General features: G+C 49.3%; 6 protein-coding genes across 6 annotated transcripts; all 6 read right to left on the reverse strand.

The window, feature by feature from the left end:
• Nucleotides 1-6989: 6989 nt before the first annotated feature.
• Nucleotides 6990-8000, reverse strand: LOC102458951 (olfactory receptor 52R1-like). The gene has a single exon (XM_006112431.5). It carries the CDS (start codon nucleotides 7998-8000, stop codon nucleotides 6990-6992), a length of 1011 nt encoding a protein of 336 aa, XP_006112493.4.
• A 20280-nt stretch (nucleotides 8001-28280) lies between these two features.
• LOC102456250 (olfactory receptor 52R1-like) lies at nucleotides 28281-29228 on the reverse strand. Its single transcript, XM_006112422.4, has one exon. It carries the CDS (start codon nucleotides 29226-29228, stop codon nucleotides 28281-28283), a length of 948 nt encoding a protein of 315 aa, XP_006112484.4.
• Nucleotides 29229-33079: 3851 nt separating this feature from the next.
• LOC102459676 (olfactory receptor 52E2-like) lies at nucleotides 33080-34027 on the reverse strand. The gene has a single exon (XM_006112432.2). The coding sequence runs from the start codon at nucleotides 34025-34027 to the stop codon at nucleotides 33080-33082; it is 948 nt and encodes a 315-aa protein (XP_006112494.2).
• Nucleotides 34028-45697: 11670 nt separating this feature from the next.
• LOC149526147 (olfactory receptor 52R1-like) lies at nucleotides 45698-46645 on the reverse strand. The gene has a single exon (XM_089777496.1). The coding sequence runs from the start codon at nucleotides 46643-46645 to the stop codon at nucleotides 45698-45700; it is 948 nt and encodes a 315-aa protein (XP_089633622.1).
• Nucleotides 46646-50146: 3501 nt separating this feature from the next.
• LOC149526148 (olfactory receptor 52E2-like) lies at nucleotides 50147-51109 on the reverse strand. The gene has a single exon (XM_089777501.1). It carries the CDS (start codon nucleotides 51092-51094, stop codon nucleotides 50147-50149), a length of 948 nt encoding a protein of 315 aa, XP_089633627.1. The 5' UTR covers nucleotides 51095-51109.
• A 14350-nt stretch (nucleotides 51110-65459) lies between these two features.
• Nucleotides 65460-66407, reverse strand: LOC142819363 (olfactory receptor 52E2-like). The gene has a single exon (XM_075905888.2). The coding sequence runs from the start codon at nucleotides 66405-66407 to the stop codon at nucleotides 65460-65462; it is 948 nt and encodes a 315-aa protein (XP_075762003.2).
• Nucleotides 66408-70848: the final 4441 nt, after the last annotated feature.

Below are 70848 nucleotides of genomic sequence, written 5' to 3' on the forward strand. Positions count from 1 at the left end.
CCGTGCCAGGTGCAAGCCTGCCAGCACCCAGCTAGCAGACCCTGCACCTGGCACGGCACAGAGCCACCCACCCGATGCCCCCCAGCCCACCCCCTCTTGCCGGGACCAGGCTGGCGGCTCCCGGGAGCTTGCCCTGGACCGCAAGAGGCGGGCACCTTCCTGGGCTAGTGCGGACATCGTGGACCTCGTCCACGATCTCCGCACTAGGCACAGGAAAGTGGCCGTCTAGGGCAGGAGAGCTGCCAGCCTGGCCACCCAGGACCAGGTGTGCATGAAAATCAAGGGGGTCCACTGAGACCCCCGACACTGAGCCCTGAGCTTACAATGGCCGTCCTGGGTCAGACCAAAGGTCCATCTAGCCCAGTAGCCTGTCTGCCAACAGCGGCCAACCCTAGGGACCCTGGAGGGGATGGACCGAAGACAATGACCAAGCCATTTGTCTCGTGCCATCCCTCTCCAGCCTTCCACAAACTTTGGGCAGGGACACCACTCCTACCCTCTGGCTAATAGGACTCCATGGACGCAACCTCCATCACTTGATCTCATTTCCCTTTAAACTCTGTTCTAGTTCTAGCCTTCACAGCCTCCTGCAGCAAGGAGTTCCACAGGTTAACTATTTGCTTTGTCAAGAAGAACAACTTTCTCTTACTAGTTTCAAGCCTGCTACCCATTCCTTTCCTTTGGTGTCCTCTAGTCCTTCTTTATGGGAACTCATGAAGAACTTTTCTGAATGCACCCTCTCCACCCAACCCCTGCTTTTAGAGACCTCTATCCTGTCCCCCCTCCGTCTCCTCTTTTCTAAGCTGAACAGTCCCAGTCTCTGTAGCCTCTCTTCATCTGGGACCTGTTCCCAACCCCTGATCATGTTAGTTGCCCTCCCCTCTCCCAGCCTTTCTCTTCCCCTCTCCCACCTCCTTTTCCCAGTCTCCCCCAGTTTTGTTCAATAAAGACAGAGTCAATGTTGGAAGAAACGTTATCTTTATTTTGTACATCAATAAGAAGGGGGGCTAGGGAAGGGTAAGTGGAAGGAGGTGAGGGAGGAATGGGGTACGAGCCCCCGATGGGGAGGACTGGGCTGGCTCTGCGGGCTTCTGGGGGTGGAAGCTCTCCTGCAGCCCCCCAATTACTCCCTCTCCCCAGATGGCAGCCTGCGGCAAGTGCAGCCGGGCTGATGGCCGAGTGGTGTGATGTGCCCAGTGTGGGCACTCAGGGCACTCCAAGCCAGAACTTCTTTGCAAGCGGGGCACCCCTTAGAACTGTGTGTCCGGGGTGGGGGTCGGGACCCTTTAAGCGCAGCCCTCGGCTAGCCTGAGACAGTATCTCCATGCTCTAAGTCCTCCTTTTATGCCCTGCCGGCACTGCTTCCGGCCATCCTTAAGCCCTGTTCAGAGTCCACTCAATGTGGACTTACTAGTTCGAACTAGCAAAACGCTAGTTCGAACTAGTTTTTAGTTCTAGATGCGTTAGTTCGAACTAGCTTAGTTCGAATTAACTAATTCGAACTAAGTTAGTTCGAACTAGCGCTGTAGTGTAGACGTACCCCCAGAGAGTAGTTATTAACGGTTCACAATCCTGCTGGAAAGGTATAACAAGTGGGGTTCCGCAGGGGTCTGTTTTGGGACCGGCTCTGTTCAATATCTTCATTAACAATTTAGATATTGGCATAGTGAATATGCTTATTAAGTTTGCAGATGATACCAAGCTGGAAGGGGTTGCAGCTACTTTGGAGGATGGGTCATAATTCAAAATGATCTGGACAAATTGGAGAAATGGTCTCAGGTAAACAGGATGAAGTTTAATAAAGACAAATGCAAAGTGCTCCACTTAGGAAGGAACAATCAGTTTCACACATACAGAATGGGAAGCGATTGTCTAGGAAGGAGTATGGCAGAAAGGGATCTAGGGGTTATAGTGTACAACAAGCTAAATATGAGTCAACCATGTGATACTACTGCAAAAAAAGCAAACATGATTCTGGGATGGATTAACAGGTGTGTAGTGAGCATTCTTCCGCTCTACTCTGCGCTGGTTAGGCCTCAGTTGGAGTATTGTGTCCAGTTCTGGGCACCGCATTTCAAGAAAGATGTGGAGAAATTGGAGAAGATCCAGGGAAGAGCAACAAGAATGATTAAAGATCTAGAGAACATGACCTATGAGGGAAGACTGAAAAAATTGGGCTTGTTTAGTTTGGAACGGACAAGACTGAGGGGGGACATGATCGCCGTTTTCAGGTATCTAAAAGGGTGTCATAAGGAGGAGAGAGAAAACTTGTTCATCTTGGCCTCTGAGGATAGAACAAGAAGCAATGGGCTTAAACTGCAGCAAGGGAGGTTTAGGTTGGACATTAGGAAAAAGTTCCTAACTGTCAGGGTGGTCAAACACTGGAATCAATTGCCCAGGGAGGTTGTGGAATCCCCATCTCTGGAGATATTTAAGAGTAGGTTAGATAAATGTCTATCAGGGATGGTCTAGACAGTACTGGGTCCTGCCATGAGGGCAGGGGTCCCTTCTAGTCCTAGTATTCTATGATTCTCCCTTCAGGGAGTTGAAGGCTGTTCTCAAATCCCCCCTCACTCTTCTCTTCTGCAGACTAAATAAGTTCAAATCCCTCAGCTTCTCCTTGTACGTCATGGGCTCCAGTCCCCTCATCACTGTCCTTGTCCTCCATTTTGTGCTTATCCTTTCTGTAGTGGGGTGGGATGGGACTGGACACAATACTCCAGATGTGGCCTCCCCAGTGCCAAATAGAGGGCAATAATCACTTCTCTAGATCTGCTGGCCGTGCTCCTGCTAATGCACCCTAAAATAACTCCTGTTTCACCACACGGGATAGCAAGACGTCTTACAAGTCGTTTCTGTGGCGTTCTAGTCTAGTAACACCATCAAAAACACTGGTATCAGAGACGAGCGGTTCCTTACGACCTGTGTCAGAAAATAATAGGTTCTTCTGATCCCAAAGGGTCAGCCACATGCCCAGGTCAATACACAGCTCAGGTCTTCCCTGGAAATCACACTGTTGACAATCCTTTTGTGTGTAAAATCGAAAGATTTATTTACAAAAAGAAAAAAGTTCCATGATCGGATTCATGGAGGTGTTGAGGCACATGGAGCCTTCAGCATCAGTCCAAAGGAAGATGTATCCACCGCCTGTACCCATGAGCAAGCAGACACCTTATTGGGAATGGACATGAATAAGCACTCGGAGAAGAATGGGGATTCCCTGACTCTGCCAGGCTGGGGAGACTTTCCAAGGCAGAGAGAAATCTTCCTGTCCACTTGCTGACAAAAAAAAGCTATTTTGGCATTGGAAAAGGTTAAAAAAGGGTAACAAAAATGATTGGGGGTTTGGAAGGGGTCCTGTGTGAAGACAGATTAAAAAGACTTGGACTTGTCAACTGAGGAAAGAGGAGAAGGAGGGGGGATATGATAGAGGTCTATAAAATCATGACAGTTGTGGAGACAATGAATAAGGAAAAGTTATTTACTTGTTCCCATAACATAAGAACTAGGGGTCACCACATGAAATGAAGAGATAGCAGGTTTAAAACAAACAAAGGACGTTTTCAGTCAACCTGTGGAACTCCTTGCCAGAGGAGGTTCTGAAGATCAGGATTTAACAGGGTTTAAAAAAAAACTAGCTAAATTCATGGAGATTAGGTCCCTCAATGGCTATTAGCCAGGATGGGTAGGAATGGTGGCTCTAGCCTCCGTTTGTCTGGAAATGGAAGACAGGAGAGGGATCATGTCAGGATTACCTGTTGTTTTCGTTCCCTCTGGGGCACCTGGCGTTGGCTACTGTGGGCAGACAGAATACTGGGTTAGATCGACCTTTGGTCTGACCCAGTCTGGCCTTTTTTGTGTTTTGTTCTTATGCACTTGCTGGCCCAGGCTTGTTGAGGAAACATTCCTTTCAGGAGAGACCCAGACACCAGAGCACCTCAGGGACACAGCAAGGGTAGAGGAGACACATTTGGATAAGAGAACATCCTTGCCCTGCCCAGACCAACAACTTCTGCCCACAGTCTCCGAGGGTCCTTGTAACAGCTCCAGGTTTGCTGTTTCCACCTCGCTCAAGCTCCTGCAGCTGGACACCGGCCAGACGGCTGTGTTGGGTCCCACACACTATTCTTTGGAACTTGATGAGCACCCTCTATGTCCAGCGGCCACCTCTTGCGAGTCCTGAGTTCTACTGCAGCTGGAGTGTGTCTCTGCTACAGCCATAACCCTGCCCCCAAAGAGCCCCTCTCATCTGCATGTCTTACTCCTGCCCCACATCTTCTGACACGTTCATTGTCTGAGCTTTTAAAGGGCTGGGGAAAACTGGTTCTCTCTAGAATTCAGTGACTCCTTTCTTCAGTGGCCAACCTATGTGCAATCCAATGTCCCTGCCCTGTTCTCCTGCCTCTGAGTACGGGGAAGATGAGCAAAGAGTACAGGAAAACCCAAAGACATATGGAAGCAGACGGTTTGTACAATGAATTATGAGTTACTGGTGTTAAAGATTGGCTCAATGTGCAGCAGCAATCAAAACAGCTAAGAGAAAGCTGGGACTTTTTTTTTTTTAAAGTGAGAGATAAGGAGAAAAAAAGCAAATTGTCTCCATATAAATTAGTAGTACACTCCGATTGAATACTGAATGCAGCTCTGGTACCTGCAACTCAAAATACTTTGGAATCGAAATAGGTACAGAAAAGGGCAACACAATGATGGCTATGGGACACTTTATATATCAGGTGAGATTAACATGACAAGTTCTTCTCATCTTGGAGAGGACACAGCTAAGGGGGGATTTGAGGGGGGTCTACGAAATCACAAATAGTGGGGAAAATCTGAATAAGGAAAATGTGTTTACTCCTGCCTAGAACACAAGCACAAGGAGTCACCCAATGAAATGAATAGGCAGAAGCTTTTAAACAAAGTATTTCATCACAGTCAATCTGTGGACCTGCATCATGGGATCTTGTGAAGGCCAAAACAAAAACACGGTTTCAATAAGTTCTACATAAGTTCATAGTTCAATGTCTCTTAGCCATGATGGGTAGGGGCGGTGTCCCTGGGCTGTTTGCCAGGAGCTGGGAGCGCCCAATAAGAAATCACTCTCTTGTTGCTTGCCGTGTTCTCTGTTCATTTCCTCTGAAGCACGTGGCGTTTGGCACTCTTGGAAGACTGGATACTGGCTAGATGGACCACTGGTCCTACCCAGTATGGCCATTCTGGTCCCTGGTGAATCTGCCACTGCTTGAACCCACTAGACCCCGTTCCACTCTAGAAGCTAAGAACAGAACCCAGAAGTCCTAACTGGGTCTCTCTCTCCACAGAGTTAATACAAAGTGGCTGTGTCTACACTGGGCCACTTATTCCGGAAAATCAGCCGCTTTTCCGGAATAAGCTGCGAGCTGTCTACACTGGCCCTTGAATTTCCGGAAAAGCAACGATGCTCTACTGTACAAAATCAGCCACTATTCCGGAAAAACTATTCTGCTCCCGCTCGGGCATAAGTCCTTATTCCAGAACACTGTTCCGGAAAAGGACCAGTGTAGACAGCCCAGTAGTCTTTTCTGGAAAAAAGCCCTGATCACGAAAATGGCGATCGGGGCTCTTTTCCGGAAAAGCGCGTCTACATTGGCCACAGACGCTTTTCCGGAAAAAGGGCTTTTCTGGAAAAGCAGCCTGCCAATGTAGACGCTCCTTTTCCGGAAAAACTGAAAACGGAATAGTATTCCGTTTTAAGCAGTTCCGGAAATTCATGCAGGTATGCCTTGTAAAGCAGGTTTACCTGCACCAGTCGACAAAAGCTTCCTTGTCGACCGCGGTGCATCCAGACTGCCCCGATCTGCCGACAAACAGCTGATCATCACCTGGTCAGCAGAGCGCGGCAGCCATTTAAATTTAAGTGAAGCCGCGATTATTTAAATCACAGCTTCATTTCCCTCTGCCAATGAGCCTCATCTACATTGCTCCATTGACGGAGCCATGTAGTTTAGACACACCCTTAGACAGGAATAAGATGGCCCTGGTCTATACTAGGGAGCTATTTAGAAATGATCCGTCTTACTTCGAAATAATAAGCAGAGTGTCCACACGACCAAGTCGATTGTTTCGAAATAACTGGCTGGTTATTTCAAAATCTGCACTCCTGCTTTCCTCAGGGAATAAGTTCATTTCAAAAGAATTATTTCAGGAGTTCTTATTTTGAATTTTGTTACTTTGAAATAATGTCCTAGTGTAGACAGGCCCCTGCAGAGCCACTCTCGGCTGATTGCTAAGTTCTATGTCATGAAACTAGAGTTTTCAAGAGTTTAAGTGGCCCCTGGAATGAAGTGTCCATAGAGTGACTCTGTAGTCGCCCATTCTAAGACAGATCAGTAAGGTCAGTAAGTTTTAATGTCCCTGTAAAGCCATGGCTACACTGGGGAGTTATTTCAAAGTAACAAGGCGAGTGTCCAAACTGCCAAGCTTGGTGTTTTGAAAGAAGAACTCCTGCTTGTGAAGGGGAATATGCTAATTTCGAAATAGCTGTTGAGGAGTTATTGAAATCATTTTTTTGAAATAACTGGGTGTAGACAGCCTAACTCTCCAGAGATCCTGGTAACACAGCAGCAGCAGCTCTGAAAGGAGCTCAGTTGGGGTAGGTCTACACTTCCTGGCTCCGTCGACGGAGCCATGTAGATGAGCTTAGTAGACATAGCAAAATGAAGTGGCGATTTAAATAATCGCCACTTCATTTACATCAAAATGGCTGCCGCGCTGTGCTGATCAGCTGTGTGGCGGCACAGCGCAGTAGTCTGGATGCTCGGCGGTTGACATCAAAAAGCTTTATCAACCGCCCCATTATGCCTCGTGGGATGAGGTTTACCAGGGCGGTTGATAAAGGCTCTTGGTAAAGGCAATTTAAATTGCCGCTTCGTTATGCTAGGTCTACAAAGCTCATCTACACGGCTCTGCCGACGGAGCCATGTAGTGTAGACACACCTCAGAGAGCCAGAGCATCAGGAGAAAAGTTTGGTCCCTTTCAGAATAACAAGTCGGATCAGCCTGTCTCGGATCTGCTTAGTTCTCATTCCGAAGATGAGGGGGTGCAGCATGAGAGGCACAAGTAGGTACGCATTGGAGATAAGAATATGGACATGCAGGGGCACATTGTGGCCAAACCGGTGCGTGAGGAACGAGAAGAGAGCTGGGATGTAGGAAACTAAAATGACACAGAGGTGGGAGCCGCAGGTCCCAAAAGTCTTGAGCCGGGCGTCCTTGGTGGGAAGGCTGAAAATGGCCCTGAGGATCTGGACATAGGATGCTGCTATGAAAAACACATCCATGCCGGTCAGAAAGATTGCCAGAGAGAGGCTGTAGTAGCTACTGACGCGGATGTCGGCGCAGGCCAGCTTCACCACGGCGATGTGCTCACAGTACGAGTGGGGGATGATGTTGGTTCTGCAATATGGCCACTGACTCGCCAGGAAGGGATAGGGCAGTAGGAGCAGGCCACCACGCAGCAGCACGGCCAGGCCAATCTTGGCCACCATGCGGTTTGTCAGGATGGTGGAATGTCTCAGGGGGTTGCAGATGGCCACATAGCGATCCAACGCCATGGCCACGAAGATCCCTGAGCCCACAGTGGAGAAGCAGTGAACAAAGAACATCTGGGTGAGGCAGGCGCTGAAATTGATCTCCCTGGAGTTGAACCAGAAGATGCTCAGCATTTTGGGCACAATGGATGTGCACAGGACCAGGTCGGTGATGGCCAGCATGCAGAGGAAATAGTACATGGGTCCATGAAGACTTGGCTCCCTCTTCACGATGAACAGGATGGTGACGTTCCCCAAGACGGCTATCATGTACATGACGCAGAAGGAGATGGAGATCCAGCCGTGGGCTGCCTCCAGGCCAGGGATGCCCAGCAGGATGAAGGAGGAGGGGTTGATGAAGTGGGTTGTGTTGGAGTATGACATGGCGTAGGGGAGGAGGTGTCCAACTCGGAAGCAGAAGAGTGTTTCCTGCATGTATTGTACGTTCCCCTCATGTCCGGTGTGTGCCCCAGAATCTAGGGTGATGGTCACAGCGGAAACACCTGGATAGAGAGACAGTGCTTATATGAGACACTCAATGAAAACTGGAGACTGTCTTCATGGGAGCAGACTGACTAGTCATTTAGCACCCCCTGAAAGTGACCTGTTGTATTATTCAGAGAAATGAATGGTGAACAACTGACCCTACTTATGCCAATTCCATATTTCACAGTGCTGCAGACATCAACAATTCCTACATGGATTTGTGTGGGTGCCTGTAATCAGGCACCAGCAGGAAACACGAGTGTGGATCATCCAAATGAGAATATGCCTCAGGGAAACGACCTGAGCATCACCTGTAGCTGCTCTCAACACTATCACCTGTAGCCACTTGTTTACAATCATGGCCAAAGCAAAACAAAGTTGATGTCTGAAGGAGGCTGTGAAGGCTAGGACTATAATAGAGTTTAAAGGGAAGCTAGATAATTTCATGGAGGTTAGGTCCATAAAAGGCTATTAGCTAAGGGATAGAAATGGTGTCTCTGGCCTCTGTTTGTCGGAGGGATGGCAGGAGACAAATTGCTTGATTATTGACTCTCTGGGGCACCTGGTGCTGGCCACTGTTGGCAGACAGGCTACTGGGCTAGATGGACCTTTGGTCTGACCCAGTACGGCCGTTCTTATGTTCTTATGTAGGAGAGCTCAGGCAATGTGTCAGCAAAACGAATTGGGAGGAAACATTCAGACAGAAAAGTGGAAATGAAAACCAAGAGTTCTCAGGGAGAGGCTAATAGGGAGCTAAAAAGCTGCAATCCCACACTCAAGAGCATGGACAAGTTTGGCCCAAACCCTGGTTCACTGGCAAAGTGACAGCAACAATTGGGGGAGAAACAGCAGTATATAGCAGATAGGGAAAATGGATAATAGACAGCCATCAATACAGTTTGGAAATTGTGAATAATGATAAAGGGCATTAAAGAGAGCAGGGGAAAACCCTTGCGTGCCAGGACTAAGGGTAGCAAAAAGGAGGGTGTTACGTCCGAGAGGGAGAAAAGAAATCCCGTAAATGGGTTAGGTGAATGTTTAGAGGAGGAAAGGAAACTTGTCAATGTCACACAAGAGGTGGTTGTGTTCAAGAAATATGTTTGTTCTGCATTTAGAAAGAAACTGAATGGGGAGGTCATGCAAAATGAGTCCTTTAGCAGTGATGTAGGGTGTTCAGCAGTGTCTGCTGTGGAACCTTAGACTCACAACCTCCAGAGTTACAAACTGACCGATCAACCACCCATCAGTCACGAACTAATTAGTCAACCACAAAGTACAAGAGGGGGCAGCAGCAGAAACAGACAAAAGCGGACAGGCCCATGTTACATGTACATTATTAAAAACATGAAGGAGGTGTTTAAACAAAAGATTTGGCAAGGGTGGGAAACAATGGGAAAGCTGATATGGGATTAGTTCAAGTAGGAAAATCCTTAATGCTGGTCAACAGCATGGTTGATGGAAAACCGATCTTGTCCAATAAACCCGATTTCATCCTTTAACGAGAGAGCATGTTTGGTTGAGGAAGGAACTTTGCAGCTGCGATAAACTTTAATTTCTCTGCGTTTGATTTAGTGGCGGAAGCATTCAGATCAATAATGTAGACTACATAGAGTAAGTAGAGCACAATAAAAATGCTAAAAGGTAGGTGACAGATCTCCAGAACGTGTTGTCAATTGGCTGTTGTCAGCTAATCGGCCAGTTTCTAGTGGGGATCGGAAGGGATTCGTTCTTGGCTGGAAGCTGTGGAATAATTCCATGTAGCTTCTGGAAGTGAAAGAATCCCACTGCAGGCACCATTTGCCGACTACCCAAAGACTGGCCGGGTGGATACAAAGAGACGCGAGGGCAGGCAGTCCGGCTGACAGGGAGCATTTGGTGGGCTGAGCCCATGTCAAATAAAAAGAGCTTTAATAATGTCTGTGAGCAGGGGCTGCAGGCCTGATGCACAGACATGGGCTCTCTGCTATCGAAGGGAGGGGGCATGAGAAGGATTTAGTGGTCACTGTGGGCAGCCCGCTGATTGAGAGCTACATAAGAACATAGAACATAAGAACGGCCGTACTGGGTCAGACCAAAGGTCCATCTAGCCCAGTATCCTGTCTGCCGACAGTGGCCAGCACCAGGTGCCCCAGAGAGGGTGAACCCAAGACAATGATCAAGCAATTTGTCTCCTGCCATCCCTCTCCAGCCTCTGACAAACAGAGGCCAGGGACACCATTTTATCCCCTGGCTAATAGCCTTTTATGGACCTAACCTCCATGAAATTATCCAGCTTCTCTTTAAACTCTATTATAGTCCTAGTCTTCACAGCCTCCTCTGGCAAGGAGTTCCACAGGTTGACTACACGCTGTGTGAAGAAGAACTTTCGCTTATTAGTTTTAAACCTGCTACCCATTAACTTCATTTGGTGTCCTCTAGTTCTTCTATTATGAGAACTAATAAATAACTTTTCTTTATCCATCCTCTCCACACCACTCATGATTTTATAGACCTTTATCATATCCCCTCTCAGTCTCCTCTTCTCTAAACTGAAAAGTCCCAGTCGCTTTAACCTCTCCTCATATGGGACCCGTTCCAAACCCCTAATCATTTTAGTTGCCCTTTTCTGAACCCTTTCCAAGGCCAAAATATCTTTTTTGAGGTGAGGAGACCACATCTGCACATAGTATTCAAGATGTGGGCGTACCATAGTTTTATACAGGGGCAGTAAGATATTCTGTGTCTTATTTTCTATCCCTTTCCTAATAATTCCTAGCATCCTATTTGCCTTTTTGACCGCCGCTGCACACTGTGTGGAAGTTTTCAGAGAACTGTCCACAATAACTCCAAGATCTCTTTCCTGATTTGTCCTAACCAAATTAGCCCCCGTCATACTGTACGTATAGTTGGGGTTATTTTCCCGATGTGCATTACTTTACACTTATCCACATTAAATTTCATTTGCCATTTTGTTGCCCAATCACTCAGTTTGGTGAGATCTTCTTGGAGTCCCTCACAGTCTGCTTCTGTCTTGACTATCCTTTTGGCTGTGGCCAAAATGGCTGAAGCGAACCTACAGTGCATAAACAGGGGAGCGGCGCGTTGCAGGAAGGCTAAGGCTTTACCCCGGCACGTGGCGTTGCTGACCGTCACTGCCTGCGGGTCCACGTTTCACACAGAATGTTGAACCCTTGGTGAGGGTGCAGGAATGAGTCCTAAAAATGATTCCCCACTTGAGGAAATGGCAGAGCGCGAGAGACCGGAGGAGATCCAGCTGTTTATATTCAGGAAAAAAAAGATAGAGCAAGACTCTCATGAGGAGAAATCTGCTGGTAACAACAGGCTCTGGGAATTAGCAGAGAAAGGCAGAAGACCTAACGGCTGGAAGCTGAAGCCAGACTAATCCCAGCTGGAAACGAGGGCCAAGTGTTTAGTGCTGAGGGTGAAGAACTGTTGGGAGAAACTGCAAAGGGAAGCTGTGGATTCTACGTATTTGGCCTTGACACGGGTATCATCGGCCGGAGGGAGCTTAGGTGAACGAGGGTCATAGAATCCTTGAACCCCAGAGCTGGAAGAGCCCTCAGGAGTCACTGAGTCCAGCCCCCTGCCCAAAGCAGGACCAACCCAACTCAATCAACCCAGCCAGGGCTTTGTCAAGCCAGGACTTACACAGCTCTAGGGATGGAGATTCCACCCCTCCCTAGGTATCGCCATCATGAAATACTTTTTAGAGCAGTTTAGACAGACACCTGTCAGGGATCGTCCAGATGGTGATGGGTCCTGCCATGAGTTCAGGGACCCGGACTTGACTCTCTGATCTTATGTTTCCTGGCTCTGCAGAGCACAAAGGGCCCCAGACTGACTCTCCGCCCCTCACACCCACGCTGCCCTGGGGCTGTGGAGCCAGGAAGCTCCGCAGCCAGAGCTGGTACCTGTGAGTGCTGAGAGGGACGTGTCTTCCCTGGAACCCCCCTCAGGCAGCTGCGTCCTGCACCTCTCTCAGCCCAGCGTCTGCAGCAGCGTCCCTCGCCGAGAGCCGGCACAGGGCTGGGCACTGGTTATAACCCAGCTCTGTGTTGTCCCGTTGTGGTTCGCTCAGCCCCTAAGGGACAAGCGGCATCTAAATGTAAACAGGCTGGAGACAAACGATTACAGCTTCAGATGTAAACAGTAATTAAGGGACCTTCCCAAAGAGCCCTCAGAACGCTTGGGCTCAGGGCTGAGTCCCAGTGCAATCTGCTGCTCTGTGCATTTGTATCTATTCACAAATTACAGTTGATTAGTAAGAAAAGGAGGGATACGTTCAGCTCTCCATGGTGTGTGGCACTCTGTAAACGCCCAGGGTGGCTGGCAGAGGAGGCCTCATTCGGGGAGACTTGGAGACAAACTGACAAACTAAACAGTAACAAGTCAGCAAAGCTACATACCGTTCACCCAGCGGCGTGAGGAACCTGAAATGTGGAGGGCTGAGCTACTAACTGTGGTTTCCAGCCCGTCCTTTACATCAGCTTCTGTACCAAACCAGTGGAGGAGAGCCAACGGGACACCAGGGCTACGTCTACACTCGCGGCTTCTTCCGCAAGTACGGCCATCCTTGCGCAAGAATCCGCAGAGCGTCCACACTGCCCGCCCGCTCTTGCGCAAGGAAATGTACAGCACGGCGTGGAAAGAGAGGGCTTCTTGCGCAAGGGCTACGCTCTTTTCTAACAGGTGTAAGCCCTCTTGCGCCGGAGCTCTTGCGCAAGAGGGCAGTGTGGACGCTCGGCAGGGATTTCTTGCGCAAGAGAGCGTCCACACTGCCATGGGAGCTCTTGTGCAGAAGCACAGTGCGCACATGGCAGCGGGGACGTTTTCTTGCGCAAGACTTCTTGCATAAGCACCCTTGCACAAGATGTTCTTGCGCAAGAAGCTGCGAGTGTAGACACAGCCCAGTTGTTAAAGACGGCCCTTGAGGGACTCCTGGCAATTGCTGAGTGGAAAGCCTCACATTAGTATTGGGCAAATGGGTTGAAACTAATGAAGAGCAGAATTGTCAGCACAGCGAGGAGTCGTGAGGCACCTGAAAGACAAATCATATTGTCCTCCTATTTGGGCGTGTTCCAAGAGAGGTTGTAGGCTGTCAGTGATGTGCTGGAGCAGATTTAACTGGGGGCTACAGCTGACAACCAGTGATGCCCTGCTATTTTCCTTGTGGGCCCTGTCGCATAGTACATGACTTCTGGGTACTCGTGTGCATCTGTCGATCTGCTTCCTCACTTCCCCCAGAGGGGCATTTTAGTGTGACGAATGCTTGATAAAGACCAAAAGGAGAGGACTGCAGTAAGAAGAGGAGCTGAAACAGAAGCCTGGGTATCACAGGCTGGGGGCAAGGCCTGAGGCCTAGATAAAAGTAGTCAAGACTTCATCCATAAAAAGCAAAGCCAAGTGGGGAGGAAGGGGCAGGCCCGGCTCACAGAGCTTGGCAAGAACAGGGTGGATGTTGCAGGAATCACACAGACCCCAAAAGTACCAGGCACAAGTCATAAACACATTGCAGAGGGCTGATACCAGAGCACCCCGTGAGGAGACATGGCGGTGCCAACACACTCCCCACAGAGAACAGGGCAGACAGGCCCAGGGTCTGGGCAGGCTGTAGGCTGACAGCAGGATGGATAGCCCGGTGTCGATGGAACCACCCCGCACAAGTAATGGGTGGTAGTTAGGTATGTCGGGGGGGCACCCTGCTACCTCAGGAGTGATGCCTCACTTGTCTGTGTACGAGGACATACCTCAGAGACACGGTCTTTGTCCAGCCTAGGAGGCAGGAGAGTCATTGGACAGAGAGAGACCCCTTATAGGACCCCCCGTCGGTCCCACCCTTGCTCGTGTCACGTGGCAGGGATAACTCGTTCCCCACCCACTCTCGGCCAGGCTGTATTTCGCACTTTTCCTCATATCCTCTCTAATCTCTCCCCCCCCCCCTCCCCCAACACCCACTGGGCCTCAGTGACCCACAGCCAGTCGCCATATAGCCCCTGCTTCAGGAGCAAACTCCAGCCTGGCAGGGCCCCTCAGCATTGGCCAGGGGGCAGGCCTGCTGCCTTCACCTGCCCTGGCTGCCTCCCCGCAGTAGCCTCAGGCCCTGCAGCCTGGGAGCTTGCCTGGCCAGAGCCCCCAGCCCTGCCTGCCTTGAGCCCCCAGCCCTGCCTGCCTTCCCCAGCCCTGCCCTAACTGCAGCCCTAGCATGCTCAGGCCTGGTCTCAGGCCCTGCACCCTGGGAGCAAAGTCAGGCCAGAGCCCTGTTTTGTCTCAGGAAGCCTCCAGCTTCCCTGTCAGCCAGCTCCATCCTGCTCCCCAGCAAGAGCAAGAGCAAGTCTGTTTGTGCCCCTCCCAGAGCCCTTATTTATAGAGCCCCAGCTGGGCCCTAATGGGCTGTATCAGCCTCAGCTGGGGCTTGGCTCTCAGCCCTCTCCCAGAGCCGGGTTTTACCTGCAAAGGGCCAGGGCAGGGCAGACGCCCTGTCACACCCCCTTCCCTTTAAATATCTCCCATAGGGAGGGGGGTGTTACCCTAACACCAGCCTCTCCCTCAGCTGGGCACGGAGGGGGTGTCTCCTCTCTTGTGGGGGTCTCTCTCTCAGTCTGGGTCCCACTGAAACACATCGTGGTCCCCAGAAGTGTCTGGGGCTCCTTGGCCTCAGACATTCCCTCACTGGAGGCTTTTGTCCTCACCACTCCCTCCTTCGGAGCAGCCTTAGGCTGAGCCTCCTTCTCCCCCTTCTGCCCCACTGCCTGGGGGCAGGGCCTTCTGACAATGGAACCACCTCTTGTGCCTTCTCTTTGCCCAGGCCTTCCTGCACCCGTCTGTGGCTTAGCCCTTCCCTCGGGGCCAGCCAGGGCCCTGCAGGTCCCCTTAGGGCACTCCCTCTTCAGGTGCCCGGGCTCCCCACAGGTCCAACACATTCAGGGGCCCCCTGTTACCTTCACAGGGGGGTCACTTCCACTGTTCATGTTATCTGGGTGGGGCCTCCCTGCTCCAACCCAGTGGGGCCACTCCTTCCTCAGGTGTCTCCTGTGCCCACAGGATTAACAAGTCCTAGGTGCAGGCCCTGGCTCCAAGCTTTTGGTGCCTGGTGTCCCACGGAGTTCAGGTACCCACCCCTGCAGCAGCCAGACCAGTCCCCGTTGCTGCTCAGGAAGCTGGGCCACCCACGCCCTCCAATAAATTCCATTTTTATCTCTCGTCTCTCAGTGTGGCCTATTGACCAGGGTTTACATCGTAGCTTCCTTGGCCACAGGGAGTCTATAGCGCAGCCCCTTTGTATCAGCAGCCCCGCACAAGCCCAGGTACCTGCATGTCCACCCCCAGCACACCTAGAGCACTGTGTGTATTTGTGTTCAGTGTGAAGGGTGTGACTGTGGAAGGCCGCCACACCCAGACATTCTTCCTTTACACGCCTGCAGATGTGCAGTCAGCTGTCCAGTGACCATGGCCTTCAATCACTACGTGGCCATCTGCAGCCCTCTGAGATCACCACCGTCCTCAGCAACACCCGGGTAGCTACACTAGGACTGATGTCACCTTTCACCCCCAGCCCAACACCCTGTAACCGGGCCTTTCCATGCCTTCTGGACCATCAGACGATCTTGCAGCTTTCTCCCGAAAGCTGGCTTTCCATAAGCCCTCTGGGAGCAGGGTCCCTCGTCCGCCTGACACACACAGGCTGCACTTTCCATTAGTCAGAGACAAAGACATAGACGACCATGCTGATCTTCTTTCTCATACGTGCAGTGACCTGGGGAGCAAGCACTAAGTCCCTCCGCTGTGCCCAGCACTGCATGGTGCAAACGGCCTCGTAACTCCCTTTGTGAAGGCCGGGGAGAGCTGGAGCATCCTGGGAGACCTTTGCCCATGGTTCCCTGGTCTCATACTCAGGGCAAACAAGTTGAGCAGTTTGGAGTTGAAGTTCTTTAGTGCAAGGAGGCTGCTGAGGACAAAAACACAAGTGAACTAGGTCAGAATCATAGAATCATAGAACACTAGGACTGGAAGGGACTTTGAGAGTCATCGAGTCCAGTCCCCTGCCCTCATGGCAGGACCAACCATCATCTAGACCATCCCTGACAGGTGTCTGTCCAGCCTGCTCTTCCATATCTCCAGAGATAGGGATTCCACAACCCCCTGAGGCAATTTATTCCAGTGTTTAAACACCCTGACAGGCAGGAAGTTTTTCCCAATGTCCAACCTAAACCTCCCTTGCCGCAATTTAAGTCCCTTGCTTCTTGTCCTGTCCTCAGATCATTTGCTCTTTCCTTGAGGTCACCACCCGTTACGCGTGCTGCAGGTGACAGAATGTTTTCTCAGATGAGATGAACTTGACAGAAACAAAACTGCACAGCAAGATGCAAGGGGGACTTTTAGAAACATGCTTCATGTTATGGCACACATAGAACATATAGGGATACAAAAGGGCTGTGTCTACACTGGCAGGAATTTCCGGAAATGCTTAAAACGGAATACTATTCCGTTTTCAGTTTTTACGGAAAAGGAGCGTCTACATTGGCAGGCTGCTTTTCCGGAAAAGCCCTTTTCCGGAAAAGCGTCTGTGGCCAATGTAGACGCGCTTTTCCAGAAAAGAGCCCCTATCGCTATTTTCGCGATCGGGACTTTTTTCCGGAAAAGACTACTGGGCTGTCTACACTGGCCCTTTTCCGGAACAGTGTTCCGGAATAAGGACTTATGCCCGAGCGGGAGCAGAATCGTTTTTCCGGAATAGCGGCTGATTTTGTACAGTAGAGCATCGTTGCTTTTCCGGAAATTCAAGGGCCAGTGTAGACAGCTCGCAGCTTATTCCGGAAAAGCGTCTGATTTTCTGGAATAAGTGGCCCAGTGTAGACACAGCCACTCTGTTCTGGACAGGTTACATGGATGAAAGAAAGTACAGCGCTGGTCATTGCTGGTAGGTCAGAACAGCAACCGCTGCATTCTGCTTCTGAGGAAGACAGCGAGGATGAAATGTTGTCTTTCAGAGACTAGCATCCAGAAAGCAATTCAACACACAAGATCGGCATTATCTATTTTAGAAATAAATAGCATAATAACATTATATACAGTCGACCTGTGGAACTCCTTGCCAGAGGATGTGGTGAAGGCTAGGACTTTAACAGGGTTCAAAAAAGAGCTAGATAGATTCATGGAGGTTAGGTCCATCAATGGCTCTTAGCCAGGATGGGTAGGGATGGGGTCCCTGGCCTCTGTTTGTCTGGAAATGGGTGACAGGAGAGGGATCATGTGAGGATTACCTGTTGTGATCCCTCCCTCTGGGCCATCTGGCATTGGTCACTGGGCTAGATGGATCTTTGAAATAACGAAATAATGGTAGCATGGGCACTCTGGGACCGCTATCTCAAAAGAAAGAACTACTCCCCAGCATAATTTCAACGAATCACATGAACGGAGCCTGCCTCGGGCTAATAGTGAAGACACACTATTTCGATTTCATTAAATCAGAAGCTATTGAATCGATTTTAGTTATTTTGAAATAGTTTCCTAGTATGGACATGCCCTTAGGCTGTGAGCACAGTAGAACTCCGGCAAGGCTGAGCAAGAGGGAGAGAAACAGCCAGAGCCACAGGGGATGGAGACGCAGCCCAGAAGAGCCAGAGCTGAGCCGCAGGCAAAGGAGCAGAGCCGAGGCAGAACCGGGGCAGAGCCAGGACAGAACCAAGGGAAAGCTGGGGCAGAGCCAGGGCAGAGTTGAGGCAGAGCTGGTGCAAAGCCGGTGCAGAGCCAAGGCAGTGCTGGGACAGAGCTGGGGCAGAACTGAGGCAGTGTTGGGGCAAAGCCGGGGCATAATTGAAGGCAGAACTGAGAAAGATCCAGGGCGGAGCCGTGATGGAGCCAAGATAGAGCCGGGGCAGAGTTGAGGCAGAACCAGAGCGGAGCCGGGATGGAGCCGAGGTGGAGCCAGCGCAGAGCCAAGGCAGAGTCAGGCCAGAATCGAAGGCAAGTTGGGGAAGAGCCAGGGCAGAATTGAGACAGAGCCGGGATAGAGCCGTGGTGGAGGCAAGGTGGAGCTGGGGGAGAGTTGGGGAAGAGCCAGGGCAGAGCCGGGGCAGACCTGAGGCAGAGTTGAGACCGAGCTGGGGCAGAGCCAGGGCAGAGCCGGGGCAGCCCAGACCAGCCATGCGGATGGGGAGCCAGAGCTGGGCAGCAGCAGAGATCTGTGGGGCGAGAGGCAGAGCAGTGCACGCTGGCCAGGCCAGAGGTGAGAGCAGCACCACACAGTGAGCCGCTGCGGAGAGCTCAGGGGAACAGCTGTATGGGGTGGGGTGGCAGCTCCTTTGCTGGAGGGTTTTCAAAAGCAGCTGGATAGTCGTATGGGCTCAGGGTCATATCTTTTATCCATTTTCATAACTCCCTATTTGTATTGCTCACTCCTGGTTTTCCCTTTTTCCCGGTCGCTGTGTATTGCCTTCCCACCCTCCCATGCCGAATCGCCGCCTTCGCTCCTGCACTGAACCGGGTTTTAGCCAAGGTGCACTCTCTTGACTGTGAAATCGTGGGAGATCCACCAGCCTGGGCCTCCTCACGCTGTCTAGCTAAGCCAAGCTCTCCAGCCTCTTTTCTTACACACACAGGTGGGGCCACAGCTAGCTGGAGAAAGACAGAGCCACTCAGAAGGCTCCATTTACTGGACTTATCCCAGCACTCAGGGTGCGCACCTCCTCCCAATTATGAATCACACAAACAGGTGTCAAAATAAATCAAGTAAGCATGTTTTCATAGGAAAGGGCAGATTGCAAGGGATTATAACTGAAAACAAACAGGCAAAGGTTACTGACAAAATAAAACCAAAAAAACCCACAAACTAAATTGCCTCCATATAAAACCATGGTACACCCACACCTTGAATACTGTGGACAGATGGGGTCGCCTCCTCTCAGAAGAGATACATTGGCATTGGAAAAGGTTCAGAAAAGAGCAACAAAAATGATTCGGGGTTTGGAATGGGTCCCATATGAAGACAGATTAAAAAGACTGGGACTTTTCAGCTTAGAAAAGAGAAGACTAAGGGTGTGTCTAGACTACAGGGTTTTGTCAACAGTAAGTCAACAGAATGTGGCAGTTTTGTTGACGGCGGTAAACCTCATTCTACGAGGAATAATGCCTTTTGTTGACAGTTCTGTCGAAAAAAGGCGCTATTGCATCCATGCTGTGCTTTTTCAAAAGACAGCGTCTACACTCTCTGTCGAAAAAGCGGCTTGCTTTTGGTTGTAGTCTAGATGCTCTTTTTCGACAGATGCTTTTTCGATATTATCTGTCAACAAAGCCTCTGTCGACAAAAGCCTGTAGTCTAGACGTACACAATCGGGGCTTTTTTATGGAAAACAAATCTGAGCTGTCTAAACTGGCCCTTTTGCGCAAAAGTTTTGCGCAAAAGGACTTTTGCCTGAATGGGAGCAGCATAGAATTTCCGCAAAAAGCACTGATTTCTTACAATAGAAAGTCAGTGCTTTTGCGGAAATTCAAGCGGCCAGTGTAAACAGCTGGCAAGATTTTCCGGAAAAGCAGCTGATTTTCTGGAAAAACTGGCCAGTCTAGACACAGCCCTGTAGTCTAGGCACACCCCATCTATCTATCTATCTATCTATCTATCTATCTATCTATCTATCTATCTATCTATCTATCTATCTATCTATCTATCTATCTATCTATCTATCTATCTATCCCCATACACCCCCTCTATCTATCTATCTATCTATCTATCTATCTATCTATCTATCTATCTATCTATCTATCTATCTATCCCCACCCACCCCATCTATCTATCTATCTATCTATCTATCTATCTATCTATCTATCTATCTATCTATCTATCTATCTATCCCCACCCACCCCATCTATCTATCTATCTATCTATCTATCTATCTATCTATCTATCTATCTATCTATCTATCTATCTATCCCCATACACTCTGTCTGTCTAGCTAGCCTTTATGCAGATTGGGTGACCCAAGCTGAGCACAAATCCAGAGCGGGTTATTCTTCTTCTCCATTCTTAGACATCTGAGGATCATATTTCCATTGGCCACTCTTGCAAATGAGCAGCTGTAGCCTTTGGGTGGGCTCAGGCATACTCCATTGTCCTTCGTCAGCCCCACCCTGAATCCCCGCCCCCCATAGGAAAGGAACCGGGGACTGGGGGTTCAGGTGCTGGAAGGAATTTTAGCAAGGGTTGCACAGGGTGTATAACAACATCTTCTCTCCGGTTGCTTGTAGGCCTCTCCATCGGGAACCCAGGCAGACACTGTGTGCTGAAATCACTGTCAGCCAGCCAGGTAAGTGATCAACCAGTCACTTAGTGAAATGGGAAGATTAACCCCCCCAAGAAAATAACACACTGGGACTAGCACATTAGCAATGGCTCTTTCCCCGTTCTGGGGAACACCAGAGCAGACAGTAAAGCTAGCAGAGTTTGGCTAGAATGGAACCCACCCTTTAAGCACACCGGTAACAGGGGAATGTATTTCCCCTCCCGGTTTCCCTGCTCTATAGTTAATAATGTGCAGCCTCCCTGTTAGTGTAGTAACATTAGCACCGACCAGCTGCAAAGTGCTTCAGTTAGGAAATCAGGCTGCTTTCTGCCCTGGGTTGCTGCTTCTCTCAGCCCACCCAGGGCACGTGTCCCCTGAAAAGCAGCTACCCCAAGCGCTTGCCCTCCCGGAGTCTGACCCAGCAACGGGGAACCGATTGGATCAGACCCCACATTACCCCCCACCACTCACTCCTACCTTCCCCCACTCCAGGGGTTTCTAATAGAGACAGTTCCTGTGAGGTAGATGGGGTCCCGGGTGTTTCCATAGTGCTGCTGTGAATGATGCCCGGGTCCTTTCCCTGGGCTGTGTCCTTGTTGGGATGTTTCCTCTGGCACATGTGTTGGCAAAGCTTCAGGTTTCTTACACACTCGGGTTTGGAGCAATTGTGTGTGTGGGGGCGGGAGGACTCCCTACTCATCTATGGAATGAGGACCAAACAGGACCAGAGGAGCATTGCCAGCAGATCTAGAGATGTCATTATTCCCCTTTATTCGGCTTTGGTGAGGCCACATCGGGAGTATTGTGTCCAGTTCTGGGCCCCCCACTACAAAAAGGATGCGGACGCATTGGAGAGGGTCCAGCGGAGGGCAACCAAAATGATTAGGGGTCTGGAGCATATGACCTACGAGGAGAGGCTGAGGGACTTGGGTCTGTTTAGTCTGCAGAAGCGAAGAGTGAGGGGGGATTTGAGAGCAGCCTTCAACTTCCTGAAGGGAGGTTCCAAAGAGGATGGAGAGAGGCTGTTCTCAGTAGTAACAGATGGCAGAACAAGGAGCAATGGTCTCAAGTTGTGGTGGGAGAGGTCCAGGTTGGATATTAGGAAAAACTATTTCACTAGGCGGGCGGTGAAGCATTGGAATGGGTTACCTAGGGAAGTAGTGGAGTCTCCATCCCTAGAGGTGTTTAAGTCTCGGCTTGACAAAGCCCTGGCCGGGTTCATTTAGATGGGATTGGTCCTGCCTAGAGCGGAGGGCTGGACTTGACGACCTTCTGGGGTCTCTTCCAGTTCTATGATTCTATGATAAGGGGATGGTTGGATGAAATAACATGATCTTGGTAACTAATTGACCATTCATTATAGGGAACTTTCTGGGTGTCTGGCTGGTGAGTCTTGCCCACATGCTCAGGGTTTAGCTGATCGCCATATTTGGGGTCAGGAAGGAATTTTCCTCCAGGGTAGATTGGCAGAGGCCCTGGAGGTTTTTCGCCTTCCTCTGTAGCATGGGGCACAGATCACAGCTGAAGGACTCTCTGCATGTTGGGGCCTTCAAAGTATTTGAAGGCTTCAATATCTGAGACATAGGTGAAAGGATTATTCTAAGAGGGGTGGGCGAGATTCTGTGGCCTGCACTGTGCAGGGGGTCAGACTAGATGATCATAATGGTCCCTTCTGACCTTAAAGTCTATGAGTCTATGAGATCTGGGACAGGCTGATGCAGCTCTTTATTCAGAAAGGCATCTAAGCTTTTCTCTTGGGGCTCCGACGCTCACATCTGTGTGGAGCCGGTTGGTGCTATAGTGTTGGGGCCTTTTCCCTGACTCACCTGCTGGGCAGAGAGATTTAACCCTTTCCTGAACTTGCTGTTCCATGTCAGTACAAAGAACCCAGGGAATTGGTCTATGTCCAACTTATTGCTTAATCGCTGTTAACTAGAACCCTGGAGCTCCACCACCCTGCCCACCTCTTCTCCCAAACCCCTTCCCAGCTCTCCCCTCGCCTTTCTATGTCCTGCCCCTCTAGTTGGCTCCTCTCCTCCCTGTCAGCCGATGGTCAGGGCAGTGTGTGTGTGTGTGTGTGTGTTACACCCGCATCTTCAACTGCTGGGACACAAGGTCCTGTCACAGCGGGCAGCCTAGGAGGCTGACGGGTGCCCCGAGGAGTTTAACGTCCGTGTCTTTAACTGCTAGGATTGGTATCCCTTCGCGGTGGGCAGCCAACAGGCCGACAGATGCCCCAGAGTTTACAGGGAGAGCTTATTACATCTCAGATTTTGACTGCTAGGATATATGATCCCTTTGCAGCGGGCAGCCTAGGGAAGGCTGAGACACGCCCCTACGGATCTGTCCTCTGGAAGCGACACTATCCAAATGCCCAGCTCTGCCTGTATCTATTCCTTATGACCGGCTGGAGTTCTTTTAAATTGTGCTTGGTTCTGTTACAGCAACTGAAGGAGTCAGGTTAAAGCTTAAACAGTTACAGGTTTATTAAAGAAGCTTATAAATCATATGGTTACAATGGCTATTGCTCTATTTCTTAACTGCTAGCAAATATAGATCTTAAAAAAATGATTACAAAGAAAATAAAGATAGAAAATAGAAATAATGGTACCAAGTGACAGCTTAATCTTTAAAGAACTCTAAGTCTATGTGTACACTTAAGACAAAGGACACATCCAGGTACAATTTTTACCCACCTCTCGACTCCAGTGTATCAGGCCAGGGCTGGTCCCTCAATTCCTAGGAAAGACGAATACGAGGTGGAACCTCGGGAGGCCAATCACCTAACCCGACCAGCAGATAGATGGTAGATTGATGCTCAGAGTAAGTGTGCTGCTGGACCCATCTTTATACCCATAGGGGCCCGTATCCTCTTTCTTATCTAAGATGCCAAATTGTGTTGGTCCGTCTTTGTGACGCCAGTTCTTACAAGGGAATTTCAGCTTAATTTACACTTGCAAGAGAGATAACTAAATTGTGAGTACTGGACGTTCTTTGCAGGGCGGGAGATTCCTCCCCCCGGACGAGTGTGTGTTTGTATCAATATAGGTGCCAGCCAAGGCAGTTCTTGCGGCCTCAAGGTCAACAATTGGCATATCTCTGTTTACAACCATCCAGGGTCACAGCACCAGCATATCCAGGCCTTCTGTCAAGGCTTCAAAGACTATGCTGATTTTACTGCTCTGTCTATGCCCTGTGTGCTCCAGGCACCTAAGATGGATGTTACGGTGGGGTTCATGTCTGGCTACACTCCCCTCCACCCCGCCTTCTCCTGCTGGATAATCTCTCAGGGCACATCTAGACTACATGCTTCTTTCAAAAGAGATCATCTGGACAGCCACAACTTTTTTCGAAAAAGCGGACCGCTTTTTTGAAAGAGAGCACCCAGGCAATCTAACCTCATCAGTGACATCGTTGGGGTTGGTCCTGCTCTGGGACGGGGATTCGATGACTCCTGAGGTCTGTGCCAGCCCTGGGGTTCTATGGTTCTGTCACCCGTCTTCACTCCCCCACAACTCAACAGCTGCAACAACCTCTGGACAAAGTACCTGGAAGGGGGAAGGGGAGCCCTGGCTGCAAAGCGGATGCAGCTTGTGCCTCCAGAATCTGCGAGCCTGCTTGTGTCATCAGCCCAGGTGAGATCGTGGGGACTCAGCCCCAACCTCGTGTGTATAAATCTCAGGCGGTGGCTTTGGTCCATTTCTTAGGTAGCTTGCTTCTTCTAGCGTCCAGCCCTCTGTAGGCAATACCTGTGTCAGCTTTCACCTGAGCCTGCCTCACATGAGTGTGGTGGTTGGGAATCTTAGCGCTGTGGACACAGGCTGGTGTGGACCTTCCCCCGGCGAGGGGGAGCCAGCTGTTCAGTAAGCTTTCCCCACACGGATACCTGTGCTGGGCAAGACAGGATCTGGTGTAATTGAACTATTGTCATACTGGGGGACAACAGGATCTGGATGGTTTGGCCATATGTCAGCCACAGAGCTGGGGGAGAGGCCAACCCAGACGAATAATTAGGGGGCACTGCAGATCCCGGCTTCACTCCAGGGGTAAATCCCATCAAAATATCCATCATCATCCACCATGAGCTGGGCCCCTCTGCTCCAGGGCTGGGACGGGACCTGCTCCTGCCTGACAAGGAACCCGCCTGTGAATAGGGGACAGCCGGGGTTCATGACTCAATGCCTCCCTCTGCCCAGCAGGAACCAGACACTGCCAGATCCCTTAACCCAAACCAGCCTCGGGCTCCCCTCCAGACAGTCCCCTCAAATATAACGACGACCGAACACATTGTTCATGATATGGAAAGTTCTACTGATCACACCCTACCGGGCGGTCACTGCACGTTCCAGGTCTTACCCAAGCACAGACTTACCCCACCTCTGACTTTAACAAAACAAAGGTTTATTGAAAGAGTGGGAGTTTGGGTTAAAACATCCTTCTACACACAGACACCAATACAGTCCTTGAGTCAGTTCCATGGGAGAGATGGTGAGCTGTACAGTTCAAAGAAGTCGTTCAGAAGTAGCCCAGAAGTTGCAGTCCCATTTCCAATGTCCAATTTCTGTCCCTGTGCAGCAGCGAGACAGACTCCGGCTGGAGGAGAAGCCAGGGGTGGCAGGCAGCCCCTGGACATCCTAGAGGGCTCAGACTGAATCCCAGAGAGTAGTCTAGAATACTGAGGACACAGAGGCAGGGAAGGGCAGGCAGGTGTGGGATCTAAAGCTGGGTACCTCTTGTGGCATGGAAAGCAGAGGAACTGGTTGGGCTGCTCCTTCCCCAAGGCCTGGGTCTGTTTGCTGTAACGCCCCTGTGTCCTGAGATAGAAACTGGACACGGGTGGCCCCCAGGGCAGCTCCAGGAAGGGTGTGCAGAAGCAGGTGAAAAGTCTGGAAGAGACAGCCCTAAACAAGTTGGAAGCCTTGGCATGCACATTCCTAGTCCCAGAGAGGGGCACGGGAATGGGAGTGAAGAATGGACCTGGATTCCCAGAGCCAGAGGCAGGGCCTGACCATGGCTCTCATGGATCACGGCTTCATTTACATTTACATGGCTGCCGCGCTGAGCCGACAAACAGCTGATCAGCTGTTTGTCAGCTCGCGCGCTAGTCTGGATGTTCCCCCTGTCGACATCAAAGCCCTTTGTCGGCAGCCCCGTTATTCCTCGTGGAATGAGGTTTACCGGGGCTGTCGACAAAGGGCTTTGATGTCGACAGGGGGAACGTCCAGACTAGCGCGCGAGCCGACAAACAGCTGATCAGCTGTTTGTCGGCTCAGCACGGCAGCCATGTAAATGTAAATGAAGCCACAATCATTTAAATCACGGCTTCATTTGCCTTTGCTGAACAAACAAATCTACATGCCTCTGCCGACAGAGGCATGTAGTTTAGACGTACCCATGCTGGAAAGCTTAACAGCATTAACAAGTCGAGTGTGCGGCCCCCAAACACAGGCACCTGGCCGCATGATGGGAATCCTTAACAACAGGACAGAGAGTAAGACACAGAATATCTTATTTCCTCTGTATAAATCCATTGTTTAATCACATCTTGAATACTGCGTACAGATGTAGTTGTTCCATCTCTAAAAAGATGTCTTGGCATTGGAAAAGGTTCAGAAAAGGGCAACAAGAATGACCATGGGTTTGGAACAGGTCCGATATGAAGAGAGATTAAAAAGACTAGGATGTTTCAGTATAGAAAAGAGGAGACTAAGGGGGGATATGATAGAGGCCTATAAAATCATGAGTGATGTGGCAAAAATGAATAAGGAAAAGCTATTTCCTTATTTCCATAAAAGAAGAACTAGGGGTCACCACATGAAATGAATAGGTAGCAGGTTTAAAACAAACAAAAGGAAGTTTTTCTTCACACAGCGCACAATCAACCTGTGGAACTCCTTGCCAGAGGATGTGGTTCATGGAGATTAGGTCCATCAATGGCTATTAGCCAGGCTGGATAGGAATGGTGTCCCTAGGAATGGTGTTTGTCTGGAAATGGAGGACAGGGGAGGGATTACATGATAATTCCTGGCTCTGTTCCCTCCCTCTGGGGCATCTGGTATTGGCTACGGTGGGCAGACAGGACACTGGGCTGAATGGACCTTTGGTTTGACCCGGTCTAGCCATTCTTATGGGTGCGACATGATGTTCACACTGAGCCACAATAATTTTAAAACTTTATTAAAATATCTGGACAGGAAACCCAAGAGCCATGCGAGCAGTAAAATAAACCAGGGTTGCCAATCCCGGATTATTAGTCTAAAATAACCTGGGGACCATGGACAAAGGACAAGCCTTGTGTTGGGTACAGCTGTTCAGGGCCTAGTTTCTCAGATGTTGGCTGAGAGGAGTAGCAGCTAATGCCAACAGCTGCCTGAAGCTACTAACTTAGTTTACTGAACTGTCTGACCTAAATCTGGATTAAACTAAGAGACTATTAGGAACAAAAGGGTTTAAAGAGACAGTGTAGAGGCCAATCTCAGCTCCTGACTCTTCCTGCCCTTTATCTTCATTTCCCTAATTTCTAATCTAAACTAAAACACTCCCTCCCTAGCTCTCCTCGATCGCTTCCCTATTCCTTCTCTAGCTCTTCCCTATCATAGAATCATAGAATTGGAAGGGACCTCGAGAGGTCATCAAGTCCAGCCCCCCGCCCTCAAGGCAGGATCAAGCTCCGTCTACACCATCCCTGACAGATGTTTATCCAACCTGTTCTTAAATATCTCCAGAGAGGGAGATTCCACCACCTCCCTTGGCAATTTATTCCAATATTTGACAACCCTGACAGTTAGGAATTTGGAGTTACCATGGAGTTTGGGGCACCCTGTTTTATAAGCGGAGGAGCTTGGATCCTCCATCTAGGTCCAAATTTAACTTCCTCACCCACAAACCCTTGGGCTGAACTTCCTCCAAAGGCTGGACACACGTATCTACATGACATGTAGATCCATGTTCACAATATCAGATCAGTCTCACCTGTGTTATTTCTGTGTATTCCTTGTGGGGTAGTTGTTAACATTGGAGCACATTCTTGGCAGCCCCTCCTCCATGGAAAGTCCCTCTAATTTATCACCATCTCTCCAGCTAAAAGGTCCCACACACATGCAAGTCGTCTTTTGCTATCTGGGTGCAAGGGCCCAGACAAAAATACGAACTTGCCTTTGGTTAACATACCCCCCGCTGAGAAATTCCTGGGAGTCGCTGGGTCTGGGGAGCGGAAGAGAAAGGAACAGGAGGGGGCCGTAGGAAGAAGAGGCAGAACACAGGCAGGACTTGAGGAAACAGGGGGGGAAGATGGTAGATGGACCAGCGGGGATGGAGATTCCACCCCCTCCCTAGGGAACCCATCCCAGTGCTTCACCGCAATCCTAGGGAAATAGTTTTTCCTAATATCCAACCTAGACCTGCCCCACTGTAACTTGAGCCCATTGCTCCTTGTTCTGCCATCTGCCCCCACTGAGAACAGCCTCTCTCCAGACTCTTTGGAACCTCCCCTCAGGAAGTTGCAGGCTGCTCTCAGATCCCCCCTCACTCTTCTCTTCTGCAGACTAAGCAAACCCAAATCCAAGTTATTAACCTGTTCTTTCTCCACCAAGGGCTGCCCACCTCCTCCACATAGTGTGTTGCCTAGTGCAGTCGTCTGGGAGCTGAACTTGTGCGTGAAGACTGAGGCACAGAGAGCATTGAGTACTTCAGCTTCTCCCACACCATCTGTCACTAGGGTACCTCCCTCTTCTAGTAAGGGCCCCACCCTCTCTCTGATCACGCGCTTATTGCTAACATGCCTGTAGAAACCTTTCTTGTTACCCTTCACATCCCTTGCTAGCTTCAGTTCCAATTGTGCTTTCACTATAATATCTCTTGGATTGCCCAGTTTGTAACTGCGAGAAGAGGGCCCATGCCACCAGTCCACTCTGCCTGAATTGCCGTATCAGTTCCCAAGCCCCAGAAAAATAACTTATGTCCTTTTCCATGTAAACAGCCAGAGCAGCTTGCCCCAGATCTGTTTGGTCCTCACCCCGTAGATGATGGGGTTCAGCATAATGGGCACCAGGAGGCACACGTTGGCAATGAGAATGTGGAAATGCAGGGGTATATTGTGGCCAAACCGGTACATGAGGGAGGTAAAGACACCTGGGATGTAAAAGGCTAGGATGGCACACAGGTGGGAGCTGCAAGTCTCAAAAGTCTTAAGCCGGGCATCCTTGGTGGGGAGTCTGAAGATGGCCCTGAGGATCTGCATATAGGACAGAGCGATAAAAATCACATCCAGCCCCAACACACAGAAGAGCACAAAGAGGCCGTAGTAACTACTGACCCGGGTGTCGGCGCAGGCCAGCTTCACCACGGCGATGTGCACACAGTACGGCTGGGGGATGATGTTGTTTCCACAATATGGCCACTGCCTCGCGAGGAGGGGATAGGGCAGTACGAGGATGCCACCACGCAGCACTGCACTCAGAGTGATCTTGGCCACCACGGTGTTTGTCAGGATGGTGGAATGTCTCAAGGGATCACAGATGGCCACGTAGCGATCAAACGCCATGGCCACAAAGATCCCCGACTCTGTCACTGAGAAGCTGTGAAAGAAGTACAGCTGGGTGAGGCAGGCATTGAAACTGATCTCCCTGGAATTGAACCAGAAGATGCTCAGCATTTTGGGCAGGATGCACGTGGACAAGACAATGTCGATGACAGCCATCATGCAGAGGAAATAGTACATGGGCTCATGGAGTTTTCGCTCTGTCTTTATAATGAAGAGGATGATGAAGTTCCCTAAGACGGCTATGATGTACATCATGCAGAAGGGGATGGAGATCCAGACATGGGCTGCCTCCAGGCCAGGGATGCCCAACAGGATGAAGGTGGAGGGGTTGGTGAAGTGGGTTGTGTTGGAATCTGACATAGAGCAGGGAAGAAAGTGTCCAACTCTAAGGCAGAATGGTACCTCTTGAATGTACCGTCCACTCCCCTGAGGTCCTGTACGTGCCCAGGGTCTAGGGTGATGGTGACAGTCAAAATGCCTGGATGGAGAGACAATGTTAATATAAGACATGAAATGCACAATCGGAGGCTGCATTCAGGGATGAAATATATGGGATGCTCTTCACACTTTCAAAAAATGATATTGTCATTGGTCATCTGAAGAAGTGGGCTGTGCCCACGAAAGCTCATGATACCAACTATATGTTTTGTTAGTACATAAGAACATATGAACAGCCGCACTGGGTCAGACCAAAGGTCCATCTAGCCCAGTAGCCTGTCTGCCGACAGTGGCCAGCACCAGGTGCCCCAGAGAGGGTGGACTGAAGACAATGATCAAGCGATTTGTCTCCTGCCATCCCTCTCCAGCCTCTGACAAACAGAGGCCAAGGACACCATTTCTATCCCCTGGCTAATAGCCTTTTATGGACCTAACCTCCATGAAATTATCTAGCTTCTCTTTAAACTCTGCAACAGTCCTAGCCTTCACAGCCTCCTCTGGCAAGGAGTTCCATAGACTGACTACATGCTCGTCTATAAAGGTTACACGCCATGGAACACAAGCCATACGAAAAAGCTGAATTAACTGGCTATGTTTAGTTTGGAAAGAGGAGATGAAGTGGAGACATGACAGGGATCTTTGACTATGCCAATGGTTGCCAGGAAGAGGTGGTGCAAAGTTGTCCTCTTGCCACAGAGGGCAGGGCAAGAGCAAATTGGTTCAAACGTTTGCACAGCAAATTGCAATGACGTCTCAGGGGAAAAATCCCTCCCTGTAAGAACAGGAGGACAATGGAATAGACGACTCGGGAGATTGTGAAATCTCCTTCACTGGATTTTTTCTGAATAAGGCAGAACACCCACCTGTCTGGGGTGGTTTAGACGGAACACGTCCTGCATTTTGGCTGGGGGTCAGACTAACTGGACTTTCGGTCCCTTCTGTCCGTGTGGCTCTGTGATTCTAGAATGCAAAATCCTAGTGAACCAGATGAGCTCCTTGCCATAGGCATTACTGGAGCAAAGCGCTTAGCTGAATAGGATTAGCAAATGGATTGGGCACAGTAGGTGGAACCAATGACACTATGTAATCAGCGAAGGCTTTCTGACACCGTCAGGGAGAAGACCTCAATTTCCATTGCTTTTACATTTCCAAACGTTAAGTGTTTGGCTTGAAAAATCCCAGGTAGGGTATCTGCTTCTGATTCCTTCCTTTTTTTAAAAAAAAGTTTTAGGCATGATAGTTCAGCCAATTTCTCAAACAAAGCTACAAGAGAAGTTGTCTTGTCTGTGTTGAAAACTTATTTTATTTGTTCCAAAGAGGAACCCTTGAATCTCCATCTGACAGAGACATCTTTAAGGGGAAGGTCTACTAATAGAGATTCTCTATGTTCTAGTCAGGAGGATGGAAGATGGTAACATGTGGGTAAGATCAGATGAAAAACTGTCAAATAAAAGACAGTCTAACACATCAGGAAACTGCAGACAGAAAAACAGTGACACATTTTTAAAGTGCTTCTACACAAATGCTAGACGTCTAAATAGTAAAATGAGTGAACTGGAGTACCTTGTATTAAAGGAGGATTTTGATAGAATAGGCCTCTCATAAACCTTGTAGAATGAGAAGAATCAATGGGACACAGTCATACCAGGATACAAAATATATTGGAAGGATAGAACAGGTCATGTTAATAGGGGTGGGGCACTACAAGCAGTCCCCGGGTTACGTACAAGATAGGGACTGTAGGTTTGTTCTTAAGTTGAATCTGTATGTAAGTCGGAACTGGTGTCCAGATTCAGCCGCTGCTGAAACTGATCAGTTTCAACAGTGGCTGAATCTGGACGCCAGTTCTGACTTACATACAGATTCAACTCAAGAACCCCAGGCATCCCCAAGTCAGCTGCTGCTGAAACTGATCAGTGGCTGATTCCAGGAAGCCCGGGAATTTTGAGAAATCCTTTAATCCGTGTGGAACGTGGGTGAGTAACGGTGCACAGAAAACAGGGCCATTTTGGCTCAAGATACTAGAAAAAACTCACCCCTAGGATAAGGTCCCTGGGATGTTCACTGGCTGTGTAGAATGGCAAGGACCCCAGATTTCCTGTGTATTTTCTCATGTTCTTGTTGCAGTGAATGTGGGGACCAGGTGAGCTCTTCAGCAAGGGTCGGTACCTGTGAGTGCTGAGAGGGACGTGTCTTCCCTGGGAACCCTCCTAAAGCAGCCGCGTCCCACACCTCTCTCAGCCCAGCATCTGCAGCAGCATCTCGCGCCAAGAGCCGGCACAGGGCCATGCGCTGGTTATAACCCAGTTCTCGGCCACCCTCGGGGGTTCACTTGGCCTCTGGGGGAGAAGCAGTTTCTGAATGTAACCAGGCAGGAGACTGGCCTGTCTGGGCCTCTGTGCTAATTATCCAGTGTTAGGAGTAAACAATGTTTTAGGGACCTTCCCAAAGGCAGAGGAGAAGTTTTGGGCTCTGAATTGAGTCATGGAGGAATTGGCTGCTCTGTGAGCATATTTTATAATTGTAGTTGATGAGGAAAAAGAGCTGGAGAGAATGCCGAGCTGTCTGTAGGGACTGATGCCCTGTACATGCTCAGTAGGGATGGATCGCTATCAGACAGAAAGTTCTGGAGAGAGCTGACTGAGGGGAAATACTTCGAACACACAGAGCTGTTGCTAAGGGATCAGAGATCTGTAATTTTCATGGGTAGCTACCATCGCACGGGGCATCTTCTTTCATTGAAATACCTTAAAAACATGTATCAGAGGGATAGCCGTGTTAGTCTGAATCTGCAAAAGCGATGAGGAGTCCTGTGGCACCCTATAGACTAACTGAAGTGTAGGAGCATAAGCTTTCGTGGGCAAAGACCCACTTCGTCTTAAAAACATGGAGCAGCAGGGCGTTCGGCATGACATCCACACTGGATGGGACCAGGGCAGGGCAGCTCCGTGGGTGCTGGCTGGAGAGCTGGGCGTGTTTGGGCTGTAACCTCTTCCATTGGGGGCTCAGGCAGTGTCTGGTAGAGCATCCATGAACACCGCTGGGTGCGGGACCTGCCTGTGGATGTTGGGGTGAGGCAGAATGGGGGAGTTGCCACTTGAAATTCACAACACAGGAGGGAACCCAGCTACAGAAGGCAAAGGACTCAGTTCTCTCTCAGATCCAGCTGCCACCCTGAAGGGCCAGGAGGAACCCATCACAGAGGTGTCCCAATGAGTGATGGGAGAGGAGATGAGCACGCAGAAGGGAAGGACACTTGGAAGAGGCACAAATCTGCCTGGAGCCCAAAGGAAGGTGTTGGGCAGTGGTGCGGCCTTTGGGAAAGAGGTGGGGTCATTGTCGGGGCCTTGGGTGTTCAGTTATAACATAGAAACCCTACAATTGAATGAGTTGCATACAGATCCATTCTCCAAAATGTTACACTTAGAAAGAAATATCAGGAAAGGATCGAATGGTTCTTTGACTAGCCAGTGAGTCACTCACTTGGAAGAGGCAGAAAACTGCCTGGAACCCAAAGGAAAGTGTGGGGCAAAGGTGGGGCCTTTGGGAAAGAGTTGGGGTCATTGTCAGAGCTTTGGGTGTCCAGTTACAACATAGAAACCCTACAATTTAATGAGTCGCATACAGATCCATTCCCCTATATGTTACACTTAGAAAGAAATATCAGGAAAGGATTGAATCGCTCTTTGAGCAGCCAATGGGTCATTCAGGCAGGCAAGCCCAGCACCAGCCATCTCGGCACGGAGGTCTACCTGAGAGCCAGGACAAAACATTTAGGTCCCTTTCAGAGTAAAAAGCCAGAGCAGCCTGTCCCGGATCTGTTTGGTCCTCACCCCGTAGATGATAGGATTTAGCATGGGCGGCACCAGGAGGTAAATGTTAGAAATAAGAATGTAGACATGCAGGGGTATATTGAGGCCAAAGCGGGTCGTGAGGGAGCTGAAGAGAGTTGGAGTGTAAAAGGCTAAGATCACACACACGTGGGAAGTGCAGGTCCCAAAAGTCTTGAGCCGGGCGTCCTTTGTGGGGAGTTTGTAGACGGCCCTGAGGATCAGAATATAGGACACAGCGATAAGAAACATATCCAGAGTATCCCCACAGAACACCACAAAGAGGCCGTAGTTACGACTGACACGGATGTCAGCGCAGGCCAGATTCACCACGTCCATGTGCTCACAGTGCGTGTAGGGGATGACGTTGGTTCTGCAATACAGCCACTGCCTTGCCAGGATGGGAAAGGGCAGTACAAGTATGACACCTCGCAGCACCATGGCCAGGCCGATCTTGGCCACCAGGAGGTTATTCAGGATGGTGGAATGTCTCAGGGGATGGCAGATGGCCACATAGCGATCCAAACCCATGGCCACCAATATCCCAGACTCAATCACTGAGAAGGAATGAACGAAGTACAGCTGGGCGAGGCAGGCACTGAACTCGATTTCTCTGGAATTGAGCCAGAAATTGCTCAGTATTGTGGGCACGGTAGCTGTGGACAGGACCAAGTCAGTGATGGCCAGCATGGAGAGGAAATAGTACATGGGCTCATGGAGGCTCGGCTCTGTCTTTACAATGAACAGGATGGTGATGTTCCCCAAGATGGTTATGACGTACATGATGCAGAAAGGGATGGCGATCCAGACATGGGCCCACTCCAGGCCAGGGATACCCAGAAGGATGAAAGTGGAGGGGTTGGTGAACTCAGATGTGTTGGAATCTGACATGGTTCAGGGAGGAAGGTGCCCAACTCTGACGCAGAACTGTGTCTATTGCATGTGCCGTACGTTCCCCTGACGTCCTGTGTGGGCCCAGGATCTACAGCAATGCTCGCAGTACTAGCGTCTGAAAGGACAGAGAACGTTAGTATGAGGTGTGATGCGCACCGATGGTGACTATTTTCATGGTGAAGCAGATCGGTTGCTCTTCACACCCTGAGAAATTACGTTTTCAGAGAAATGAATTGTAAACAAATGACCCTAGTACAGGCAAGTCCATATTTTCCAGTGCTCCCCGTGTCAATCATGTCTACACCTCACGCTGTGGGAAACCATACAAGCCAACAGTAGGAAACCCACCTTGGGGAAAATATCAGGTCCTCACTGATATCAACACCAGAGAAACACTTATTCATTTAGTACAGTGACAGATGGAAAGCCCATGTTTGGGTGCCTCAGGATGGAGAATGGATGGAAAATCACCCGGTGGGATATGTGCTCAGTTTTGCTGCCTCGTCTCTGTGGAGGAGACAGCAGATAGAAAAGAGCGTTCTGAAATGAACTGTGGGAATGGGGAGGCTGCATTGTGGGATGAGACAGAAGAGTGTGTGAGGAAACAAGAAGGGGAAGATGATGGAGGAGAGGAAAGTAAAGCACAGAACTGGTTGCATTCCAATGGGCAAAAAGAGAAGAGTTCCCAACCTATAATATCCGAACATCAGCACAACTGAGAGGGAGGAAATGTTAGCTGGAGAAACGAGAATGACAATAATACACCTTTAACATGAGTGTATTTGGTCACTGAACAGTTATAACGCCACAGACAAGAAAGTGTATAAAGCGATGTGATCGTTTGGTTGTGCCAGGAAAAGGGGACATGGCTGGAATGGGACTGCTCCTCATGGAACCTAACAGAAAAAGTACAAAATCACCAGATCAAGAACAGTCCTGAAAAGGGACAGAACTCAGTGAATGCTGAGAGAGCCTGAACCGAGATGAGCCGGACTCAGAGAACGAACGGGCGGTAGGATTGCTACTAAATCGGCAGGACAGAAAAGAGATAAAACGGAGAAATTGGCTCTGCTTTGGCACAGCTGAATCAATGTTTAAGCTTTGAAAAATAGAAGATAAGATTTGTGAAACTCAATTGATTATAATCTCTTTTTCTTAAAACATAGCAAAATGCAGGACAATGTAGCACTTTAAAGACTAACAAAATGGTTTATTAGATGATGAGCTTTCATGGGCCAGACCCACTTCCTCAGATCAAATAGACATAGTGACTTTATAGGGAGGAAGAACCAATGATGGAATGCCCATTAAAAAACAAGTTACTAATACAAATTAAGTAGAAAAAATAATATTTTGAAGAAATCCCAAAGGAAAATTATCTTCATAATAATAAATATCTATTATTAAAAATACATTAATTAAAATAAAGCATTTACATTTTCCTTTTGTTAATGTACATTTGCATTTTATTAAAAAAACCTTAATCAATTTAAAGGCCCAATTAATGTTGGGTAAATATCCCTGTTAAGTATGTTAAATATAAGAAAACCTAGGAATCTTTAGTGCAAATCCAACGGTGAGAAAGGAAACTTGTTAATCTTGAAGAAAAAGTAGACGTGTTCAAGACATCGTCTTCAAGCTGTACGAGGTACCCATACCGTGTAAGGTGAGGAAAGACATGTGGATCCATCAGCAGTGAAGTATCAGAGGGGTAGCCGTGTTAGTCTGAATCTGCAAAAGCGACGAGGAGTCCTGTGGCACCTTATAGACTAACTGAAGTGTAGGAGCATAAGCTTTCGTGGGCAAAGACCCACTTCGTCAGATGCATGACATCTTTAAAGACTAACAAGATGGTTTATTAGGTGATGAGCTTTCGTGGGCCAGACCCACTTCCTCAGATCAAATAGTGGAAGAAAATAGTCACAACCATATATACCAAAGGATACAATTTAAAAAATGAACAGCTATGAAAAGGACGAATCACATTTCTATCCCCCCTATCAACACTGGGTCAAGTTTTCTCCCCCCACCTCCTGCACCGCCTGTTTCTGGCATGCTAATAGCAATTCCAACTGGTCGTTAACTTCTACTCTGCATTTGTCACTGAGCCTTTCCAAGTTCAATATTACACATGGAAATTAGAACATGCTTGGCACCATCTTCTGTAGGAGGTGAAATCTGCACATTAGGAGGTGATGGTCACAACCAAATGTCAGCTCCAGAGAGGTCCAGCAGATGGGACTGCTCCATTTTCAGACTATCTGCCTGTGTATTTGTTTAGACAGACGCCTGTGGAAGCCAGTACTGCAATAGTATTGGCAGACGAGAGCGATGTGGAAGTAGGAGGAAACGTTTGTAAAGCACATCAAATGCTTTCAGATAACACTTGGAAGTTGCATAAACACTGGATGTTTCTGTTTGATTAAACCCTCTCGCGGCAAAATCCCTTTTTAAAAATATCTAGATGTCTGTTCACTCAGGTGATGGCGATCAACGTAAACAATCTCGATTCATCATCTGCCTCTGGAAATGACTCGGGTGGAACCTCCTAGTTACTCAGCTATTGGTGGAGACTGCCAGGAACAAAGTATTTGGAATGGTAGCTTATGCGGCCCAGAATCGACTTCTCTTCTCTGGGGCTCGCTTTTCTTTGAATGTATTGTGTCCAGTTCTGGGCCCCCCACTACAAAAAGGATGTGGACGCATTGGTGAGGGTCCAGCAGAGGACAACCAAAATGATTAGGGGGCTGGAGCATATGACCTATGAGGAGAGGCTGAGGGACTTGGGTCTGTTTAGTCTGCAGAAGCGAAGAGTGAGGGGGGATTTGATAGCAGCCTCCAACTTCCTGAAGGGAGGTTCCAAAGAGGATGGAGAGAGGCTGTTCTCAGTGGTGACAGATGGCAGAACAAGGAGCAATGGTCTCAAGTTGTGGTGGGAGAGGTCCAGGTTGGATACTAGGAAAAACTATTTCACTAGGAGGGTGGTGAAGCACTGGAATGGGTTACCTAGGGAAGTAGTGGAGTCTTCATCCCTAGAGGTGTTTAAGTCTCGGCTTGACAAAGCCCTGGCTGGGATGATTTAGTTGGGATTGGTCCTGCCTAGAGCAGGGGGCTGGACTTCATGACCTTCTGAGGTCTCTTCCAGCTCTATGGTTCTATGATTCTATGAACACAAAAGAAAGAATAATTCTATATGGACTCCACCTGACGGTCGGAATTACAATCTGGATTTCTATATACAAAGCTTCCGCAACAACGCACAGACTGACATTATTCGCAAACAACAACAAGCGACACACAATCTCAGCCGCGCTGAACACCATGCCATCCAGAGTCTCAAAAACAACCTGGACATTATAATCAAACCAGCTGACAAAGGGGGTGCTGTGGTCATTATGAATAAGGCCGACTATAATCAAGAGGCAACCAGACAACTCTCCAACACCACATTTTACAAACCTCTCTCCTCTGATCCCACCTCGGAATACCAAAAGAAATTACTCTGTCTCCTTAAAATCCTCCCCACAGCTACTCGGGAACAAATCCACACAGAAACACCTTCCCACCCCCGACCAGGATTGTTCTATCTGCTTCCCAAGATCCATAAACCTGGACACCCTGGACGCCCCATCATCTCTGGTATTGGCACGCTCACTACTAGTCTATCCAGCTATGTAGACTCTCTCCTCAAACCCTACACAACCAACACCCCCAGCTATCTCTGAGACACTACTGACTTCCTAAGGAAACTACAAAACATCGATAACCTCCCCAATAACACCATCCTTGCCACCATGGATGTAGAAGCTCTATACACCAACATCCCACATGTAGACGGATTACAAGCAATTAGAAACACTATCCCAGAGGACACCACTGCCAACCTGATAGCAGACCTATGTAACTTTGTTCTCACCCACAATTATTTCCAGTTTGAGAACAACTTATACCTCCACATCAGCGGCACAGCCATGGGTACACGTATGGCCCCACAGTATGCTAATATCTTTATGGCTGACCTAGAACAATGTTTCCTCAACTCCCGTCCCCTTTTACCCCTTCTCTTCTTACGCTACATCGATGACATCTTTATGATCTGGACACATGGCCAAGAAACACTGGAGAGGTTCCACAGAGATTTCAACAACCTACACCCCACCATCAATCTCAGCCTGGACCATTCCACACGAGAGATCCATTTCCTGGACACCACAGTACAAATCAACAATGGAAAATTAGACACCACCCTCTACAGAAAACCCACTGACTCATACAGTTACCTACAAGCTTCCAGCTCCCATCCAGAACACACCACACGATCCATCGTCTATAGCCAAGCCCTTCGATACAACCGCATCTGCTCTAATCCCACTGACAGAGACCAGAAGCTTCAGGATCTCTACCAAGCATTTATAAACCTCAACTACCCACCCAGAGAAATAAAAAAGCAAATTGAAAGAGCCAGACGAATACCTAGAAACCATCTACTTTAAGACAGACCCAAGAAAACCAACACTAGAACACCACTTGTCGTCACCTACAACCCCCAACTTAAACCTGTCCAACACATTATCAATAAACTACAGCCTATACTGGAACAGGACACTAAACTCCAAGAGGCTCTGGGAGACAGACCATAGTCTGCTAGGGTACGTCTACACTGCAACGTTAATTTGAACTAACTTAGTTCGAATTAGCTAATTCGAACTAAGCTAATTCGAACTAACGCGTCTAGAACTAAAAACTAGTTCGAATTAGCGTTTTGCTAATTCGAACTAGCAAGTCCACATTGAGTGGACCCTGAACAGGGCTTAAGGATGGCCGGAAGCAGTGCCGGCAGGGCATCAGAGGAGGACTTAGAGCGTGGAGATGCTGTCTCAGGCTAGCCGAGGGCTGCGCTTAAAGGGTCCCAACCCCCACCCCAGACAGACAGTTCTCAGGGGTGCCCCACTTGCAAAGCAGTCCTGGCTTGGATTGCCCGGAGTACACACCACTCGGCCATCAGCCCGGCTGCACTTGCCGCAGGCTGCCATCTGGGGAGAGGGGGCAATCGGGGGGCTGCAGGAGAGCTTCCACCCCCAGAAGCCCGCAGAGCCAGCCCAGTCCTCCCCATCGGGGGATCGTACCCCATTCCTCCCTCACCTCCTTCCACTTACCCTTCCCTAGTCCCCTTCTTATTGATGTACAAAATAAAGATAACGTTTCTTCCAACATTGACTCTGTCTTTATTGAACAAAACTGGGGGAGACTGGGAAAAGGAGGTGGGAGAGGGGAAGAGAGAGAGTGGGAGAGGGGAGGGCAACTAACATGATCAGGGGTTGGGAACAGGTCCCAGATGAAGAGAGGCTACAGAGACTGGGACTGTTCAGCTTAGAAAAGAGGAGATGGAGCGGGGACAGGATAGAGGTCTCTAAAAGCAGGGGTTGGGTGGAGAGGGTGCACACAGAAAAGTTCTTCATGAGTTCCCATAAAGAAGGACTAGAGGACACCAAAGGAAAGGAATGGGTAGCAGGCTTCAAACTAGTAAGAGAAAGTTGTTCTTGACAAAGCAAATAGTTAACCTGTGGAACTCCTTGCTGCAGGAGGCTGTGAAGGCTACAACTAGAACAGAGTTTAAAGGGAAGTGAGATCAAATCATGGAGGTTGGGTCCATGGAGTAGTCTTAGCCAGGGGGTAGGAGTGGTGTCCCTGCCCAAAGTTTGTGGAAGGCTGGAGAGGGATGGCACGAGACAAATGGCTTGGTCACTGTCTTCGGTCCATCCCCTCCAGGGTCCCTAGGGTTGGCTGCTGTCGGGAGACAGGCTAATGGGCTAGATGGACCTTTGGTCTGACCCAGGACGGCCATTGTAAGCTCAGGGCTCAGGGTCGGGGGTCTCAGTGGACCCCCTTGATTTTCATGCACACCTGTTCCTGGGTGGCCAGGCTGGCAGCTCTCCTGCCCTAGACGGCCACTTTCCTGTGCCTAGTGCGGAGATCGTGGACGAGGTCCACGATGTCCGCACTAGCCCAGGAAGGTGCCCGCCTCTTGAGGTCCAGGGCAAGCTCCCGGGAGCCGCCAGCCTGGTCCCGGGAAGAGGGGTTGGGCTGGGGGACATCAGGTGGGTGGCTCTGTGCCATGCCAGGTGCAGGGTCTGCTGGCTGGGTGCTGGCAGGCTTGCACCTGGCACGGGCACCGTAGCCAGCCCGTGCCCCTATAAGGGGTCCGGGGCCAGGAGGGGGGCATAGAGTTTCCCTGGTGTTGGCCAGAGTGGCCACCAGGGAAACCTGGGGAGGGCTAGCCTCCCACTAGTTCAAATTAAGGGGCTACAGACCCCTTAATTCGAACTAGTAAATTCTAACTAGGCTTAATCCTCGTAAAATGAGGTTTTCCTAGTTCGAACTAAGCGCTCCGCTAGTTCGATTCAAATTCGAACTAGAGGAGCGCTAGTGTAGCGGCTATGAATGTTAGTTCGAACTAACATTGTAGTGTAGACATACCCCTATAGACAACCACCTAACCTCAAGATGATTCTTACCAACAACCACAGGACATACCACACTAATACCAACCCTGGTACCTTCCCTTGCAACAAACCCCGTTGCCAGCTTTGTCCACATATTCAGTCTGCTGATACCGTTATTGGGCCTAACCAAGTGAGTTATAAGATCGAGAATACATATTCCTGCGCATCCAGAAATATAATTTATGCTATCATGTGCCGAAAGTGTCCGTCTGCTTTGTACATTGGACAAATGTCTCAAACACTTTGCCAAAGGATCAATGCCCACAAAACAGATACTAGACAGGATCACAAAGAAAAAAGTTTCTTGCCATTTCAACCAGAAAGGACACTGTCTCAACGACCTAAATACCTGCATCCTACTCCAGAAGACTTTCTAATCTGCACTTGAAAGGGAATCCTCTGAACTGTCATTCATGCTAAAATTCGACACTCTCCGCAGGGGGCTCAACAAAGACCCCAACTACCTTACCCATTACAAAGATAGCTTCCCCAATTATCACCTCTAATACCATTAGCTCACAAACATTTACCTTCCTTCGCCCCCCCCCCCCCCGCATCCTCCTTCTGTTCTGAAATGTGATTTGTCCTTTTCATATGTGTTCATTTTTTTAATTGTATCCTTTGGTATATATGGTTGTGACTATTTTCTTCCACTATTTGATCTGAGGAAGTGGGTCTGTCCCACGAAAGCTCATCACCTAATAAACCATCTTGTTAGTCTTTAAAGTGCTACATAGTCCTGTTTTTTGTTTGGGATTCTATGTCTTTCTCTGTTTCTATGCTAACACAATATTTTCATGTACTCGAATGCGGTGCTGTCCAATGGGAACGCAGGGCTCTGTGGTGGGCAGGAAAGCGTGTTGAGTGCCGGCCTGAGCCCTAGATGAGGGCACCGTGAAATGGATCAATGGGACCCTGGACGGGATTCAGAGTTTAGCCGGGTTCACCGGGAGCTCCCAGTGCCGGGCTGTGGCCAAGGGACGCTGGGATTCCTGGTCGTGTGAACAGCAGAGCTGTGAGCTGGCGCAGGGGCAGGGTTCCCCCTTGCACACGGCATCGGTGAAAGCGCCTGGGTGAGATCGCGGGACCCAAACTGGCAGCGGGGGAGGAAAAGAGCCGCACAGATGGGGGGAGGCTGCGTAAAATCCCATCCAGAGAGAGACCCAAAACCCTCATCTCATTATCGTATCAAACTAGGCTCAGGCAGAGACTGGGCTGGGGCAAAACCACCGGGAATGTCGGGCGCTGGGATCTCACCGAGATGAGAAGCGCCAGGCCCAGAGGCTGGAGGCTGAAGCCAGACAAATTCCAGCTGGAAATCCGGGCTAACGGCAGAGCCCTGAGCGTGATGCACCCTGCGGAGAAACTAGAAGGGGAAAGGCTGGATTCCCCAACTCCCCGTGCTGGCAGAGCCAGGCCGGACGCTGTTCTGGACATTGGCTTGAGGGGCTGTTGGCACTGAAACCATCACAGCAGTATGGCCATGGCGCTTCAGTGAGACCCTGGGAACACTGATCTTGCCTCCGCTGAAAAGTGGGTTCAATGGTTACAGTGCGGAGCCCTGGCACCTCCAAACTTCCCAGCAGGCTAACGGCAGAAACAAGCCCCCACGACCAGACAGAGCCCTGACATGCCGGAGGGGGAGGGGACAGCGTTTGTACAGGGACACGCAGCTGCTTCCTCAGCTCTTTCCTCACCTCTGATTCCAAGGGGAGTTTTGCTTCATAGAATCATAGAACACTAGGACTGGAAGGGACCTCAAGAGTCATCGAGTCCAGTCCCCTGCCCTCATGGCAGGACCAAATACTGTCTAGACCATCCCTGATAGACATTTATCTAACCTGCTCTTCAATATCTCCAGAGATGGGGATTCCACAACCTCCCTGGGCAATTTATTCCAGTGTCTGACCAACTTTTTCCTAATGTCCGACCTAAACCTCCCTTGCTGGAGTTTAAGCCCATTGCTTCTTGCTCTATCCTCAAAGGCCAAGATGAACAAGTTTTCTCCCTCCTCCTTGTGACACCCTTTTAGATACCTGAAAATGGCTCTCATGTCCCCCCTCAGTCTTCTCTTTTCTAAACTAAACAAACCCAATTCTTTCAGCCTTCCTTCAGAGGTCATGTTCTCTAGACCTTCCATTATTCTCGTTGCTCTTCTCTGGACCCTTTCCAATTTCTCCACATCTTTCTTGAAATGCGGTGCCCAGAACTGAACACAATACTCCAACTGAGGCCTAACCAGCGCAGAGTAGAGCGGAAGAATGACTTCTCGTGTCCTGCTCACAACACACCTGTTAATACAGCCCAGAATCATGTCTGCTTTTTTTGCAACAGCAGGATTCAGTGCTGCCTGAGCCAAACACTGGCCACTGCCTCAGGACTGAGCCTTGGATTGTGCATCTTCTAAGTCCTTTCCTCCTGAAGCACCCCGGGATACTGAAAAGCAGCCACCTCTGGACTGGAGCACATCACTGGGGGAAGGTCTACGTGGGCCATTTGGAAGAGTGGTGAAGCACTGGGATGGGTTCCTAAGGGTGGGGGTTCTGGCTTGACAAAGCACTGGATGCCATAATTTAGTCCAGGATGGTCCAGCTTTGAACAGCTGGTTGGAGTGGACACCTCCCTAGAATTGTGTGAGTCTATGGGGGAGGGGGGTGCGCACAGAAAAGAGGGGGTTTGGCCAGAGATGCAGGAGCAAACTTACCTCTGTGGCAATGGCCCAGGGATGTTTAATGGCTCTGCAGAGCACGTGGTTCACTCTGCATTGATCATGCCTCTGTAGGTCTGGGTTTGTGGAGCAGGGCAGCTTATGAGAGATGGGATCTGTGAATCCAGACACCAAAGAGTCTTCCCTGGGACTCCCCGCTCAAAGCGGCTGCGTCCCCACCTCTCTCAGCCCAGCATCTTCAGCAGCATCCCGTGCCGAGAGCCAGCACAGGGCTGTGCACTGTTCATATAGCTCCGTGCCATCCCAGGGGGGTTCGCTCAGCCCCTAGGGGAGAAGCAGCATCTGGATGTAACCAGCCTGGACACTGGGCTATTCATCCAGCTTGCAGCACAAACAGCAATTAAAGGCCCTTCCCACGGGGAGAGGAGAACTCTGGGCTCTGGGCTGAGCCACAGAGGAATTGGCTGCTCCATGTTTACTTGAACATGACATTTGGTTAGTGAGAAAGTTAAGTCACCAGGCCTAGGTCTGCTCAGAATGTGGCACCTGTGAGCGCTCAGGGTGGGGGGTGGGCAGGAGACAGAGCCACGTGGAGAAGGTGGCTACAGGCAGGCAAGGGCACTTTCTGCAGGCCCACGGGGCTGTCACGCAGGGGCCGGAGGGCAGCGACTCTCCTCGGTCACTCTCCTCACACTGGGCAGCCCCTTTCCTGCAGGGCCGTGGAAGCGCCTAGCACAGGGAAGTCCCTCCCAACACACCCTCGTATGGTGCGACACACGGAGCCACAGGGAGAGGTGGCCTGTCCGTGCTCCTGGAGACAGTGACAGTCACAGCCAGAGCCCTGAGGGAACCGCAGGAAACATAATCAAAGTCTGAGGCCGATGCCCTACAAGAGAGAGGGGCAACCTAGGCTAGGGAATGAGCCACACGTCACCACTGAGAACAGCCTCTCTCCAGCCTCTTTGGAACCCCCCTTCAGGGAGTTGCAGGCTGCTCTCAGATCCCCCCTCACTTTTGTCTTCTGCAATCTTAATAACCTGAAGCCCCTCAGCCTCTCTTTGTAGGCCATGTGCTCCAGCCCCAAATTATTTTGGTTTCTTTCTGCTAGACTCTAAGGCTACGTCTAGACTGACATGATTTTCCACAAATGCTTTTAATGGAAAAGTTTTCCGTTAAAAGCATTTGCAGAAAAGAGCGTCTAGATTGGCACGGACGCTTTTCCGCGAAAGCAAACAGAATGTTAGGAGTCATTAAAAAGGGATAGAGAATGAGACTGAGAATATCTTAGTGCCTCTATATAAAACCAATATTTGACCATCCTGACAGTTAGGAATTTGGAGTTACCATGGAGTTTGGGGCACCCTGTTTTATAAGCGGAGGAGCTTGGATCCTCCATCTAGGTCCAAATTTAACTTCCTCACCCACAAACCCTTGGGCTGAACTTCCTCCAAAGGCTGGACACACGTATCCTGATGACATGTAGATCCATGTTCACAATATCAGATCAGTCTCACCTGTGTTATTTCTGTGTATTCCTTGTGGGGTAGTTGTTAACATTGGAGCACATTCTTGGCAGCTCCTCCTCCATGGAAAGTCCCTCTAATTTATCACCATCTCTCCAGCTAAAAGGTCCCACACACATGCAAGTCGTCTTTTGCTATCTGGGTGCAAGGGCCCAGACAAAAATACGAACTTGCCTTTGGTTAACATACCCCCCGCTGAGAAATTCCTGGGAGTCGCTGGGTCTGGGGAGCAGAAGAGAAAGGAACAGGAGGGGGCCGTAGGAAGAAGAGGCAGAACACAGGCAGGACTTGAGGAAACAGGGGGGGAAGATGGTAGATGGACCAGCGGGGATGGAGATTCCACCCCCTCCCTAGGGAACCCATCCCAGTGCTTCACCGCAATCCTAGGGAAATAGTTTTTCCTAATATCCAACCTAGACCTGCCCCACTGTAACTTGAGCCCATTGCTCCTTGTTCTGCCATCTGCCACCACTGAGAACGGCCTCTCTCCATCCTCTTTGGAACCTCCCTTCAGGAAGTTGAAGGCTGCTATCAAATCCCCCCTCACTCTTCGCTTCTGCAGACTAAGCAAACCCAAATCCAAGTTATTAACCTGTTCTTTCTCCACCAAGGGCTGCCCACCTCCTCCACATAGTGTGTTGCCTAGTGCAGTTGTCTGGGAGCTGAACTTGTGTGTGAAGACTGAGGCACAGAGAGCATTGAGTACTTCAGCTTCTCCCACACCATCTGTCACTAGGGTACCTCCCTCTTCTAGTAAGGGCCCCACCCTCTCTCTGATCACGCGCTTATTGCTAACATGCCTGTAGAAACCTTTCTTGTTACCCTTCACATCCCTTGCTAGCTTCAGTTCTAATTGTGCTTTCACTATAATATCTCTTGGATTGCCCAGTCTGTAACTGCGAGAAGAGGGCCCATGCCACCAGTCCACTCTGCCTGAATTGCCGTCTCAGTTCCCAAGCCCCAGAAAAATAACTTATGTCCTTTTCCATGTAAACAGCCAGAGCAGCTTGCCCCAGATCTGTTTGGTCCTCACCCCGTAGATGATGGGGTTCAGCATAATGGGCACCAGGAGGCACACGTTGGCAATGAGAATGTGGAAATGCAGGGGTATATTGTGGCCAAACCGGTACATGAGGGAGGTAAAGACACCTGGGATGTAAAAGGCTAGGATGGCACACAGGTGGGAGCTGCAAGTCTCAAAAGTCTTAAGCCGGGCATCCTTGGTGGGGAGTCTGAAGATGGCCCTGAGGATCTGCATATAGGACAGAGCGATAAAAATCACATCCAGCCCCAACACACAGAAGAGCACAAAGAGGCCGTAGTAACTACTGACCCGGGTGTCGGCGCAGGCCAGCTTCACCACGGCGATGTGCACACAGTACGGCTGGGGGATGATGTTGTTTCCACAATACGGCCACTGCCTCGCCAGGAGGGGATAAGGCAGTACGAGGATGCCACCATGCAGCACTGCACTCAGAGTGATCTTGGCCACCACGGTGTTTGTCAGGATGGTGGAATGTCTCAAGGGATCACAGATGGCCACGTAGCGATCAAACGCCATGGCCACAAAGATCCCCGACTCTGTCACTGAGAAGCTGTGAAAGAAGTACAGCTGGGTGAGGCAGGCACTGAAACTGATCTCCCTGGAATTGAACCAGAAGATGCTCAGCATTTTGGGCAGGATGCACGTGGACAAGACAATGTCGATGACAGCCATCATGCAGAGGAAATAGTACATGGGCTCATGGAGTTTTCGCTCTGTCTTTATAATGAAGAGGATGATGAAGTTCCCCAAGACGGCTATGATGTACATCATGCAGAAGGGGATGGAGATCCAGACATGGGCTGCCTCCAGGCCAGGGATGCCCAACAGGATGAAGGTGGAGGGGTTGGTGAAGTGGGTTGTGTTGGAATCTGACATAGAGCAGGGAAGAAAGTGTCCAACTCTAAGGCAGAATGGTACCTCTTGAATGTACCGTCCACACCCCTGAGGTCCTGTACGTGCCCAGGGTCGAGGGTGATGGTGACAGTCAAAATGCCTGGATGGAGAGATAATGTTAATATAAGACATGAAATGCACAATTGGAGGCTGCATTCAGGGATGAAATATATTGGATGCTCTTCACACTTTCAAAAAATGATATTGTCATTGGTCATCTGAAGAAGTGGGCTGTGCCCACGAAAGCTCATGATACCAACTATATGTTTTGTTAGTACATAAGAACATATGAACAGCCGCACTGGGTCAGACCAAAGGTCCATCTAGCCCAGTAGCCTGTCTGCCGACAGTGGCCAGCACTAGGTGCCCCAGAGAGGGTGGACTGAAGACAATGATAAAGCGATTTGTCTCCTGCCATCCCTCTCCAGCCTCTGACAAACAGAGGCCAAGGACACCATTTCTATCCCCTGGCTAATAGCCTTTTATGGACCTAACCTCCATGAAATTATCTAGCTTCTCTTTAAACTCTGCAACAGTCCTAGCCTTCACAGCCTCCTCTGGCAAGGAGTTCCATAGACTGATTACATGCTAGTCTATAAAGGTTACACGCCATGGAACACAAGCCATACGAAAAAGCTGAATTAACTGGCTATGTTTAGTTTGGAAAGAGGAGATGAAGTGGAGACATGACAGGGATCTTTGAATATGCCAATGGTTGCCAGGAAGAGGTGGTGCAAAGTTGTCCTCTTGCCACAGAGGGCAGGGCAAGAGCAAATTGGTTCAAACGTTTGCACAGCAAATTGCAATGACGTCTCAGGGGAAAAATCCCTCCCTGTAAGAACAGGAGGACAATGGAATAGACGACTTGGGAGATTGTGAAATCTCCTTCACTGGATTTTTTCTGAATAAGGCATAACACCCACCTGTCTGGGGTGGTTTAGACGGAACACGTCCTGCATTTTGGCTGGGGGTCAGACTAACTGGACTTTCAGTCCCTTCTGTCCCTGTGGCTCTGTGATTCTAGAATGCAAAATCCTAGTGAACCAGATGAGCTCCTTGCCATAGGCATTACTGGAGCAAAGCGCTTAGCTGAATAGGATTAGCAAATGGATTGGGCACAGTAGGTGGAACCAATGACACTAAGTAATCAGCGAAGGCTTTCTGTCACCATCAGGGAGAAGACCTCAATTTCCATTGCTTTTACATTTCCAAACGTTAAGTGTTTGGCTTGAAAATTCCCAGGTAGGGTATCTGCTTCTGATTCCTTCCTTTTTTTAAAAAAAAGTTTTAGGCATGATAGTTCAGCCAATTTCTCAAACAAAGCTACAAGAGAAGTTGTCTTGTCTGTGTTGAAAACTTATTTTATTTGTTCCAAAGAGGAACCCTTGAATCTCCATCTCACAGAGACATCTTTAAGGGGAAGGTCTACTAATAGAGATTCTCTATGTTCTAGTCAGGAGGATGGAAGATGATAACATGTGGGTAAGATCAGATGAAAAACCGTCAAATAAAAGACAGTCTAACACATCAGGAAATTGCAGACAGAAAAACAGTGACACATTTTTAAAGTGCTTCTACACAAATGCTAGACGTCTAAATAGTAAAATGAGTGAACTGGAGTACCTTGTATTAAAGGAGGATTTTGATAGAATAGGCCTATCATAAACCTTGTAGAATGAGAAGAATCAATGGGACACAGTCATACCAAGGTACAAAATATATTGGAAGGATAGAACAGGTCATGCTAATAGGGGAGGGGCTAATAGGGGTACAGGCAGTCCCCGGGTTACGTACAAGATAGGGACTGTAGGTTTGTTCTTAAGTTGAATCTGTATGTAAGTCGGAACTGGTGTCCAGATTCAGCCGCTGCTGAAACTGATCAGTTTCAACAGTGGCTGAATCTGGACGCCAGTTCTGACTTACATACAGATTCAACTTAAGAACCCCAGGCATCCCCAAGTCAGCTGCTGCTGAAACTGATCAGTGGCTGATTCCAGGAAGCCCGGGAATTTCGAGAAATCCTTTAACCCATGTGGAACGTGGGTGAGTAACGGTGCACAGAAAACAGGGCCATTTTGGCTCAAGATACTAGAAAAAACTCACCCCTAGGATAAGGTCCCTGGGATGTTCACTGGCTGTGTAGAATGGCAAGGACCCCAGATTTCCTGTGTATTTTCTCATGTTCTTGTTGCAGTGAATGTGGGGACCAGGTGAGCTCTTCAGCAAGGGTCGGTACCTGTGAGTGCTGAGAGGGACGTGTCTTCCCTGGGAACCCTCCTAAAGCAGCCACGTCCTGCACCTCTCTCAGCCCAGCATCTGCAGCAGCATCTCGCGCCAAGAGCCGACACATGGCCATGCGCTGGTTATAACCCAGTTCTCGGCCACCCCGGGGGGTTCACTCGGCCTCTGGGAGAGAAGCAGCATCTGGATGTAACCAGGCAGGAGACTGGCCTGTCTGGGCCTCTGTGCTAATTATCCAGCGTTAGGAGTAAACAATGTTTTAGGAACCTTCCCAAAGGCAGAGGAGAAGTTTTGGGCTCTGAATTGAGTCATGGAAGAATTGGCTGCTCTGTGAGCATATTTTATAATTGTAGTTGATGAGGAAAAAGAGCTGGAGAGAATGCCGAGTTGTCTGTAGGGACTGATGCCCTGTACATGCTCAGTAGGGATGGATCGCTATCAGACAGAAAGTTCTGGAGAGAGCTGACCGAGGGGAAATACTTCGAACACACAGGGCTGTTGCTAAGGGATCAGAGATCTGTAATTTTCATGGGTAGCTACCATCGCACGGGGCATCTTCTTTCATTGAAATACCTTGAAAACATGGAGCAGCAGGGCGTTCGGCATGACATCCATACTGGATGGGACCAGGGCAAGGCAGCTCCGTGGGTGCTGGCTGGAGAGCTGGGCGTGTTTGGGCTGTAACCTCTTCCATTGGGGGCTCAGGCAGTGTCTGGTAGAGCATCCATGAAAACCGCTGGGTGCGGGACCTGCCTGTGGATGTTGGGGTGAGGCAGAATGGGGGAGTTGCCACTTGAAATTCACAACACAGGAGGGAACCCAGCTACAGGAGGCAAAGGACTCAGTTCTCTCTCAGATCCAGCTGCCACCCTGAAGGGCCAGGAGGAACCCATCACAGAGGTGTCCCAATGAGTGATGGGAGAGGAGATGAGCACGCAGGAGGGAAGAACACTTGGAAGAGGCAGAAAACTGCCTGGAACCCAAGGGAAAGTGTGGGGCAAAGGTGGGGCCTTTGGGAAAGAGTTAGGGTCATTGTCAGAGCTTTGGGTGTCCAGTTACAACATAGAAACCCTACAATTTAATGAGTCACATACAGATCCATTCCCCAATATGTTACACTTAGAAAGAAATATCAGGAAAGGATTGAATCGTTCTTTGAGCAGCCAATGGGTCATTCAGGCAGGCAAGCCCAGCACCAGCCATCTCAGCATGGAGCTCTACCTGAGAGCCAGGAGAAAACATTTAGGTCCCTTTCAGAGTAAAAAGCCGGAGCAGCCTGTCCCGGATCTGTTTGGTCCTCACCCCGTAGATGATAGGATTTAGCATGGGCGGCACCAGGAGGTAAATGTCAGAAATAAGAATGTAGACATGCAGAGGTATATTGAGGCCAAAGCGGGTCGTGAGGGAGCTGAAGAGAGTTGGAGTGTAAAAGGCTAAGATGACACACACGTGGGAAGTGCAGGTCCCAAAAGTCTTGAGCCGGGCGTCCTTTGTGGGGAGTTTGAAGACGGCCCTGAGGATCAGAATATAGGACACAGCGATAAGAAACATATCCAGAGTATGCCCACAGAACACCACAAAGAGGCCGTAGTAACGACTGATGTGGATGTCAGCGCAAGCCAGATTCACCACGTCCATGTGCTCACAGTGCGTGTAGGGGATGACGTTGGTTCTACAATATGGCCACTGCCTTGCCAGGATGGGAAAGGGCAGTACAAGTATGACACCTCGCAGCACCATGGCCAGGCCGATCTTGGCCACCAGGAGGTTATTTAGGATGGTGGAATGTCTCAGGGGATGGCAGATGGCCACGTAGCGATCCAAAGCCATGGCCACCAATATACCAGACTCAATCAGTGCGACGGAATGAACGAAGTACAGCTGGGCGAGGCAGGCACTGAACTCGATTTCTCTGGAATTGAGCCAGAAATTGCTCAGTAGTGTGGGCACGGTAGCTGTGGACAGGACCAAGTCAGTGACGGCCAGCATGCAGAGGAAATAGTACATGGGCTCATGGAGGCTCGGCTCTGTCTTCACAATGAACAGGATGGTGACGTTCCCCAGGATGGTTATGACGTACATGATGCAGAAAGGGATGGCGATCCAGACATGGGCCCACTCCAGGCCAGGGATACCCAGAAGGATGAAAGTGGAGGGGTTGGTGAACTCAGATGTGTTGGAATCTGACATGGTTCAGGGAGGAAGGTGCCCAACTCTGACGCAGAACTGTGTCTATTGCATGTGCCGTACGTTCCCCTGACGTCCTGTGTGGGCCCAGGATCTACAGCAATGCTCGCAGTACTAGCGTCTGAAAGGACAGAGAACGTTAGTATGAGGTGTGATGCGCACCGAGGGTGACTATTTTCATGGTGAAGCAGATCGCTTGCTCTTCACACCCTGAGAAATTACGTTTTCATTATTCAGAGAAATGAATTGTAAACAAATGACCCCAGTACTGGCAAGTCCATATTTTCCAGTGCTCTCCATGTCAATCATGTCTACACCTCACGCTGTGGGAAACCATACAACGCAACAGTAGGAAACCCACCTTGGGGAAAATATCAGGTCCTCACTGATATCAACACCAGAGAAACACTTATTCATTTAGTACAGTGACAGATGGAAAGCCCATGTTTGGATGCCTCAGGATGGAGAATGGATGGAAAATCACCCGGTGGGATATGTGCTCAGTTTTGCTGCCTCGTCTCTGTGGAGGAGACAGCAGATAGAAAAGAGCGTTCAGAAATGAACCGGGGGAATGGGGAGGCTGCAGTGTGGGACGAGACTGAAGAGTCTGTGAGGAAACAAGAAGGGGAAGATGATGGAGGAGAGGAAAGTAAAGCACAGAACTGGTTGCATTCCAATGGGCAAAAAGAGAAGAGTTCCCAACCTATAATATCCGAACCTCAGCACAACTGAGAGGGAGGAAATGTTAGCTGGAGAAATGAGAATGACAATAATACACCTTTAACATGAGTGTATTTGGTCACTGAACAGTTATAACGCCACAGACAAGAAAGTGTATAAAGCAACGTGATCGTTTGGTTGTGCCAGGAAAAGGGGACATGGCTGGAATGGGACGGCTCCTCATGGAACCTAACAGAAAAAGTACAAAATCACCAGATCAAGAACAGTCCTGAAAAGGGACAGAACTCAGTGAATGCTGAGAAAGCCTGAACCGAGATGAGCCGGACTCAGAGAACGAACGGGCAGTAGGATTGCTACTAAATCGGCAGGACAGAAAAGAGATAAAACGGAGAAATTGGCTCTGGCTTGGCACAGCTGAATCAATGTTTAAGCTTTGAAAAATAGAAGATAAGATTTGTGAAACTCAATTGATTATAATCTCTTTTTCTTAAAACATAGTGACTTTATAGGGAGGAAGAACCAATGATGGAATGCCCATTAAAGAACAAGTTACTAATACAAATGAAATAGAAAAAATAATATTTTGAAGAAATCCTAAAGGAAAATTATCTTCATAATAATAAATGTCTATTATTAAAAATACATTAATTAAAATAAAGCATTTACATTTTCCTTTTATTTTGTTAATGTACATTTGCATTTTATTAAAAAAACCTTAAAGGCCCAATTAATGTTGGGTAAATGTCCCTGTTAAGTATGTTAAATATAAGAAAACCTAGGAATCTTTAGTGCAAATCCTACGGTGAGAAAGGAAACTTGCTAATCTTGAAGAAAAAGTAGACGTGTTCAATACATCGTCTTCAAGCTCGAGAAGTCCCTGCCAGTCCTGGGATTCTATAGTGATAGAAATGTAGCCATGTTAGTCTGATGTAGCTGAAACAAAATGCAGGACAATGTAGCACTTTAAAGACTAACAAGATGGTTTATTAGATGATGAGCTTTCATGGGCCAGACCCACTTCCTCAGATCAAATAGTGGAAGAAAATAGTCACAACCATAGATACCAAAGGATACAATAAAAAAAATGAACAAATATGAAAAGGACAAATCACATTTCTATCCCCCTACCAACACAAAAGAAAGAATAATTCTATATGGACTCCCCCTGACGGTCGGAATTACAATCTGGATTTCTATATACACAGCTTCCGCAACAACGCACAGACTGACATTATTCGCAAACGACAACAAGCGACACACAATCTTAGCCGCGCTGAACACCATGCCATCCAGAGTCTCAAAAACAACCTGGACATTATAATCAAACCAGCTGACAAAGGGGGTGCTGTGGTCATTATGAATAAGGCCGACTATAATCAAGAGGCAACCAGACAACTCTCCAACACCACATTTTACAAACCTCTCTCCTCTGATCCCACCTCGGAATACCAACAGAAATTACTCTGTCTCCTTAAAATCCTCCCCACAGCTACTCGGGAACAAATCCACACAGAAACACCTTCTGACCCCCGACCAGGATTGTTCTATCTGCTTCCCAAGATCCATAAACCTGGACACCCCGGACGCCCCATCATCTCTGGTATTGGCACGCTCACTACTGGTCTATCCAGCTATGTAGACTCTCTCCTCAAACCCTACACAACCAACACCCCCAGCTATCTCCGAGACACTACTGACTTCCTAAGGAAACTACAAAACATCGATAACCTCCCCAATAACACCATCCTTGCCACCATGGATGTAGAAGCTCTATACACCAACATCCCAAATGTAGACAGATTACAAGCAATTAGAAACACTATCCCAGAGGACACCACTGCCAACCTGATAGCAGACCTATGTAACTTTGTTCTCACCCACAATTATTTCCAGTTTGAGAACAACTTATACCTCCACATCAGCGGCACAGCCATGGGTACACGCATGGCCCCACAGTATGCTTTATGGCTGACCTAGAACAACGTTTCCTCAACTCCCGTTCCCTTTTACCCCTTCTCTTCTTATGCTACATCAATGACATCTTTATGATCTGGACGCATGGCCAAGAAACACTGGAGAGGTTCCACAGAGATTTCAACAACCTACACCCCACCATTAACCTCAGCCTGGACCATTCCACACGAGAGATCCATTTCCTGGACACCACAGTACAAATCAACAATGGAAAATTAGACACCACTCTCTACAGAAAACCCACCGACTCATACAGTTACCTAAATGCCTCCAGCTCCCATCCAGAACACACCACACGATCCATCATCAATAGCCAAGCCCTTCGATACAACCACATCTGCTCTAATCCCACTGACAGAGACCAGAAGCTTCAGGATCTCTACCAAGCATTTATAAACCTCAACTACCCACCCGGAGAAATAAAAAAGCAAATTGAAAGAGCCAGACGAATACCTAGAAACCATCTACTTCAAGACAGACCCAAGAAAACCAACAATAGAACACCACTTGTCATCACCTACAACCCCCAACTTAAACCTGTCCAACACATTATCAATAAACTACAGCCTATACTGGAACAGGACACTAAACTCCAAGAGGCTCTGGGAGACAGACCCATAGTCTCCTATAGACAACCACCTAACCTCAAGATGATTCTTACCAACAACCACAGGACATACCACACTAATACCAACCCTGGTACCTTCCCTTGCAACAAACCCCGTTGCCAGCTTTGTCCACATATTCATTCTGCTGATACCATTATTGGGCCTAACCAAGTGAGTTATAAGATCGAGAATACATATTCCTGCGCATCCAGAAATATAATTTATGCCATTATGTGCTGAAAGTGTCCGTCTGCTATGTACATTGGACAAACGTCTAAGACACTTTGCCAAAGGATCAATGCCCACAAAACAGACATTAGGATCACAAAGAAAAAAGTTTCTTGCCATTTCAACCAGAAAGGACACTGTCTCAACGACCTAAATACCTGCATCCTACTCCAGAAGACTTTCAAATCTGCACTTGAAAGGGAATCCTCTGAACTGTCATTCATGCTAAAATTCGACACTCTCTGCAGGGGGCTCAACAAAGACCCTAGTTATCTTACCCATTACAAAGATAGCTTCCACAATTATCACCTCTAATACCATTAGCTCACAAACATTTACCTTCCTTCCCCCCTCCCCCGAATCCTCCTTCTGTTCTGAAATGTGATTTGTCCTTTTCATATGTGTTCATTTTTTTTAATTGTATCCTTTGGTATATATGGTTGTGACTATTTTCTTCCACTATTTGATCTGAGGAAGTGGGTCTGGCCCATGAAAGCTCATCACCTAATAAACCATCTTGTTAGTCTTTAAACTGCTACATAGTCCTGTTTTTTGTTTGGGATTCTATGTCTTTCTCTGTTTCTATGGTAACAAAATATTTTGATATACTCGAATGCAGAGCTGTCCAATGGGAACGCAGGGCTCTGTGGTGGGCAGGAAAGCGTGTTGAGTGCCGGCCTGAGCCCTAGATGAGGGCACCGTGAAATGGATCAATGGGACCCTGGACGGGATTCAGAGTTTAGCCGGGTTCACCGGGAGCTCCCAGTGCCGGGCTGTGGCCAAGGGACGCTGGGATTCCTGGTCGTGTGAACAGCAGAGCTGTGAGCTGGCGCAGGGGCAGGGTTTCCCCCATGCACACGGCATCAGTGAAAGCGATTGGGTGAGATCACTGGACCCGAACTGGGAGCGGGGGAGGAAAAGAGCCGCACAGATGGAGGGAGGCTGCGTCAAATCCCATCCAGAGAGAGACCCAAACCCTCATCTCATTATCGTATCAAACTAGGCTCAGGCAGAGACTGGGCTGGGGCAAAACCACCGGGAATGTCGGGCGCTGGGATCTCACCGAGATGAGAAGTGCCAGGCCCAGAGGCTGGAGGCTGAAGCCAGACAAATTCCAGCTGGAAATCCGGGCTAACAGCTGAGCCCTGAGCGTGATGCACCCTGCGGAGAAACTAGAAGGGGAAAGGCTGGATTCCCCAACTCCCCGTGCTGGCAGAGCCAGGCCGGATGCTTTTCTGGACATTGGCTTGAGGGGCTGTTGGCACTGAAACCATCACAGCAGTATGGCCATGGCGCTTCAGTGAGACCCTGGGAACACTGATCTTGCCTCCGCTGAAAAGTGGGTTCAATGGTTACAGTGCGGAGCCCTGGCACCTCCAAACTTCCCAGCAGGCTAACGGCAGAAAGAAGCCCCCACGACCAGACAGAGCCCTGACATGCCGGAGGGGGAGGGGACAGCGTCTGTACAGGGACATGCAGCTGCTTCCTCAGCTCTTTCCTCACCTCTGATTCCAAGGGGAGTTTTGCTTCATAGAATCATAGAACACTAGGACTGGAAGGGACCTCAAGAGTCATCGAGTCCAGTCCCCTGCCCTCATGGCAGGACCAAATACTGTCTAGACCATCCCTGATAGACATTTATCTAACCTGCTCTTCAATATCTCCAGAGACGGGGATTCCACAACCTCCCTGGGCAATTTATTCCAGTGTTTCCCCACCCTGACAGGTAGGAACTTTTTCCTAATGTCCAACCTAAACCTCCCTTGCTGCAGTTTAAGCCCATTGCTTCTTGTTCTATCCTCAGAGGCCAAGATGAACAAGTTTTCTCCCTCCTCCTTGTGACACCTTTTTAGATACCTGAAAACAGCTATCATGTCCCCCCTCAATCTTCTCTTTTCTAAACTCAACAAACCCAATTCTTTCAGCCTTCCTTCAGAGGTCATGTTCTCTAGACCTTTCATCATTCTCATTGCTCTTCTCTGTACCCTTTCCAATTTCTCCACATCTTTCTTGAAATGTGGCACCCAGAACTGGACACAATACTCCAACTGAGGCCTAATCAGCGCAGAGTAGAGCGGAAGAATGACTTCTCGTGTCCTGCTCACAACACACCTGTTAATACATCCCAGTATCATGTTTGCTTTTTTTGCTACAGCAGGATTCAGTGCAGCCTGAGCCAAACGCTGGCCACTGCCTCAGGACTGAGCCTTGGATTGTGCATCTGCTAAGTCCTTTCCTCCTGAAGCACCCCGGGACACTGAAAAGCAGCCACCTCTGGACTGGAGCACATCACTGGGGGAAGGTCTACGTGGGCCATTTGGAAGAGTGGTGAAGCACTGGGATGGATTCCTAAGGGTGGGGGTTCTGGCTTGACAAAGCACTGGATGCAATGATTTAATCCAGGATGGTCCAGCTTTGAACAGCTGGTTGGAGTGGACACCTCCCTAGAATTGTGTGAGTCTATGGGGGGGGGGGGGCGGTGCGCACAGAAAAGAGGGGGTTTGGCCAGAGATACAGGAGCAAACTTACCTCTGTGGCAATGGCCCAGGGAAGTTTAATGGCTCTGCAGAGCACGTGGTTCACTCTGCATTGATCATGCCAACGTAGGTCTGGGTTTGTGGAGCAGGGCAGCTTAAGAGAGATGGGATCTGTGAATCCAGACACCAAAGAGTCTTCCCTGGGACTCCCCGCTCAAAGCGGCTGCGTCCCCACCTCTCTCAGCCCAGCATCTTCAGCAGCGTCCCGCGCCGAGAGCCGGCACAGGGCTGTGCACTGTTCATATAGCTCCGTGCCATCCCAGGGGGGTTCGCTCAGCCCCTAGGGGAGAAGCAGCATCTGGATGTAACCAGCCTGGACACTGGGCTATTCATCCAGCTTGCAGCACAAACAGCAATTAAAGGACCTTCCCACAGGGAGAGGAGAACTCTGGGCTAAGCCACAGAGGAATTGGCTGTTCCTTGTTTACTTGAACATGGAATTTGGTTAGTGAGAAAGTTCGGCACCAGGCCTAGGTCTGAACAGAATGTGGCACCTGGGAGCACCCAGAGTGGAGGGTGGGAAGGAGACAGAGCCACGTGGAGAAGGTGGCTACGGGCAGGCCCGGGCACTTTCAGCAGGCCCACGGGGCTGTCATGTAGGGGCGGGAGCGCAGCGACTCTCCTCGGTCACTCTCCTCACACTGGGCAGCCCCTTTCCTGCAGGGCCGTGGAAGCGCCTAGCACAGGGAAGTCCCTCCCAACACACCCTCATGTGGTGCGACACACGGAGCCACAGGGAGAGGTGGCCTGTCTGTGCTCATGGAGACAGTGACAGTCACAGCCAGAGCACTGAGGGAACCGCAGGAAACATAATCAAAGTCTGAGGCCGATGCTCTACAAGAGAGAGGGGCAACCTAGGCTAGGGAATGAGCCACACGTCACCACTGAGAACAGCCTCTCTCCAGCCTCTTTGGAACCCCCCTTCAGGGAGTTGAAGGCTGCTCTCAAATCCCCCCTCACTTTTGTCTTCTGCAATCTTAATAACCTGAAGCCCCTCAGCCTCTCTTTGTAGGCCATGTGCTCCAGCCCCAAATTATTTTGGTTTCTTTCTGCTAGACTCTAAGGCTACGTCTAGACTGGCAGGATTTTCCGCAAATGCTTTTAATGGAAAAGTTTTCCGTTAAAAGCATTTGCAGAAAACTGCGTCTAGATTGGCACTGATGCTTTTCCACAAAAGCACTTTTTGCAGAAAAGTGTCCGTGGCCAATCTAGACGCACTTTTCCTCAAAAAAGCCCCGATTGCCATTTTCGCGATGAGGGCTTTTTTGCGCAAAACAAATCTGAACTGTCTACACTGGCCCTTTTGCACAAAAGGACTTTTGCCCGAACGGGAGCAGCATAGTATTTCTGCAAGAAGCACTGATTTCAGACAGTAGGAAGTCAGTGCTTTAGCGGAAATTCAAGTGGCCAGTGTAGACAGCTGGCAAGTATTTGCAGAAAAGTAATCGCTTTTACGGAAAAACTGGCCAGTCTAGACACAGTCTAAAGGAGCACTCAGAGACGATAAAATAATTGCGGAGATTGAACAGCAACAAGTCACTGCGACCAGATGGCATTCACCCAAGTGTTCTGCAACAACTCAAATGGGAAATTGTGGAACTATTAACTGTGGTTTCTAACCTATCCTTTGAATCAGCCTCCATACCTAATAACTAGAAGATAGCTAATGCCACGTCAATATTTAAAACGGGCTCTAGAGGTGATCCTGGTACTTACAAGCTGGTAAGTCTAACATCAGTACTGTGCAAATTAGCTGAAACGATAGGAAATAAAAAATTGTCAGATACATGGATGAATATAATTTCTTGCTAATCTGCTAGAGTTCCTTGAGGAGGTCAGCAAATATATGGAAAAAGGAGATCTAGTGGATATGCAAATATGCGGACAAGGGGGATCCAGTAGATATAGTGTACTTAGATTTTCAGAAAGCTTTTGACAAGGTCCCTCACCAAAGGCTCTTGTGTAAATTCCATGGCCATGGGATAAGAGGGAAGGTCCTTTCTTGGATTGAGAACTGGTTAAAAGACAGGAAACAAAGGGTAGGAATAAATGGTAAATTTTCAGATTGGAGAGGGGTAACTAGTGGTGTCCCCCAAGGGTCAGTCCTGGGACCAATCCTTTTCAACTTATTCATAAATGATGTAGAGAAAGGTGCAAGCAGTGAGGTACTTAAGTTTGAGGATGAAACTAAACTGTTCAAGATAGTCAAGATACTGTGTACAGATGTGGTCTCCTCCCCTCAAAAAAGATACTTTGGCCTTGGAAAGGGTTCAGAAAAGGGCAACTAAAATGATTAGGGGTTTGGAACGGGTCCCATATGAGGAGAGGCTAAAGCAACTGAGACTTTTCAGTTTAGAAAAGAGGAGACTGAGGGGGGATATGATAGAGGTCTATATAATCAGGTGTGGTGTGGAGAGGGTGAATAAAGAAAAGTTATTTGTTAGTTCCCATAATAGAAGGACTAGGGGACACTAAATGAAATTAATGGGTAGCAGGTTTTAAACTAATAAAAGAAAGTTCTTCTTCACACAGCACGTAGTCAACCTGTGGAACTCCTTGCCAGAGGAAGCTGTGAAAGCTAGAACTATAAAGAAGTTTAAGGAGAAGCTAGATAAATTCATGGAGGTTAGGTCCATAAAAGGCTATTAGCCAGGGGGTAGGAATGGTGTCCCTGGCCTCTGTTTGTCAGAGGCTGGAGAGGGATGGCAGGAGACAATCACTTGATCGTAGTCTTTGTTCCACCCCCTCCAGGACACCTGGTGTTGGCCACTGTCGGCAGACAGGCTACTGGGCTAGATGGACCTTTGGTCTGACCCAGTATGGCCGTTCTTATGTTCAACAAAATGGGAAATTAAATTTATTGTTGATAAATGTAATGTAATGCACAATGCACATTGGACAAATACTCCCAAATATACATAAAATATGATAGGGACAAAGTTAGCTACAACTACTCAAGAGTGAGATCTTGGAGTCATTGTGGAAAGTTCTCTGAAAACATCCACTCGGTGGGCAGTGGCCGTCAAAAAAGCAAACAGATTGTTAGCAGTCATTAAAAAGGGAGAGAGAATAAGACTGAGAATATCTTAGGGTATGTCTACACTACCCCGCTAGTTCGAACTAGTGGGGTAATGTAGGCATATCGCACTTGTAAATGAAGCCCGGGATTTGAATTTCCCGGGCTTCATTTGCATAAGCGGGGCTCCGCCATTTTTAAATCCCCACTCGTTCGAACCCTGTGCTGCGCGGTTATACGCGGCACGAACTAGGTAGTTCGAACTAGGCTTCCTAGTTCGAACTACCGTTACTCCTCATGGAAGCCTAGTTCGAACTACCTAGTTCATGCCGCGTGTAGCCGTGCGGCACAGGGTTCGAACGAGCGGGGATTTAAAAATGGCGGAGCCCCGCTTATGCAAATGAAGCCCGGGAAATTCAAATCCCGGGCTTCATTTGCAAGTGCGGTATGCCTACATTACCCTCCTAGTTCGAACTAGGAGGGTAGTGTAGACATACCCTTAGTGCCTCTATATAAAACCATCGTACACTCACATATTGAATACTGCATACAGATGTGGTTGCCTCATCTCAAACAAGAGATATTGTCTTTGGAAAATGTTCAGAAAAGAGCAACAAAATTAATGAGGGGTTTGGAATGGATCCCATAGGAAGAGAGATTAAAAAGACTTGGACTTTTCAGTTTAGAAAAGAAGAGACTACCAGCCATTATTTAGAAATAACTTTACTAGTATCTACACAGCCAAACCGCTATTTAGAAATTAATTCAGAATAGCAGAGCACTTATTTTGAATTTGGTAAACCTCATTCCATGAAGAATAATGTCAAATTCGAAACAGCTATTTCGAAATAAGTTCTGTGTAGACACTTATTTCGAAATAGGGGTCCTCCAACCTTCCCAGGGTGCCCTGGTGGCCACTCCAGCCTCAACCGAGAACACTCCTCTCCCTTCCCCCCCTCCCTGGAGCCCTTAAAAGGATTGACTCTGGCCATACCGCCTGTGCCAGCTCCAAGCCTGCCAGCCCAGAGCTAGCAGTCACTGCCCCTGACCCAGTGGCCCCAAAACATAAGCCAGCAAGCCATGGGCAGCCAGCCCTCCACTGTTTCCCAGGAACAGTCTGCCAGCTCCCAGGAGCCTGTCAGGGCCCTGCCATGGCCCACAGAAGGTGGGCGCCTTCCAGGTTCAGGGCAGACATCATGGACATTATTCAGGTTTGGAGGGGATGCCCCCAACATCCATGATCTCCGCACTAGACAGAGGAACACGGCCGTCTATGGCAGGATAGCTGCCAGCCTGGCCACCAAAGGCCACATGCGAACCCAGGAGCAGGTTCACATGAAAATCAAGTTGGTCCGGTGAGACCCCCAACCCTGAGCCCTTCTTTTCCTTGCTTCCCACTTCCAGCTCCCTCCTCCCAGGTTTCCCCCTCCCCTCTCTCCTCCCTTCTCCCACCTTCTTTCCCCAATCTCACCAGAATTTCATTTCCCGCCCCCTCCCCAGTTTTGTTAAATAAAGAGAGTTTGTGTTCATGAAAATATGTGTATTTTATTTGACATCAGGAAGGGGGGTTAGGGAGGGGTAAGTGGAAGGACATGAGGGAGGAATGAGGCACAAGCCCCCAGTGGGGCAGACCAGGGAGGCTCTTAGTGCTCCTTGGGGTGGAAGCTCTCCCCAGGGCCTCCTGGATACTGACAGCCCCCCAATGGACCTCCAGGCTGGTAGCCTGAAAGAAGTGCAGCCAGGCTCACAGCAACGTGTCCACAAGAAGCACCATAGTGCCCAGGGGCAGCTCTGGCTCATGTTGCAGAGTGCTGTGGTATCTCAGGTGAGGGCAACCAGAGCACGCAGAGACAAAATGCTTTGCTGTCCCTCATCGAGGTAGGCAAGCTAGGAGGGAAACCGGCTGTCTGGGGTCGGGGGAGGGAGTTCCTTTAACACAGGCCTCAGAGAGCCTCAGGTAGCAGCCACACAAAGTAACTCCTGACCTGATGCCCTGCTGGACCTGGTTCCGGCCGCCTTAAATGTGATTCAGCATCCACTCACTGTGGATGCGCTATTTCAAAAGAGCAAAATGCTATTTCGAAATGCATTTTGTGTGTAGACGCGTTATATCGAAATATTTTATTGCGAGTTAACTATTTCAAAATAAGATGTTTCGAAATAACGCTGTAGTGTAGATGCACCCTTACTTATTTTCACAATATAAGTACTAGGGGTCACCAAATGACATTAATAGGCAGCAGGGAAGCGAAAGCACAATTGATTTTCTGCAGTCCAGGATGTGTATTTTGCTGCTCTCCTGTCTTTCTTGGCTCAGGATCCTAAACACAATCTCTGCTGCCACCCACCTCTACTTCCCCTATTAGTTCCTCTCTGTTTTGGAGCAGCAGGTCAAGGTGAGGGTGGGTCCCTGGATGGTTCCTTCAGCATTTAAGTTATAAAGGGCTGTTGGAACTGGCGAATTGCTCAAATCTGGGGCTCCTTACAGCCCCCAGATGGGTGACCTTCCCAAACAGGCCACAGACCAGTCCCACAGAGCGCTTCAGCAGCCTGCCTGAAGCCTCACGAGCAAAACCCCTCCAACATCCCAGCAATATCCATGCCCCAGATGGCTCCGGGCCTCATACACTGGTGGGGGGTATTAGAACCCAATCCCACCTACCCCGAACAAGTTCTGTCCGGTTCCAAGAAACCAGCCACAGATCCCTGGTCAATTTACCCTTTGGACCTTACCCACAAATCACGCTGGGCCAATCCTTTAGCATCTAACATCTAAAGGTTTATTATTACAATAAAGAAAAGCATGAGAATGAGGTTGTGAAAGGATAGTACATTACATGCATCGAATCTCCCAGTCCTCCATGCAGGCTCTAGCAGAGATGTTACAGCTGTTGGCTTAAAAGTCCTTGTTGCGCATCCTAGGATCAGGATGGGTCCACAGTTCTTCCTGGCTCTTTGATCCCCATCCATCCATTACTGCCTCTGGGATGAAGTGCTGAGCTGAAGACCAAGATGGAGTCCACCACATGGCCTATTTATCCCTCCTTCCTGGTTTCTTCCTTGCTACAGCAGGTCACCTGGCCAGCGGCCTATCCATGAGTTCCCTGCTGGCAGCCCTCAGGTGTCAGCCCCCATTCTTTAGGTGTGTTCTTGGCCCATTGAGTGCCATTGTCCCACAAGGCATCGCTAATTAGCATGTCCATAGGCTGGGCTCTGCCCAATGCTCAACCACATGCAGGGAAATATTCAGTATCCACATAGATTACAGATTCCTAACTACACACACAGACATTATACAATCACATGACCAGCGTACCTAGGATTAGCAGACAGTGAGCTTCTATTCAACACCCCACATGGCCCCTTTTATACCATTTTTGGGGCCAACACTCCCACCTATGGGTGCAGCAGTGATCTGGCTACTTCCCTCCAATTCGGTAACGTGACAAGGGGCAATAACTTAATGATGGTTCCTCACTCTCCCTACAACAATGCCCCTAAATGTACCAGAGGGAAAAGACTGAACTAAGGGGAAGTTCTGGTCCGAGGAAGGAACTAAAAAGCCTGCTTGAAAAAACTCAGTTGGACAGAGCTTGATTGAAACCTCAACTCGCACATTAGGCACGGGCAGTAATTTTCTTTTTCTTAGTAATAGAGATGTAGCCGTGTTAGTCTGATCTTGCTGAAACAAAAGACAGGAGTGTGCAGCACTTTAAAGACTAACAAGATGGTTTATTAGGTGATGAGCTTTCATGCGCAAGACCCAGTTCCTCAGATCAAATAGTGGAAGGGGTGAATTCTCCAACTCCCAGTTCTGGCAGAGCCGGGCTGGGGGCTGTTCTGGACAGTGGCTTGAGGGCTCGTGAGCACTTAAAGCATTAAAGCGTCACAGCCTTACAGCTGCACTGGGAACCCTGGTCTTTCCTCTGCTGAGAAATGGGTTCAATGGTTGCAAGGTGGAGCCCTGGCACCTCCTCGCTCCCCAGCAGGCTAACGTTATGATAAAGCCCCCAGGATCAGCCAGAGTCCTGACATGCTGGAGGAGCAGGGGACAGCGTCTGTGCAGGGAAGTGGGTTCCAGCCCATGGAAGCTGATGCCCTAACAAATGTGTTCGTCTTTAAGGTGCCACAGGACTCCTTGCTGTTTTATAAGCAACACGTACAGATTAAAGGCGATTTGCCAAGAAATAAAGCACAAATGCCATCTTGATTCTATAAATTTGACAGGAATGCACGTAGCCTTTTCTAGGTTTTCTTTCACACTTAATAACCTTCTTTCTGTGGTTTTTAGCTCTGAGGGTATGTCTAGACTACAGGCTTTTGTTGACAGAAGTTTTAAATAATCGCGGCTTCATTTAAATTTAAATAGCTGCCGCGCTGAGCTGACAAACAGCTAATCAGCTGTTTGTCGGCTCAGCACACTAGACTGGACACTCCCGCGCTGATCTGAAAGCCCTTTATCGACCTCCCCGTTATGCCTCGTAGGATGAGGTTTACCGGGGAGGTCGATAAAGGGCTTCCATGTCAACAGGGGAGCGTCCAGACTGCCCCGATCTGCCAACAAACAGCTGATCGGCAGAGCAGAGCAGCCATTTATATTTAAATGAAGCCACAATTATTTAAATCGCAGCTTCATTTCCCTTTGCCGAACAAACAAATCTACATGGCTCCGTCGATGGAGCCATGTAGTCTAGACGTACCCAGAGTGTCTAACAAAAAGTTCACCAATCTTCAATAAACAGGCCAGGATATCTCTGGGATCATTGGCTGTAGCCTCTCCACTGGGGGCTCAGTCAGTGGTTATCCGAGCCTCCATGAACACCGCTGGGTGCGGGGCATGTCTGTGGATGTTGGGGTGAGGCAGACTAGGGGCCTTTACCACTTGCAATTCACAACACAGGAGAAGGCAGAGGACTCAGCCTTCTCTCAGCTCTAGCTGCCATCATGAGTGGCAGGGGGGAACCTATTACAATGGTGATCCAATGAGTGATGGGAGAGGAGATGAGCAAGCAGGAGGAAAGGACACTTGGAAGAGGCACAAATCTGCCTGGAGCCCAAAGGAAGGTGCGGGGCAGTGGTGCGGCCTTTGGGAAAGAGGTGGGGTCATTGTCGGGGCCTTGGGTGTCCAGTTATAACATAGAAACCCTACAATTGAATGAGTTGCATACAGATCCATTCTCCAAAATGTTACACTTAGAAAGAAATATCAGGAAAGGATCTAATTGTTCTTTGACTAGCCAGTGAGTCATTCAGGGAAGCAAGCCCAGCACCAGCCATCTCGGCACGGAGCTCAGTCTGAGAGCCAGAGCACCAGGGGAAAACACTTAGTTCCCTTTCAGACTAACAAGCCGGAGCAGCCTGGCCCGGATTTGTTTGGTCCTCACTCCATAGATGATGGGATTTATCATGGGCGGCACCAGGAGGTAAATGTCAGAAATAAGAATGTAGACATGCAGGGGTATATTGAGGCCAAAGCGGGTCGCGAGGGAGCCGAAAAGATTTGGAGTGTAAAAGGCTAAGATGACACACAGATGAGAAGTGCAGGTCCCAAAAGTCTTGAGCCGGGCATCCTTTGTGGGGAGTTTGAAGATGGCCCTGAGGATCAGAATATAGGACACAGAGATGAAAAACATATCCAGAACATCCCCACAGAATAGCACAAAGAGGCCGTAGTAACGACTGACGTGGATGTCGGCACATGCCAGATTCACCACATCCATGTGCTCACAGTGCGTGTAGGGGATAATGTTGGTTCTGCAATATGGCCACTGCCTTGCCAGTAAAGGAAAGGGCAGTATAAGTATGGCACCTCGCAGCACCATGGTCAGACCGATCTTGGCCACCAGGGGGTTATTCAGGATGGTGAAATGTCTCAGGGGATGGCAGATGGCCACATAACGATCCAAAGCCATGGCCACCAATATCCCAGACTCAATCACAGAGAAGGAATGAACAAAGTACAACTGGGTGAGGCAGGCACTGAAATCGATCTCTCTGGAATTGAACCAGAAATTGCTGAGTATTGTGGGTAGTGTAGATGTGGACAGGACCAAGTCGGTGATGGCCAGCATGCAGAGGAAATAGTACATGGGCTCATGGAGGCTTGGCTCTGTCTTCACAATGAACAGGATGGTGAAATTACCCAAGACGGTTATGCTGTACATGGCACAGAAGGGGATGGAGATCCAGACATACATCGCTTCCAGGCCAGGAATGCCCAGCAGGATGAAGGTGGAGGGGTTGGTGAACTCAGTCATGTTGGAATCTGACATGGAGCAGGGAGGTGTCTAGTGCATGTGCCGTAAGTTCCCCTGACGTCCTGTCTGGGCCCGGGATCGACAGCAATGCTTGCTGTACTAGCGTCTGAAAGGACAGAGAATGTTTGTATGAGGCGCGGTGCGCACCGAGGGGGACTATTTTCATGGGGAAGAAGATCGGTTGCTCTTCACACCCTGAGAAATGACGTTTTCATTATTAAGAGAAATGAATTGTAAACAAATGACCCAACTACTGGCAATTCCATCATTTCTGGTGCTCCCCGTGTCAATCACATCAACCCCTCACGCTGTGGAAAACCATACCAGGCAATGGTAGGAAACACACCTCAGGGAAAAAATCAGGCATTGGGACTGCAAGTAAATCAGTACGGCACAAAAGAGATACAACGGAGAAATTGGATCTGGTTCCATACAACCAAATCAATGCTTAAGCTTTAAAAAACAGAAGATAAGATTTGTGAAATTAAATTGATTATAATTCCTCTTTCTTAACTTTATAGGTGGAAGAAAAAAATGATGGAATGCCCATTTAAAAACAAGTTACGAATACAAATGAAATAGAAAAAAATAATATTTTTAAGAAATTCCAAAGGAAAATTATCTTCATAAAAATAACTGTCCAGTAATAAAAATCCAATAATTTATAAAAAGCACGTACATTTTCCTTTTATTTGTAATATACATTTTCTTCTTCTTTTTTAATGTACATTTCCATTTTATTAAAAGAAAATAAGCCTTAATCGATTTAAGGAGCAATTAATGTTGGGTAAATGTTCCTGTTAAGTATATTAAATATAAGAAATGCTAAAAAACTTTAGTGCAAGTGAACGTCAGAAAGGAAACTTGTTAATAAGAACATAAGAACGGCCGTACTGGGTCAGACCAAAGGTCCATCTAGCCCAGTATCCTGTCTACCGACAGTGGCCAGCACCAGGTACCCCAGAGAGGGTGGACCGAAGACAATGATCAAGCGATTTGTCTCCTGCCATCCCTCTCCAGCCTCTGACAAACAGAAAAAGTAGACGTGTTCAAGACATTGTGACGAAGGTACCCATACTGTGTAAGTTGAACAAACACATCTGAGTCCAGGAGCAATGAAGGAGAGTGTTAAACATTTTCCACAGTGGGGCCTTCGGGTTGGGAGCACCAGAGTTTGGAACTGAATGATCGACCACACAGCTCATTCAGAACCTGAAGTGCTCAGTCGGACATCAGCAGCCAAAACCAGCAAATAAAAAGGCAAATGGGGGGCAGTTTTCTTTTAAACATAAACTAGTAAAAGGAAAGGGAAAGTTTGAACAAAGCTCTGACAAGGTTAGGAAGCAGCGGAAGCCCTGCTATGGCGCTCAGTCCAATCTACGTGTTCAGAAGGAAGAACAATTGCACACATGCAAAATGGGCAAAACAGTCTAAGGAGGAGCCCTGTTGCAATGGGCCCCAGATAAATATGAGTAAACAGTGTCACAGGCATGGAAAAATAGCAAATCTAATTCCGGGAGGCTGTAACAGGGGTGTGGCAGTAAAGACACAAGTGTAATTCTTCTTCTCCGCCCTGCACTGAATAGTTCTCAATGGGAATAGTGTGTCCAGTTCTGGGCACCACATTTTGGGAAAGCTGTGGGCAGACTGGACTGTGTGTGGAGTGGAGCACCACGCTGTGTGCAAGTTGAGAAAAGAGCTGTGGGGAGCAGGGTCTGCAGGCGAGGGGGCCGCCCACCCCACCGCTCTCCTGGGCTGGGCACACGGGGACAGAGCCACACAGAGCTGTGGGAGCGGTGCCTGGGGATGGTCGGTGTCAGCAAAATGTCTCCCAGCCCACGGTCCCATTCTCCTCAGCAGCTGTGTGTGGCCGGGGGCTGCAAGTTGCCCAACACCAGCCTGGAACTGCTCAGCCCTGGGTGAGGTCATGGGAAGGGGCTCGAGGGCCCCCCACATCCCTGCCAGGCCTGGGATTCTGTGTTTCTGTGTTTCCATGGTAACACAATATTTTCATGTACTCGAATGCGGAGCTGTCCAATGGGAACGCAGGGCTCTGTGGTGGGCAGGAAAGCGTGTTGAGTGCCGGCCTGAGCCCTAGATGAGGGCACCGTGAAATACATCAATGGGACCCTGGACGGGATTCAGAGTTTAGCCGGGTTCACCGGGAGCTCCCAGTGCCGGGCAGTGGCCAAGGGACGCTGGGATTCCTGGTCGTGTGAACAGCAGAGCTGTGAGCTGGCGCAGGGGCAGGGTTTCCCCCTTGCACACGGCATCGGTGAAAGCGCCTGGGTGAGATCGCGGGACCCGAACTGGGAGCGGGGGAGGAAAAGAGCCGCACAGATGGGGGGAGGCTGCGTCAAATCCCATCCAGAGAGAGAACCAAACCCTCATCTCATTATCGTATCAAACTAGGCTCAGGCAGAGACTGGGCTGGGGCGGAACCACCGGGAATGTCGGGCTCTGGGATCTCACCGAGATGAGAAGCGCCAGGCCCAGAGGCTGGAGGCTGAAGCCAGACAAATTCCAGCTGGAAATCCAGGCTAACGGCTGAGCCCTGAGCGTGATTCACCCTGCGGAGAGACTGTGAGGGGAAGGGCTGGATTCTCCAACTCCCAGTGCTGGCAGAGCTGGGCTGGGGGCTGTTCTGGGCATTGGCTTGAGGGCCTGTGAGGACTTAATGCATTAAAGCGTCACAGCCTTACAGCTGCACTGGGAACACTGGTCTTGCCTCTGCTGAAAAGGGGGTTCACTGGTTGCAGTGCGGAGCCCTGGCACCTCCTTGCTTCCCAGCAGGGAAACGGCAGGAAAGAGCCCCCAGGACCAGCCAGATCCCTGACATGCCGGAGGGGGAGGGGACAGCGTCTGTGCAGGGACATGCAGCTGCCTCCTCAGCTCTTTCCTCACCTCTGATTCCAAGGGGAGTTTTCCTTCCAGGAGGCCTGAGACAAAAGCTGCCCACAGCCTCAGGACTGGACCTTGTGTTGTACATTTGTTAGAACCTTTCCTCCTGAAGGACCCCTGGGGCACTGAAATGCAGCCACCTCTGGGCTGGAGCCCATCACTGGGTGGAAGTGGAGATGGAATATTGGGAAAAATGATTTCCCTAGGAGAGTGGTGAAGCCCTGGGACGGGTTCCTTAGGGTTGGGCTCCTGGCTTGACAAAACCCTGGCTGCAATGATTTAGTCCGGGCCGGTCTGGCTTTGAACAGGTGGTTGGAGTCGATGCCTCCCTAGGATTGTGTGAGTCTATGGGGGGGGGGGGGGGCGTGCACAGAAAAGAGGGGGGTTTGGGCCAGAGAAAAGGGAGCAAACTTACCTCTGTGGCAATGGCCCAGGGAAGTTTAATGGCTCTGCAGAGCACATGGTCACTCTGCATTGATCATGCCTACGTAGGTCTGGGTTTGTGGAGCAGGGGAGCTCACCAGTGATGGTATCTGTGAATTCAGAGCCCAAAGAGTCTTCTCTGGGCCGCGCCCCTTCCACGCAGGAAGCCGCGTCCCGCACCTCTCTCAGCCCAGCATCTGCAGCAGCATCATGCGCCGAGATCCAGCATCCAGCACAGGGCTGTGAACTGTTCATAAAGCTCTGTGCCATCCCAGGGGGGTTCGCTCAGCCCCTAGGGGAGAAGCGGCATCTGGCTGTAACCAGCCTGGACACTGGGCTATCCATCCAGCTTCAGGCACAAACAGCAATTAAAGGCCCTTCCTCAGGGAGAGAACTCTGGGCTCTGGACTGAGCCACAGAGGAATTGGCTGCTCCGTGTTTACTTGAACATGATATTTGGTTAGTGAGGAAATTAGGCACCAAGCCTAGGTCTGCACAGAATGTGGCACCTGTGAGCGCCCAGGGTGGCAGGTGGGGGGTGGGCAGGAGACAGAGCCACAGGGAGAAGGTGGCTACAGGCAGGCAAGGGCACTTTCTGCAGGCCCACGGGGCTGTTACGCAAGGCCAGAGTGCAGCGACTCTCCTCGGTCACTCTCCTTACGCTGGGCAGCCCCTTCCTGCAGGGCCATGGAAGCGCCTAGCACAGGGAAGTCCCTCCGAACACGCCCTCGTGTGGTGCGACACACGGAGCCACAGGGAGAGGTGGCCTGTCCCTGCTCGTGGAGAGAGTGACAGTCACAGCCAGAGCCCCGAGTGACCCGCCGCAAACATAATCAAAGTCTGAGGCCGATGCCCTACAAGAGAGAGGGGCAACCTAGGCTAGGGAATGAGCCACACGTCACCACTGAGAACAGCCTCTCGCCATCCTCTTTGAACCCCCCTTCAGGGAGTTGCAGGCTGCTCTCAGATCCCCCCTCACTCTTCGCTTCTGCAGACTAAGTAATCCCAAAATGCTGAGCCTCTCCTCGTAGGCCATGTGCTCCAGCCCCAAATCATTTTGGTTTGTCTCTGCTACACCCAGAGATGATAAAGTCATTGAGAAGACGCTAAATAACTTCTTTGCTTCAGTATT

Source organism: Pelodiscus sinensis, chromosome 1 (genome assembly GCF_052426305.1).
Source record: "Pelodiscus sinensis isolate ZL-2025 chromosome 1, ASM5242630v1, whole genome shotgun sequence".
Lineage (NCBI taxonomy): Eukaryota > Metazoa > Chordata > Testudines > Trionychidae > Pelodiscus > Pelodiscus sinensis.

What these genes read in the sequence shown, in the direction of transcription:
- LOC102459676 (XM_006112432.2), bottom strand. Translation starts at nt 34,027, where the DNA reads ATGTCAGATTCCAACACATCTGAGTTCACCAACCCCTCCACTTTCATC.
- LOC149526147 (XM_089777496.1), bottom strand. Translation starts at nt 46,645, where the DNA reads ATGTCAGATTCCAACACAACCCACTTCACCAACCCCTCCACCTTCATC.
- LOC102458951 (XM_006112431.5), bottom strand. Translation starts at nt 8,000, where the DNA reads ATGCAGGAAACACTCTTCTGCTTCCGAGTTGGACACCTCCTCCCCTAC.
- LOC149526148 (XM_089777501.1), bottom strand. Translation starts at nt 51,094, where the DNA reads ATGTCAGATTCCAACACATCTGAGTTCACCAACCCCTCCACTTTCATC.
- LOC102456250 (XM_006112422.4), bottom strand. Translation starts at nt 29,228, where the DNA reads ATGTCAGATTCCAACACAACCCACTTCACCAACCCCTCCACCTTCATC.
- LOC142819363 (XM_075905888.2), bottom strand. Translation starts at nt 66,407, where the DNA reads ATGTCAGATTCCAACATGACTGAGTTCACCAACCCCTCCACCTTCATC.